General features: G+C 32.5%; 6 protein-coding genes across 17 annotated transcripts in view; 3 read left to right on the forward strand and 3 right to left on the reverse strand.

Moving 5' to 3' along the window:
* Positions 1 to 1206: 1206 nt before the first annotated feature.
* On the forward strand, positions 1207 to 31218 carry LOC132747697 (putative HERC2-like protein 3). Of its 2 annotated transcripts, none has more exons than XM_060737186.1 (3): positions 1207 to 2814; positions 30829 to 30899; positions 31083 to 31218. In XM_060737186.1, the coding sequence occupies exons 1-3, from the start codon at positions 2577 to 2579 to the stop codon at positions 31209 to 31211; spliced, it is 438 nt and encodes a 145-aa protein (XP_060593169.1). In that variant the 5' UTR covers positions 1207 to 2576; the 3' UTR covers positions 31212 to 31218. The 2 variants fall into 2 exon arrangements, with proteins under 2 accessions (XP_060593169.1, XP_060593170.1); XM_060737187.1 differs by lacking the exon at positions 1207 to 2814 and adding an exon at positions 28532 to 28666.
* Positions 6804 to 36946, reverse strand: LOC132747695 (uncharacterized). 4 transcript variants are annotated; one of them, XM_060737182.1, is made up of 6 exons: positions 36809 to 36943; positions 35907 to 36122; positions 35285 to 35411; positions 34760 to 34955; positions 34045 to 34223; positions 31274 to 32076 (listed from the first exon to the last, which is right to left on the reverse strand). In XM_060737182.1, exons 2-6 carry the CDS (start codon positions 36079 to 36081, stop codon positions 32064 to 32066), a joined length of 690 nt encoding a protein of 229 aa, XP_060593165.1. In that variant the 5' UTR covers positions 36082 to 36122; positions 36809 to 36943; the 3' UTR covers positions 31274 to 32063. The 4 variants fall into 4 exon arrangements, with proteins under 4 accessions (XP_060593168.1, XP_060593165.1, XP_060593166.1 ...); XM_060737183.1 differs by lacking the exon at positions 31274 to 32076 and adding an exon at positions 32589 to 32677 and having other exon boundaries at positions 36809 to 36942; XM_060737185.1 differs by lacking the exons at positions 31274 to 32076; positions 34045 to 34223 and adding an exon at positions 6804 to 6959 and having other exon boundaries at positions 36809 to 36946.
* On the reverse strand, positions 9778 to 15496 carry LOC132747693 (monocarboxylate transporter 12-like). Its single transcript, XM_060737179.1, has 4 exons — positions 15347 to 15496; positions 14633 to 14776; positions 13495 to 13630; positions 9778 to 12032 (listed from the first exon to the last, which is right to left on the reverse strand). The coding sequence occupies exons 1-4, from the start codon at positions 15432 to 15434 to the stop codon at positions 11297 to 11299; spliced, it is 1104 nt and encodes a 367-aa protein (XP_060593162.1). The 5' UTR covers positions 15435 to 15496; the 3' UTR covers positions 9778 to 11296.
* LOC132747700 (uncharacterized) lies at positions 19377 to 28272 on the forward strand. Its single transcript, XM_060737196.1, has 3 exons — positions 19377 to 20218; positions 23998 to 24072; positions 27965 to 28272. Exons 1-3 carry the CDS (start codon positions 19480 to 19482, stop codon positions 28270 to 28272), a joined length of 1122 nt encoding a protein of 373 aa, XP_060593179.1. The 5' UTR covers positions 19377 to 19479.
* A 1006-nt stretch (positions 36947 to 37952) lies between the features above and the next one.
* On the forward strand, positions 37953 to 46995 carry LOC132747694 (monocarboxylate transporter 12-like). Of its 2 annotated transcripts, XM_060737181.1 has the most exons (7): positions 37953 to 38101; positions 38583 to 38679; positions 42206 to 42349; positions 42659 to 42802; positions 43314 to 43449; positions 45301 to 45998; positions 46262 to 46995. In XM_060737181.1, the coding sequence occupies exons 2-7, from the start codon at positions 38592 to 38594 to the stop codon at positions 46633 to 46635; spliced, it is 1584 nt and encodes a 527-aa protein (XP_060593164.1). In that variant the 5' UTR covers positions 37953 to 38101; positions 38583 to 38591; the 3' UTR covers positions 46636 to 46995. The 2 variants fall into 2 exon arrangements, with proteins under 2 accessions (XP_060593164.1, XP_060593163.1); XM_060737180.1 differs by lacking the exon at positions 37953 to 38101 and having other exon boundaries at positions 38459 to 38679.
* A 5381-nt stretch (positions 46996 to 52376) lies between these two features.
* LOC132747698 (monocarboxylate transporter 12-like) overlaps positions 52377 to 72089 on the reverse strand; it is a 28345-nt gene continuing 8632 nt past the window's right edge. For 4 of the 7 annotated variants that reach the window (XM_060737194.1, XM_060737195.1, XM_060737189.1 and 1 more), the window contains exons 2-7: positions 58863 to 58996; positions 55520 to 55663; positions 55185 to 55328; positions 54250 to 54385; positions 53228 to 53943; positions 52377 to 52838 (exon numbers count right to left, since the gene is read on the reverse strand). In XM_060737194.1, the coding sequence (XP_060593177.1) occupies positions 52492 to 52838; positions 53228 to 53943; positions 54250 to 54385; positions 55185 to 55328; positions 55520 to 55663; positions 58863 to 58947 (1572 nt within the window). In that variant the 5' untranslated portion in view covers positions 58948 to 58996 and the 3' untranslated portion in view covers positions 52377 to 52491. Of the gene's footprint in view, positions 52839 to 53227; positions 53944 to 54249; positions 54386 to 55184; positions 55329 to 55519; positions 55664 to 58862; positions 58997 to 68221; positions 68379 to 71254; positions 71436 to 71498; positions 71632 to 72089 lie in introns of those variants that run through there. The other 3 variants (XM_060737192.1, XM_060737190.1, XM_060737191.1) reach the window with 3 other exon arrangements.

Raw genomic sequence — 72089 nt, forward strand, 5'->3', positions numbered from 1 at the left:
TATGAGATGTTCCTAATATTAGTATAGACATTTTACTAACATAGAATTGAAGAGTTAATCATCCACCGGTGTTTTTATACACATTATGCAGTAATCCAATCGCAAAACGTACTGTAGACACAGATTCCTTTGTCTACAAAAATGTGAAAACAAAGACAGTCAAATTTAATTACCAAACTGTGGCAAACATTCCTACATTGTTAGCTATTGCCGGATAAGTTGTAACCTTCCTGGACTAATGAGCGATCAAACAAAGTATAATTACCGTGTATAAAAGCAATTTATTGAAAATTGTTATGAATTATTTCTTCTTCTAAAATGGCGGACTTAAACAGCATCAATTATCACATTGTACTTACTCATAACGATAACCTTAGTGTACTTACTAGTACGGCTTTTTCGAACCCAATATATTTCGACCTATGACTAAAGACCTAATGAAACCCACCATCAAGCTTGTAAGTGACCATAAAAACATTTATTTTGCAATAAATTAAGTTATATGTCATATATGCTTGTTCATTACAGTTTTGTATGTTCAATATTACAATTTGTTTATCTCCAAACAATTTTTTATCCACCACCTCATCGACAAACCCTTTCCATAATCTAACAACCTCCTTCTTTGTCCACAAATGAAAACATTCATTATGTAGGCAAAATATATTTTACGAATCAGTTATTTTATGGCACTTATGACTAGAGTTTTTATGAAACTACTACACATTCCTAGTTATTCCATGTAATAAATTATTTGCGAACTACTTTATTGACAAATGTTCATACCAAAATTTGGATTTAAATCCTCAATCATTTCTGATAAAGTTTTGAGTCAATGCAAAGTAAGCAGATACTTAACATATAGTCATTGTGAAATGTTCATTTTACTGTAATATACATATATGTACGGCATGTACGGGACTCTTTACCTTTTATGATAATGTAATAAAACAATAGGATGCAAAAAATGAAGAATTTTATAAATGAAGCAAAATATGTTGTTGTTCATGCACAAATTGTTCAATATTAAAAACAAAATACACATTTATTTGGAATTTTTGTGGAAATAAATAGAATCCTTTCATCCTTAAAGTTGCATGCCTCCAGATGAGCCAAAATAATTCAAAAAAATAAATAAAAGAAAACTCAACAATTCAAATTTCAAGTAATAATTTTCATGCATGATTAACGACTGATTGTGCAGTATTTATCATCCTAGTTTTACTGCGTGACTAACGCAGTAAGGGCAATATCTTACGATCTACCGATGGGACATTTCAACTTCATAACTTCCCGATTTCATCTTCGTGAATTCACAATTTCAACTTATTGAATTCCCGTTTTCAAAATACGAATTCACGAATTCCCGATTTTAGCTTCATAAATTCGTTAAGTTGAAATTAAGAAGTCATAAAGCTGAAATCGCGATGTCACGATGTTGAATTCGTGAAGTTGGAATTTTGAATTCGTGAAGATAAGATCGTCAATTTATAAAGATGTAATCGGGAATTCATGAAGTTCGAAATGTCCCTTCTGTATTTTTAGCATATTTAAACCTCATTTAATTATCATAATTAACGTGGATAGTAATTGTCATTTTTTCAATGTGTAAATTACGTTCTTTACTCACCTCATAATATTTTACTTTTGAATACATTTTCGTTAGAAATTATCATGAATCTGAAGGCATTCTGCTTTAATATGGTAAAAGAAATCAATAGACCCATTTTCAAAATATCCATCAAAATTAAACTGCGAGATAAAGGATATTGACCCAAATAAAAAGTGGGGTGTTTTGTATTCAGATAAGGTTATTATTGCAATTGTTAAAGTTGGAGTTATCTACAAAGTATGGACTTTAATCACATGGTTTTGTTGAAGATGTACTGTTGAAAACGTCATAATAACTGTTAAATGAGTCTCAGATGAGGGAAAAAACAACCAAAATGGAAGTTACAGGAAGGAAAGAAAAGACATCTATTTTGTATTGTGAACCTTGCGAAGTTGAATGTTCGATAACATCTGCAAATGGGGCATGCCGGGAATGCAAGGAATATATGTGTATCACATGCTTCCGTCATCATTTAAAAAGCAAACATACAAGAAACCACGTGTTGCTTTCTCTTGAAGAGTTTTCAAACCTTTCATTAGGAGGTGTATCTGAAGATGTCACCAGATGTGAAAAACACAAGAATGAAATCATCAAATTTTATTGCCGTCGGATGTGGTGATTGTATAGTATTAGATCATACGACCTGCAAACCTGAATATATCAACGACTTGTCGAAAACATTTAAAGAGGGAAATATATATAAAACTATTGCAAAAAGAGTTGAAGACATTGGATAAAAGATAACAACTTATGAACACGAGCTTGGAAAGAGAAGAGACGAAGTTAAATAGATGAATGAAAAAGCTCTTAAAGAAATCCGTGAATTTAGAAAGGAGATAAATAAATGTTTAGATGAAGGTGAGGCTAAAATCCTATTAGAAATAAAGGAACTGAGAAAGAAAAACACAGATATTCGGAAAAACCTTAAAAATGTTTTTACTCGCTAACTTCAGAGCTTGTGGAGATGAAACAGATGCTCAACACCAAGTTACATCGCGGGGATGCATTAGTTATAAATGCAGTGAATTGTAAGTCTAGTCATGACGACATAGAAACGATGCTTGAAAACACATCAAAAGAAAACGTTCTGAAAGGGGTCAAGTTTGTCCGTAATGAACATATGGCATGGCTTCTGAAATTTACAGATCCATTAGAAAGACTGAAGATAAATGCAAGACGGATTCCCCATCAACTAGGCATAAGTATATATGTTTCCTAGTTTCTTTCCATGATATCGTACGTTTCTATTAATCAATGTTGCTCAATTAAAATATCTGATTACATTTATTTCAGACTAACCTGTCATACAATTAGTCAGTGAATGTTTAATGTTTAATTATAACGAAGATAAAACGTTTTGAATCACATATGTGAAACATATATTATTTTATTAAAAATGACTCTATTTCGAGGATTTCCTTTCAATGGATTTTTGGTTTTAGTGCGGTCTTTGTAACATAATTATATAAATGGTTATATGTCTAATTAAAGGGATGACGATAATTATATGAAGTTTCGTTTCCTTTGAATATTGTCAAGGCAGTATCAATCTAAAATTGATCAAGTAAAATGGAACGATCACTGTAAATCATAGCGCAAAACAATATCAAAACAATTTTGAGATAGTATTAGGGCTAAATCCACATCATCAATGTGTTATTTAAAGTTAATGTGTATGCTTATGTTAGATGACATGTTCGTTAATTCAATATGCATATCGTTTCATGGAATTAGAACTAGAAAGTATCAACATATTTTGAACCAACATACAGATATTGATGATAATTTATAAAAAAAATCAACCTCGTAAAATGCAGTAAATTTACATGAAAATGAAAATTATCGGAATTGAATTGAGGATGTGTACGTGTATTCAACATAAAAGCATGAACAAAATATAAGCGGAAAACAGACAAGTTTTAGAAAAATTGTAAATGGCTATTTTATGGACAAAATTCATATGTTTCTTTTAAATATTGATCTTATTCACACAATGATATAAATCAGCCAAATCTTCTAGAATTGTCAACAACATTATGAGCATTTTGTGTAGCGGAATTTGAAATACATTTTGTAAAATTGTTGCGTAAGATTATGTTTGGTTGGTTTTCATTTCCAGAACAGAAACAGAAACATTATGGTGTTGGTGTGCGAGTTCGTCGAAGCCCTGACTGTAAACGCTCGAACCAGGTAATTTTGGTAGTATGTACCTGTAAATGATTCAAATGAGTTGTATTATTTTTTAAATAAATTTGTGTGTTTTTTTTTCTGTAAAAGTAATAATTTGCTTAACTTGTTCAATCATCGTAAGTTATACATAATGTACTTAAAATATCGATTATCAATAAAAAAAATATCGATATATTTTCAGGACGGTGGGCGACCAGGCAAGGTCATAGGATTTAATCAGAGCGGCCTGGCAATCGTAAAATGGGATAATGGATATATGGATAGTTACTGCATTGGACAAGAAGACTCGCATGACCTGGAAATCATTTAGAAACTCTGTTGACAACAATAAGACTAAATACATTAATACAAAATTGTTGCTTAAGTCAATATCCGCATGAAAACAGAAAATAAAAAAAAGCCGTATGAAAATGTTTGTGAAGTGTTCATCCATTTAAACTTGTCATAATTTATGGGTTAAATGTTCAATTAATCTGCACTTGTTATGATATAGATATATACAGTTTTATGTTCGATTAATCTACACTGGTCATAATGTATACGGTTTTGTGATCAATAAATCTACACTTGTCATAATATAAACGGTTTTATGTTCGATTAATCTACACTTGTCATTATGTATACGGTTTTATGTTCGATTAATCTACACTTGTCATAATGTGTTCGATTTTTATTATCAATAAATCTACACTTGTCATAATATAAACGGTATTATTATTGTTAACAATTTAACACTGACGATCTGTGTACGAACAACGAACACTTTATATTTTAGATGCACAAAGAACCTTGATCTTAGGAAACAATCATTAAAAGTATGGTTGCTAAGAATTCACTGTATTCTCACTAAAAATTGTAATGTTTAATAAGTCATGGCATAGTCATATAATTTGCATTTTTTTTAAAGATCGTATTTAAATGATACATTAATTAGTACAAATTTAAACTTTTTCAAACATTTTTGAATACGATGTATACAAGCAAAGTGTTTATTGAATTAACAACATATCCTCATTGACAAGTATCAAAGAAGACCCATGAGCCTAAAGCATAAAATTCAAAATTCGTTACAAAGACCAACTAGGACATTTCAAACGGACAAATCTGAAAAGAATTATGTAGAAATATACTCGGAATAAAAACGAAACATCATTGTTTTTGTGCGGTAACTTGTCCGATTGGAGTAAAAAGAGATAAGAGCATTTTCGTAATTGGTCCAGACCGTCATCAAATTATACACAAAAATATAAACAATATACTAGTAAGCAGTCATGTCAAGAATTACTCCTTTAAATATACTTCAAAAATAGTCCAAGCAATTGTTGTAAATTGTTTGCATATGCAGTCCCAAAATGTATATCAAAGAGATAAGCAAATGAAATGTATAAAGTAGTTCATATATACATGTATTGGCAATAAAAAGTACAAAGATAATAATATAGAATTAACAGAGTTAAGCAAAAAGTACAAATGGTAAAGAATGAGGGTAAATAAACACACCGATTGGTGAAACTAAGTTAATATATTAAAACTAACAGCATGAAAATGAAAACATAGCTCTATTTAGAAGTGAAAAGGATGTTATTATCAAAATGAAGCTTTCTTAGGTCCTGACAATGTTGTCATTTGTTCACCGCATTTCATATCTTACAAGTTGATGCATTCTTCTTTCAAAGTAACATTGACGACACCATATTTTAATGTCTAGGTCTGAAAAAAGAGACATGACTTAAAAATCAAGGACGAACTAATAAAGCTATTGTCATCAAGTAAGAATTGCACTTAGAGGACCCTGAGCTTATGGTATGATGTGCCTAAAGACAGTATGAGAAGTCTAAATACTCTCTGATTAGCCTTAATACTGACTGACGTGCCTAAAGACAGTATGAGAAGCCTAAAGACTCTCTGAGGAGCCTAAAGACAGTCTGAGGTACCTAAAGAATGAGGAGCCTATAGACAAAAAGAGGCATGACTTTAAAATCAAAGACATACTAATAAAGCTATTGTCATCAAGTAACAATTGTACTTAGAGGACCCCGAGCTTAAAGTATGAGGAGCCTAAAGACTCTCTGGGGAGCCTTAAGATAGCCTGAGGCGCCTACAGACAGTCTAATTAGCCTAAAGACAGTCCGATTAGCCTAAAGACAGTCTGAGGTGCCTAAAGACAGTATGAGAAGCAAAAAGACTCTCTGAAGAGCCTTAAGATAGCCTGAGGCGCCTACAGACAGTCTGATCAGCCTAAAGACAGTCCGATTAGCCTAAAGACAGTCTGAGGTGCCTAAAGACAGTATGAGAAGCATAAAGACTCTCTGAAGAGCCTTAAGATAGCCTGAGGCGCCTACAGACAGTCTGATTAGCCTACAGACAGTCTGTTTAGCCTTAAGACAGTCCGATTAGCCTAAAGACAGTCTGAGGTGTAAAATGTAACGTGAACATGCATAAACACCTTACATCAAATTATTTTTTAAACTCGATCATTTTGGACGAAAGTAACTTGCACAATAATAATTCAGACACCTGGAAATCCTTAAGAACAACTCGAAAATTACACAACATCTTATACACGAGTGTGTCAATAAGCTGTAATGTGTTTATTGTTAACATAAAGTCCAATTAAATATCTCAAATATCTTTTTTCAATTAATCATGATTTACGTACGTTGTATGTAAAGTTCATTTATTCTACAGTGAAAGGTTCAGACTATGACAGCATATAATAGTGTATAACGATTCGCTACAGTTAAAGTGTTTTTAGTTTTAGCGTTTTCAATCATTGTTCCTTGTTTAGATGCAATATAGTTTGGAGACTCTTTGCTTTCATTCTTAAAGATAAAATAAGAAATGTGTGACATTTGTCTCTTGCAAACCTCGTGAAATTCGAGTGTTATTTAACCATACTTCTGTCAGGATAATGTGTTGAGTTGCGAAACATGTGAATAATATTTGATTTTATTATTATGAATACATATAAACTTTACACAGAGTTGAATAAATCCACTTCTCCCTTCATGCTTTCTTAGTAAGCTTGCAGCGCTTTCTCTTTGCTGATCTTGCCATGGTCAAAAGCATCATCGATAATCTTTTTATAGGCTGTGTAGCCAATATAAGACGGATCTAAGTTGACCTGCACCCAGTTGTTGTATACACCAAACTTTCCCTTATATGGACAATTACATATGATAAAAAATAGTTGTATATGTTATCATAATTAATGTGTAAAGTGTAAGTGAATGGAAAAAAGGTTGACATTTTAGCTTGTCAATATGATGTGAATCATGTGATATACATTTGTATATTGCAAGAATAACATTGACCATGACCAATGTCAAATTTATATTTTAGTACATATGATATATTCACCATCTTAAACGTCCGTATCTGTTCCATGTTATTGCAGACATTTGTAGCTTTTAAATCGCTCATTAACTGATTGTTAGACAGGTTTTCTGAGCATGACAACAGTTGGTGACAAAAATAAAAAAAATCATTATTCATATAACTATACACATGTATAAGCTAAGTGTTGGGATTGTATTACTTCATAATAATTCATATATATTGATGAATTCCTGAAAATCTGTTTTTATTTTTAGGAAAATAAAATCAATAAAGATTTCAGTAATCGAACACAGGCATCTATAAAATCTATAAAACAGGAAAGTTCACTTTTACTATTTCTACGACAAATGATGGGTATTCTGTTTAAATTTGGAATCTTTTGTTTGACAAATACCATAACTCTAGTAACTTTTGCTTTTTTATTTTATAATTTCTACATTAGTGCAATATGAACAAATCATCTTTACAAATCGCATTTTATCAAAATTTGGGTTGTGCATATTTATAATATCTTTACATGTAAATAACTGATAACTTACATTTTACTATTTTATATTTATTCATTCAATTTTACAAGAAGTTTGTTTGCAAATATGTAACCCTAATAAGTCTTATAGCCTTTTAAGCACTATATTGTACTTACCGTGATTATTTTGTCTTTGATTGATTTTTTAAAACATGTTTGTAGTCTAATAGTGGTTATTTTAGTATTAAAATACTTATTAATAAATTGACTTAAATTTATGCGGTCATACGATTGGAATTGTTTTATTCCGAGGAGACTGGCTGACCGTTGATCATTTTCGCTTCGTGTTTGTCACTAAAACATACATAATTATGCTATAAAACACACTGAAACCTGAAATTTAGTCAAACTATCATGATCGCTGTGGCGTCGTTGACATTGTCGTTGTGCAAACAATTTAATGTAGTTCATTATTCAAACATTTTAAAAGTTATCAAGTATAACCATAAAAACTTGGAATATTTTCCTAATATTATGACAAGGTAAGTGGCATAATTCTGAAAGTAATATATTTGGTGTTATGCCCTATTTTAACTTTTTAAAAGACAAAAATGTATTAAAATGTGATGTAGTGATGAAAAAATAAAAAGCAGAATACAGAGTGATTAGATTTAAATTTGCCAGAGATACGATAATTTGTTTATTCATCTATTGATTAGGGCGGCTGATTTGTTACATTTCTGAGCGTTGAGTTGTCGCTTGTGAAAACACAACAAATATCGTTATTGCCTTATCGTCTTGGCGCCGCTAGAGTGCCAAACTGCGGATTATCGTTCTTTTATTTGAGTCAATCGACACTGTGTCATTTCGAAAACACACCGCAAGGCAACGCACCTTTTGTCGTGTTTCTTCGCTAGCGACAGGACGACAAAGCGACGTGCAAAAGTATTACAAATCAGTCTCCATAGTTTATATAATGTAGACATGAAATAAATTATATTCTTCGAGATAATATGTACAAATCATTGATATTAAACAAACCTTTGAATAAGGAAACATTACACCTTTACCCTGACCTTCACAAAAATATAATGCTTGCCTGCCTTATGTCTTTATGGATTTGATACTTAAAATACAAATTGCATTGATGTTTACAGCTTTGGGTGATTGTGTGGATAAAATATCTTAATTATTGAATTCATCGTCATAAGCTTATACTTTCAATTCAACTGTTAAAGGTCTAGATGTTCTCTTTGATAGAAGGTGTTCAAGTGTTTCTGCAATATTTTAACTGAACGCATTTTTAAAAGATACAAACTTTACCAGGTATTATACATTGTGTAGATCGAATTTCTAGAATGCCATTGGCAGTTCTAGAATGGTTCAATATCTCAAAATGTTAATATCTTGTGATTCTGCCTGTTTGTAACATCGATTTTCATTTGATAACCATGACATTTATGTAATCTATATACCTGACTTATCTTTAGCTCGATTATCTTACTGTCAAGCACTTAGAATAGTCAAGTACACTGTCTTACGGGACTGCATTTGTTTATCAAAGAAATTCAAATACAAGTATTCAATATTTGTATCAAAAACATTATACAGATTATATGGTCGTATATATGTATCCTTTGCATGTTTTACCATAACCTCGAGCCACCAGACGAGGATTATATTAAGCAAATGCAAGGATTATATAAGCCATAGGCAAGGATTATTTAAATGAAAGGCAAGGATTATATAAACCAAAGGCAAGGATTATTAAAATGAAAGGCAAAGATTATATAAACCAAAGGCAAGGATTATATAAACGAAAGGCAATGATTATTTGAACAAAAGGCAAGGATTATATAAACCAAAGGCAATGATTATATTAACCAATGGCGAGGAGTATATAAACCAAAGGCAAATAGTATATAAGCAAGGAATACATTCATTATGATCCATATAACATTACTTTAAATATACCATACTAAAGATGTTCATATACTGGTCTAATTTAAACGATTATATTCTGATTAGATCCTTTTTTCATGCCCATTTTTCTTTAAATGAAGCACATAATCATTTTTGTCGATTAAATCTTTTGGCTGCATTTTATCATATGTTTTGCAAACACGTGAAAAATGTTACTAATAAAGATATTATAATAAATAATAACAAATAAAGTTATCACATTTTATTTGAATAGCAAATTTGCGTCATTAATTGCACAAATGATATTTGTTAAAAACGAGTCATAATAAAATGAAAAACTTGATCAAAACAAAGCATACTTTGTTTTGATTATTGTCCCCCTGTTACTGGCCCAAACATTTTAAAACACACATGTTTATTTTATAAATCAAATATAGTGTTGAAGTTTAAAAGAATGATTTTGAGATAGGATGATGATAAACTCCCTGAGATTCCAGGACAATAGGTTCCAAACTATGGACAATACAGTTCGAAAAGAACAGATGTCAGAATAAAGCATTATTAGAGCTGTTAAGTTTCATAATATAATTAGAATATTGTTATTAATCTCAAATTTCAATGAACCATTTTGTTTTTACAAACTTGATTGATATATGATAATTTGATTTTTAAGTTAAAATCCGTACACTTCATCAATCCCATTTGTTCTCTTTTGCTACAAAAACACTGATGCCAATTCATAACTACTTGGAGCTGTGTTTTAGTATTCTGTACACAAAACTCAGCTGTTCAGCATATCAACTGCTTCTACGCCTGCCTTCACAAATAAGAGGTAGCGTCTATATTTTGAGATAACTCTCCAAGTATACACAGTTAAACCTGTGAACAAAGGCCAGCAAATGGAAAGACGGAAATTGGCCTTTACAGACAAGTGGGCTTTATTTTGACTGTAATGACACATTAAACATCGTTGGCATCGACAACTGGAACTTGCAAATCCTGTTTATTTGATTGATATTGTTCTGTGTCATAAGGTGTATAAGTCCTACCTATTCTTGATGATGTGACGATGTCACCATTTTCATCCAGTAAAGAATTCGTGTCGTCTGCTGGTTTTATTGTTTGGTTATTTTTAAGAGGAAATTCGGTAACTATGGTTATATCAACTGTTGGTACTGGTTGTTTCTTGAAAAATCGTATAATATAATGTTCAATTGAAATCAGAAGGCCAGCTAATAAAAAATAGTCAACCAGTTGATATCAAGGATGCATGCTAGTTACCCGTGTAATCTTTCAGCCACCCTGTAATTAAGAATGATTAAAGTTTTTTGTAGGATATAAGTAATTTCAGACAAAGATTTCTATTACAGACCCTAAATAAGTGTCAAAACCATGGCGTTCTTCAGAATATTATGTTTTGTTAACTCAATGAAACAAAGAATATCTGGTTCTAATTTGTAGGACATCTTTTATGAAACATTCACCATTTCGAAACCTTTAAAATGCACTTCTACAATATGCATTGCTTTGTTGCATATAACAAGAAATATGTGCATGTGAAAAAATAATTTAGATCTTACTGTGAGAAAGAATTCATTTAGTACTAGATGTTATTAATAATATTTATGTTGATCAATTATTGTTGAAAATATGATATACCACCTTCCTTTGCTTAAATCTAAAATGGTAAGCGTAACTATATTTGATGGTTACGTTACTTTAAATGAAATTACTGTAAAGTATTATTCTGTATAACGTAAATAGGTTTATGAACGTAAAGACATGTTGTAGGAATATGTACCAACAGCTGGCTGACTTATAACAACACCAAACGCTAAACAAAGCATGACAAGGCCAAATGCTGGCGCAAAATCTTCCATTCCGACAACATCAATTATTAAAACGGAAACTAAACTCCAAAATGATCCTGGAAACGTCCCGATTACACCAGCATATACCCCAAGGAAAACAAAAATGTCGAAGAAAGGTGCAATGAAACTAAACACAGGCGCAATGAGCATGCTTAAGAAGAAAAAAATATGTTTTCTTTTCATGATGTTTCGATCAGCTATTAAGCCAAATGCAATTCTTGCAACAACCTCGCACCCTCCCATTTTTGTTACCCCGTACACCGCATGCGTAGTGTCATATCCAACATCTTTGATATAGGCAGGTATCATTATGAGGTTACTAGTATTTCCATACCCGTTCATACAAAGTACAACACTAACGCAATACATTGAAAATCTTGGATTTCTGAATAGGGAAAAGCGAAAATCCAGTCCATAACAATTGGTCAGCGTGTCCTTAGATTTCTGGTCATCATTAACTTTCTTCAATAACAGTTCTAGATCTTTCCTTGCACCTGTTGATTCTTGAGATTCTTTTTCTTTCAATAAAAGCTTAGGTTGTTTGAAGACACATGCAGCTACGCAGACATTCAACAAAATGCCGCCAATTACCCAGAATGCCCCATGTAAGCCGTATTTCTTAATAAAGAAACTGAAATAAATAGGGATATGTAAATTTCCGGACAAACTCAATTTATTTCTATAGCATTTGAGTTGAGAAATAGAAAATACCATGGTTGTTCAAATATGAATGCAACTAGGCCAATATCTAGCTTGTAACCACGAACTCTGTACATATATCGCATAGATGGTTGTGAAAGCTCTCAATTGATACAATACATGTGTAAATCAGTTCAGTATAGCTTTGACAATAGCTCGATTAACTCTATCTACTCGTGTATACTAGCTAAAATGGTTGGGTTAAGGTCTCCTTTCACTGACCAAATACAGTCCTACATCTAGAACCGCTGTATTCAAAAGACATGTGTTTATGGGAATAATGGACTTTATAATGTGTCAAACGGTGGTGTATGAAATTTGAAAGTGGTGTGGATTCAGTAAAAGATGCACCTCATGGACGCCCTCCGAAAACTGCAACTTCGCCAAAAATGGTTGAAAAAGTAAAGGATTTGATTGCTACTAATGCAAGATTTACAACTAAGCATAAAGCTAAATGCGTTGGTTTGTCTGTAGGAGCCGCTCATACAATTCTCAGACGTGACTTTAAATGAGAAGGATAAGAGCCAGATGGATACCCCATCTCCTTACAAAAGTGCAAACACTTGCTCGGATAAGAATCTCCAAAGAATTGTTAAACAGTTCTCTAAATACAACAATCGATCTTTCACAAATATCATCACTGGTGTTCACTTTAATTTATGAGCCCAAGCGAAAGATACATAACAAAATATGGGCAACCAATGGAAGTCAAATACCTTGCATAGCAGTCAAATACCTTGCATAGCAAAACGTACAAGTAGCTATATGTTTCTTTACCAATCAAGGGTCTGCTATTCAAAATTGCCGCACCTTAGGGTAAATATGTAAATGCCAAGTTTTACAAAGGCAAGGCTCTTCGTAAATAAAGAAATATTCCAAATATTTACTGGTCTCAGTGGTGACAGGTTGTTATGACAATGCTTCGTCAAACAAAGCTGCCATTCCACGAGAATATCTAAAACAGGAAAAGGTTGTCGAGCTTCCTCACCTCCTTGTTCGCCATATCTTCCCCCTTTTGACATTTTCCTATTTTTGAGGCTCAGAAAACACCTTGCTGGAAGAAAATAGCAAACGCAATAAAATCTCGGTTCGGCTATTTTCCAGTGTTTGAACAGTATACTTCGAAAATATTTTGAGATTGGATTAAAAGACTAAAACTTGGTATATCACAAGGTGGTGAGTATTTTGAAGGACTGAGATAATTATTTTAACACCGTTTGTTAAGCGCTTCCGAAAATTGACCAACTTGCATTCATATTTGAACACCCCTCGTATAAAGTGAAATTAAATTTCAGGAACCTATTTCAAATTTTTATGATAATACACGGTATACCAAATAATTAATTAAGTAATATGATTAGGACAGTACATGTAAAATTTCAAAAGACAACAACCTATAAATAGCAGGATATGTCAACGCCCCTATTCCACTCCCAGAAACGACAATTCCGTTAGCAAGTGCTGTATGTTTCTTGAAGTAACAAGTGATGATAGTTGAACATGGTGAAAACGACAAACCATATCCAAGCCCTATACGAAAAATATAAAAACAATGTTCAAGTTATTATATCTTTTGCGGTCTTGTATTCTGATCAGCAAACAGAAGTTGATCATTATCATAGTAGAAAGTCATTTTATCACAAATATCATTTATAACCTGCGCACCCTCCCATGGCCAGGTACATGATTTCCATCTTTGGCACAAATCCCGACAGAAAATATCCGAGACACAACAGTAAACCCCCAAATGCCACACGTCGGAATAAAATTTTTCGACTGAACGAGTTAGCTACTGGAGCTGTGGAAGGAGATAAAATTAAAAACTTATAGGTCACCGAGTACAATAAATAATTTATTTAGTTGTCATGAAAAAGATTGATAAAAAGGAGGATTTTGATTTGTTTTACAATACCTTAAACAATCTATTTAAGTTACATAGTGAAAATTAATTATACATTGCAGCAGGGTCTTTCGAATAGATTGAAAGACCCTGATTGCCGGATAGAAGAATTTCAAAACATTTACTCAATGTGGACTGACATTTATCTTTATGACAGGAGTGTTGATTTGATAGATACCGAAAACTTCATATTTACTCGTAATTAAGTTATTGTTAAACAATAAAGAATCCCTCCAAAAGCAATGCACATTTATGTCAAGATTATATAATTATTTATGGCAACACGGTCTTTCAAACAGATTGAAAGACCCTGATTACAAGATAGAATCAATTCAAAACATTTAGTCATTGGATGTACTCAATGTGGACTGACATTTATCTTTGTGACTCGAGTGTTGAGTAGATAGATAGACAGAGAACTACTTAAAACTGCAGTCAGAGCAGAAATATTATATAATACAGATATATGTGCGAGTTTCGGTTCTTCACGGTATAATCGGCATCGTATACAAAGTGTTTAAGCCATTCAGATTTGGAGAATTTTATATGTGGATCTTTTATTATATATTTTTGTATATCTTTATCAATACTGAGAGATTTCACTTGGTAGTTAGACAGTTACACATACTCACATAGTCCTAATACTAGTAGAAGAACCATACTCCCTATCCAAGCTGTATTACCAGATCCTGTGCCATAATAAGACACCATTTCTGTATACAATATACCATAAGCCTTGATAGTTCCAATAACAAGGCAATACATCATGAAACATCCTGTAATGAAAAATTTCTTTGTTTAATACATCTTAAGAGTACTCCACTGATGTTGCTTTGGGTATGGCGGCACTGGTAAAAATCTTCCGAGATAAATGTTTCATTTGATGTAGGTCTAGTTTAAAACATGTGTACAAAATTTAAGATAATTCATTCACTCCGTCTTTTTTTGTTCTTTTTTCTTTTCGGAATAATTATTCTTATTGAGAAAAATGTCCAAAATTTTAAAGCACAAACATCCAATTTGCAATCTATACTATATAAGTATATATCTTTTACATATATTTCTGTTTTAAGCGACCCGGTTAATTTATGTAATATGTAATTCGAATTTTATATTTTAAGGCTTTTAGACCTCATGTCAGTGAAGTTCCTTTTAGCAATATATTTTGAATGGTTCCATATCTGTACCTTTAAAAAATTGATATCATAACAAAATTCACAAGAAAAAGAACAACAACAAAATAGTCCATTTGATAAAAACAAAAAGAAAATATACTTTTTGAATAAGAAAAGTCAAAATAATTTTGGAACGGGTCAACATTGCCGACATTACTGACATAGAAATACCTGCTAAAATAACCCAGGCATATCCGTGATCCACATCTGGGTCGACTGTATCGACGTCGGTACGTTTCTCGTCTTTTTGTACTGCCATGTCTCTTCTTATCGTTTTAGTTATCGCTATTTGTAACCTCTAAGTTCAGCATATTTTAATAATTCAACCTTAAATAAGAACAAATAATATCACTATGCAGTATGTTAACCGCACGGTATATCTGTTGATTCGTAGCCTAAGTGAAACAAGAATATCGTTGTAAGCTATGGATGCTCCTCGAATCCGCATATCTGTCAATGTATTCAATGCACATAAGTCAATAAAGGCTGTAAGAGCAAAAGTGTAAAATACATGTATATGTTTTGCACCAGTGCGGTGCCTCCACCCCACACCCCAAAGTTAGAGGTCAACCAAATGTATAAATATTCAACGAGAAATATCACTCTATAAATAAAGACTATACCTGCTGAATAAAAACGACACCATTTAATACATAAAACTGTTTCTAGCACTGGTGTTCCTGACATTACTGTTGGATTGTTCCATTTTGCTAATACAGTAACTATAGACGAGTATTTTACGAAACAAAAAAAATCTTATCAAACGCATGATTTGCTAGTTTATATAAAGTCGTGTGCAAAAATAAAATTCTGTGTAAAAATATATTTATTTGACACAAGACAAGCTTACTTTCGCGCTTTGGTACACCACTATTTCTTTGCTCATTTTGGTCGTCTCTGTTTTTTTTTTTATTTCTGTTCCATTGACCTTCTTAATGGCATTGATTTCTTTTCCGTCATTTATTCCGTCTTGCTTCTATAATATAATTTTAACCTCTATATATTTATGTGCACGGTTACAGCTAGTGCATCAAAACAGAAATCTCTAATGAATTATTGTTTTTTTTTACTCTTAAAGGCCCATTATGCTCCAGCCATTTTTCTATTTATTACCACAAAAGCATTTTAATTTTACTGTCCTGCAATAGTTTAAAAAAAATAATTGCAAATTACCTGAACCATCGTTTGCCTCATTTGCTTTTGGCAATAAGTACAGTTTCAGTGATTTAGTATTTTGTATAGAAGTCAAATTCCTGCTTTGTTTACATTTTACTACTTTTATGAGAAATAATTTTTCATTTAGCGCTACTTTTTTCTTGTGATACGCATCTAATATGCTCATAAACTATTATTTACCCATTTTGAAACTCATGTTTGCTCATTCTAAAGAAGGCAAAAATTATTCATTTCCGAGGCATAATGGGCCTTTAAATTAAAGATTTCTATCATCTGTATGGATTGTAGTATTAAAACTTCTTACTAAGATGAAAAAAATGAAACTAAGTATAGTATGACTCATTAAGGAGATTGAAAGGAAATTGTAATGATAACATATTTAACAATAAAACGGAAGGAAATATTACATAAATTGTTTGTCCACCTAATTATCTTTTTTCTACAAATATGTTCTTTATCTTTGTTGTTAAAAAGGATCTAAAACATTTAGATTAAATAAGTCATAAATTGAATCACATATTTATATACATATTTAAAAGTATTCATTTGAAAAAGATCAATTCTCTCAAGGACAGAACTGCGTGTTATATATGTCTTACCTTTAACATGTATCCATTTCTTTCTTACACTAAACACAGTATTGATATACATGTATCTGCTCATATAGTTCTTTTACACAGCGGATTCGCACGCTCATTTATCCAAAGGGACCCGGCACAGTGTTGGGATAGTGTAAAAAAGTAATTCTAGAAAAAAAAAATTATACTTTATATATAATATATAGACAAGGGGTTGAACTCGCCAAATCGGCCGAATGCCCCTAGTCCAGTTATAGTCAAAATTGCAAAGTCATTCTTGCGTAAATTATATAAAGCTATATATCAAAATTGCAGCTTTAAATGACATCACTAGACGTTGACAATAACATTATTGTCCCACTTTAAACCGGGGTTTTTGAACAACAAACCGATATTTCGGATGAAACATCGTATTTTTGCTAGGTCGGACAAAACCGTGCAACCTGTCAACACTCGATTTTCTACGTGTAAAAAAAGGCAATTCCAGACCATGTCATTATCACCCCAACCCGCAATAAATCGATAAAACAAAACAAAATAAACAACTTACCGCTGAAAATTGTTCCAAAACCAATCAATTATGGCAAAACATTCATTTCTTTTTATTTCTCTTTTCCGACAAAATATTTTTTTTAAGCCATGATACATACTCGGCAACGGTTGTAAGACATCGTTTTGTTGGACGAAATTCCCTGGTGACCGCATCGCAACTGGGCTTTTGTATTTAACTCAACCAATGAAATATCGTTTCAAATTGGTCACGTGATAGGCCAATGGATGCTGATTACAACTTTCCCCATTTTCACATTCAGTAATTAATTGTTTACAGACGCTATAAAACATTTTAAAATCAATTTCCGGGCGGTAAGTTGTTTATTTTGTTTTGTATTATCGATTTATTGGGGGTTGGTAAATGGCATGGTTCTGGAATTGCGTTTTTACACGTAGAAAATCGCCAGTGTTGACAGGTTGCACGGGTTTTGTCCGACCTAGCAAAAAATACGATGTTTCATCCCGAAATATCGGTTTGTTGTTCAAAAAACGGTTTTAAGTGGGGACAATAATGTTATTGTCAACGTCTAGTGATGTATTTCAGCTGCAATTTGATATATAGCTTTATATAATTTACGCAAGAATGACTTTGCAATTTTGACTTATACTGGACTAGGGGCATTCGGCCGATTTGGCGAGTTCAACCCCTTGTCTATATATTATATATACAATATATTTTTTTTAAAATTACTTTCTTACACTATCCCAACACTGTGCTGGGTCCCTGTGCATTTATCAAACATAGCATGCATAATTTCATAGAAGGGTTATAACTAATTAACTCGTGATTATGTAGATTTATATAACGCTTCAACTTGCATGCTATATTTAGATTGCTCAAACAAAGAACAGTAAATTCGATTTTTCTCGAACGTTCTGATTCAGAATAAAAACGGAAGATACACTTGTTTAATGTTTACCATGCTTAACGAGTTAAAATGTGAACTGGTATTGATCAGCTTTTTTATTAATAATATATAGACGTTGAAAAAGGATTTTTGTGCTCAAAACAGCTTGCATAAATTAAATCTAAAAATTGATAACTGAATTTGATTTAAGATGTTTATTCACCAGTCATTTAATAATTCACGCAATCGGAAAACCTTTCTAAACACCTGTTTCTGATAATTTCTGTACATACAGCGCTAGGGAATTCACTTAAATGGCGTGTTAACATAGCGATAATTATGATTTTTTTTTTTTTTTTTTTTTGGATTTTTTTGAAAAAAACAAAAAACAATCTTTTGCTTTAAAAATGATTAAACATTATTGTAGCAGAATATATGTGTAAATATACAAGTTTACGCAGAAAATATGTTTATTCATTATTGCAGGTCCCACTACGACTTCTTTGACTTTATAAACAAATTCAGTTTTGTAAAATTTGAGATAGAAAGTAAAGGAAAAGTGATATTTTTCTAATACATCAAGTTTTCCCTCCTTAAATAGTAAAATAATAATAATCTTTAAAAAGAAATATCACGTAATTTTTCCCCTTTTGCACTTTTATAAGGCTAAAAACCGGGAACGTACCGGAAAACGGGTTTTTAGCTAGAAATTTGGGGAAACGGGGAAAACAAACTTTGGAAATGGGGATCTTTATTTCGGGTTTGAAAAGATAATTTTTTGGGGTATAAAAATAAACCGGGCACACTACTTTTTGAAAAATATTTTTAGAATTTTCAACGTTTTATAAGACGATTAAAAAAATGTGTTTTGGATTTCAAAAATTTTTAAATTTAAATAAAACTGTTTGGGGTTTTTAATTTTTTTATTCACATATATTTAAAAAAAGGGGTTATCGATATCAAATTTTATGTATAAATTTTTAAATTTATTTTATATAGCTTAACAAAATCTGGTTAAATAAGTTGATAAGGGTTCTAAAAAAAGGAAATCACAGGAAAGAAATTAGAATCTGAACTGTTTTGTGAATCATGCGAGGTAGAAAATTCGAAAACGTCAGCAAATGGAGTATGCCAGGAATGCAAGGAGTATATGTGTGCCACGTGCTTCCGACATCATTTAAAGAGCAAACGTACAAGACACCACATTTTGCTTTCCCTTGAAGAGTTTTCGCCACTTACGCTAGATTGTGGATCAGAAGATGTCATCAAATGTAAGAAACACGACGATGAAATCATCAAATTTTACTGTCGTTTACATGATGTCGTTGGATGTGGAGACTGTATAGTTTTAGAACATACATCATGTAAACCGGAATATATCAAGGACTTGGCGAAGACATTCAGAGATGGGGATGTATACAAATCAATTGTAAAACGAGCTGAAGATCTTAGAAAGAAAAAATCAGATTACGAACAAGAGATTGAAATAAGTAAAGAAGGAATAGAAAAGATGAATGAAAATGCACTTGTAGAAATCCGTAAATTTAGAAAGGAAATAAATGAATGTTTGGATGGAGCAGAGGCAAATCTCATGTCGGAAATGAAGGAAATGAGAAAGGAAAACACAGCGAAGCAGGAAAAGATTACAACGGGTTTGCAGTCGTTAACTTCTGAGCTACAGACGATGACACATATGCTCAACGCACAGCTGCACCACGGGAATGCATTATTTATCAACGCAGTTAATTGTAGGTCGAAACTTGCCGATATGGAAACGATGTACAAAAATACAACAAAAGAAAGGACGTTAAAGGGATTTGGGTTTGTCCGAAACGAGACTATGGCTGAGCTGTTGAAAGCTGCAGAACCTTTAGGGAGGCTCATTAAAAGTAAGGATAGATATAAAGTACTTAACAACTTTTTCGCAATTACTAAATAAGAGTCTTAGTACACATACAAGTTTTAAAAATGATGTTGATTTTAATATCTTTATTACATATCTTTTCATATACACCATATATGCTAAGTACTAAGGGGATATAGAGTTACAATTTATTTTGATTTTTCTGAAAACATTTAGATTGTCATTTGAATCAAAAGATACATAATTTCTGATTATCTTATAATATTTGCTTAGCAATGCGCACTTCATTTAAGGAAAAATAACAATAATCTAAGGAAAGTTCTATGCTCATGATTCATGTTTAATTTATGCGTACTCCCGACCAAGAGTCCGATATCTATGCTCCTTGAATAAAATATCTTTTCTGAAAACTATCGACAACATACCCCTTTCGTGACAATTTTGTTTATTTGTATATTATTTAACTGCATTCCTCCCGAGCGTTGATTTTCTTTTTGTAAAGTAGATGTTGAATTGTCAAGTAAGTGAATCGGGTGCTGTGACAAAAATCTCGCATGGAACTAATCGAAATTAGCCAATGAAATGCTCTCCTCGGGTCAAAAATGACTACTTTGCCACACTCTAGGATCACTAAGTTTACATATACTTATTTTTGAAAAACTCGATCACTCTTCCAAATTTATAAACTCAGAACAACAGGTCTCAACTGCGCATGGCAGCTGTAAAAGTTTCCTTGTATTGATGTAAATGTTGATGGTCCTTCTAGATCATATCATTGAATCCAATACCTCATTTTGGTGAAAATTGAAAACTTCCTGAGCCGAAGCTAAGGGATGTGAGATAGGTTACACCTTACGTCATCTGTAATATGACCCTGTAATTTTCAGCTTTTGAAATTTGTTTTCATTGATCCCCACAAAGATTCACAAAGATTTAAAGATCAGGATCACGATCAGGATCAAATATAAAAACTCAAATATTCTCCATTATTTATACTTATAGATTAAATATGCAATATTAAATTGATAAAACTGGGCTTAAAACAGCATGTTTATGAAATTTTAGAATAAATTTATTGTTTTTTTTTTGAAGAAATGGTCATTTAAAGTTGATCCAAATTTTGATCTTGATCCTAAAATTGATCCTCATTTTGATTCGATTATTTTTGTATTTGTTTTGTTATTATATAGTTTATGTTAGTCCAAAATAAGTTGGTTTATTTACAAATAAGCAATTTCTAACACTTCGAATTTGTACCATTTAATTCTAGCATAATACAATCAATTTTAGTTTTATAAAACAATGAAAATAAAGTCAGGATCACCTGATCCTGATCCAGATCTTTTCCTTGTGAACACGGGGCCAAGGATCTCCTCTTTGATCGATTTCCTTATTGGAATTCTTTTTTACTCTATTTGTTAAAACTGCATTATAATTTGAGATATGTTATGTGCATTATTTTCTCATAAAATTCTGTAACCTCTGTAACGGGACTGAAAATAATTTTTTGAGATTATTACTCCATTTGATGTCTAAACTAATCTAAACTTATAACTTATGTGCAAAATTTCAGATCATTAGCTCGGTCTGTTTATGAAGAATAATTATAATAGTAGTGAAAAATTGACCCAAAATTGAAAAGCGTTTAAACGCATTTCACCCAATCTGACTGAGAATAGCACAAACATATGGATTCCAATGTATTTCTTGTGTATTTCCCAATCATAATGTGAGAAATAAAATTTTATGTTTTTAGGCTTATAAACCTCAGTGGAGTTCCTTTAACCAAGCCCTTTGGATTAAAACCCCCATCCGTGCTTCACTTAGTAAACAAAGACATGATGAAAAAAATAACTGTTAAACTCAACTCGATTCAAATCTGCATTTTTTTGAGATTTCATATTTGCAAGTAACATTGTCTAGTTGACCTCTACATAATTTACATAAATTATGCCTGTCTAAATTGCCATTTCCGATGATCATATATATTGTATATACTTTTTTCATAAGAGCTGATATTTTGATATTCTACATTGCTTAGAAGATATAAAAACCATGAAGGTCATGAAGTCCACTGAGAACAGATTTTAATTCTTACATAAATCGGCTAGGGCACTTAAAACAGAAAGATTTGCAAAAGATTGTTAAGAAATATACTTAGAAATGAATTGTAAATATACTAAACCCGTTTTGTTTTCAATTTTGGAACAATATTTTACAATAAGAATACTAGTAATTATTCTGGAATAAAGGAATGGTCGAATAATCTGTAATTTTGCAAATAAAATATTGTTCTAGACCTACCTTAAAATAAACATAATAAAAAAATTATTTCCAATCCCGTAATACCAAAATAACTCAGGTTGTACTATAATGAGTACTATTATCTTAAAATTTCGCGCTGAATGGCCTAGAGTTGAGCCATTTAGTATGTACCGGTTCGTAAAAAAACCCAGTAAAATGAGCCGCCACACATTTAAAAATGCTCAGGTCCCAGGATCACTCGGCAAATTACATCAATTTTCACATTTGGACTGTTCCACGGGAAGAGCTAATCTGTTTTCGTATACACTTTTCGTTTAGTTTTTTCTAGCTGGGGGCACTATAGTGACACGTTAAGGATGAAAAAATAACAATATATAAATGAATGTAAAAACTATCTCACAAAATCATCTGTTAATAAATATCATATAATATAATTATTAAACCACCATATTACAATGTTATCCTAACGAATATTTATATAATCGCATTTCAAAATTATATTATAAATGTAATGTGAAAATTTTGAAACTGTATCATATCACATGTTTTCTTTTTTAGTTACTTTTTACTGATCTTCTTTATGTATTTGTATGATTATGCATAATTGTATGATTGTATGTATGTTTCTCCAATATAAGGGGTTCATATGTGGACCCGAAGCTGAAGCACTTGATCTCAAATTATTGTTGTCGGTATAAGATAATTTGCATTTTTTTTGCACAGCTTATAATCGAAATGTCATTGAAATAATATGTATACCTGAAAGAAAAAAAGCTATATCATATTGATTTCAAGATGTGAATAATTGTTGCCTTATTTCAAGATGGAAATGATACAATACATTATTTGTAAAGTACATTTCCGAAGCAGTCGTAGAAGTCATAGATTCAATTCAAGTGTTTGTTTCTTTTTGATGTATCATATTTTAATAATATATGGTTTGTATAAACCTATTTCATTGATTTGAATGTATATTTTAAGGTTTTACAAAAAGTGAGTTCAACAAAAGTGATACTTCCATGGTTAAATATCACATTCTTTTTATTTTTATCTTTTTTTTTTATAATTTACCAATAAACTAACGTGCCAATGAGCTAGCCAGTCTATATTTTAAAGCAGGAAATTACCGAGCGGAATATCCTCGGCTATTATCAGTATCAACAGAAAAGGCCGAAAGTTGCGGTTAAGGAAATTAGGGTATAATCAGCGTAATTCCTTCAATTACCGTAATGCATTTTCAATCTTTATTTAGTGGTCATTGTATCGACGATATGTCATTGTAATAATATGTATACCTGAAAGAAAAAAAGCTATATAATATTATAAACTTCTAAATTTTGCATTCCTATTGGTTTCAAGATGTGAATAATAGTTGCCTTATTTAAAATGATACTATACATTATTTGTAAAGAACATTTCCGAAGCAGTCATAGAAGTCATAGATTCAATTCAAGTGTTTGTTTCTTTTTTGATATATCATATTTTAATAATATATGGTTTTTATAAACCTATTTCATTGATTTGAATGTATATTTTAAGGTTTTACAAAAAGAGAGTTTGTGGTTGGTTCTCGTGTACGCCGTGGTCCGCACTGGGCCCTATTATGGAAATCAGGTAAATACTTTTGTTATGATATTTATTTAAATGCATCCAAAAGAACACCGAATTCTATTAGGCTATTCTGAGGAGAGGAGAGAAAACAACAACAACAACAAAACACTATAAAAGTACTTCTTATAACATTATAACTATTAAATTTGCTATCTAACAAATGTTTTGCAAGCCTTTTCACTCTTTAGTAACTTCAAAAGAAAACGTTTGCTTCTCCAGGACAGCAAGGTACATCTAGGAATTGTAACTGTAAAATCAATTGGCGTTACCCTGTGTAAAATATGATTTAAGTTATTTTATGATACTCTATCCGGTAGTTTGTCCGAAGATGAGTATTCTCCAACTTAAATAAGTATATATTTCAGTACAGTGTTTAAAATTTTCCATACATATCGCTGTCTAGATGCAGATTAACATTGAATTGCCTGTAATGGTACTGTCTGAACACGAGTTGATGTAAGTTTGATTCCATAATTAGTCACTTATTACTGAATTATCGTAAGATATTATGCTTTGCTTATTGTAATATATAAGAATAAATATATATAGAATGCCTATTCTTATTGGTTAAATTATATTTCAGGACGGTGGGGGACCAGGCACAATAATAGGATTTAGATCGAGCGGTTGGGCAAACGTGAAGTGGGATAATGGAAAAATTTATTTTTACCGTATTGGACAAGGCAACTTGTACGATCTCGAAATCATTGAATAACACTAACCAAAAAATGAAAAAAACCGACAAATTTAAACAGTAAACATAACTATTTTAAAAAGCACTAATACATTATTTTCTTTCTTATAATAATAGTATTATTATAATTCTGGTATCATCTTATAATATTATATCTTAATAATATTGTATAATATACAAACATAATAACAAACAACTACTATAAAGCTTTCACCTTCCTGGACCGCGATGTTCAAGTATTCTCAAGGCTAATGAAAACGATAAACAGTCTTGCTTGATTACTTATTTTTAAAGCGAATAGTTTTGAAAATGCTACATATTGGCGTTTTATTGCTGTATTTTATTTAATAAGTATATTCTAGATCAATGTTTTCCATTTTGCACCACAATAAAAATGAGTATAATTTTTCCAATTTGTAATGATTTAAAGATAGCATATTTACACACTAAATACGTATATATTAATTCATATAAATGATGTAATGTACACACAGACATATAACTGTTTATTAAGTAAGGGTTTGTACATTCAAGAACACAGATAAAATTAAACCTTGTAAAATTGTGTTTGAATCATTGAATGTTACAAAAAACCATGCCTAAGAAATATGTATGATTAATTTTTATAAAACTTTTCTAAATAGAATATATTATTCTACAAAACAGCTGACTGACACTGAATTTGTATATGGACATAATGGTCTCACTACAGAACGAATCATTTCAGCCTCATTTTGTGGATATCAAGATTTTATTTTGTCTTTAAATGAAGCAAAATGTCATAATTAATCTTTGTGTCTTAGTACTGACATGTGATGGAATAAAATGTTCCGAATGTAAAAAGTTTTAGTCTTTATTTTACAAACCTTAGCACGAAACGAACAACGCCAGTATAATAATTTAAAAGGGTCATTGATAGAAATTTATCATCATACCTTTTTATCTCTTTGGATGCTATAGCTATGCTTTACGTTAACGCTGTTCTTTTCCGTTTTCATCAATGTTCAAATATACTTCACGTGTGTATAATCCATCAAAGTTTTATGTCAGAGGTCGCTTATTTCATGACTTTCGACATTATTTGTATTTGTCTGGGGAAACAAAATGAAGAGAAGTGTGTTTTAATAGAAATAAAATGCTCTCTGTCATACTAGTATATAAATAACTCATGGGTTTGTGGGTAACAGTAAAAATATCATCCCGAGGAAAATACTGTTACCCGAGGCGTAGCTGAGGGTAACAGTATTTTTACGAGGGATGATATTTATACTGTTACTCACAAACCCATGTGTTATTTATTTTATTACCCCGAACAAAAATACTGTGATGATCGGAAATTGTAAACTAAATCTAACTGTAACAAAAATAAACCAAGAGTAACAATAACTAAACTGTCCTTACCTTTTAAGTTTTAAGTGTACTTGAGGCCTACTTGAGAAGTTTTCTTTTTCTTTTATTCTTTAAGCAAGTGATGATATCTACAAATCATAAACATACAATAAGCTAGGTTTTTTTAGAAACCAAAACACTAACCCATTTACACGGTTATGATCTGTGAAATCTGATCCTTCTGTTTCCAGAATATTCTTGGCATGGTTTTTGACAAAATAACGATGATATCCTATGTATGTCCACCATATCTGTAACGTTTAACTGATTAAAATCGTTAAACAATCCTTTGTTGCATGCTTAAATCGTCTGCATGCTCCAGTTTGACACATGATTATTTACATTGCAAATACTTCCGTTGAAAACGGATGTTCACTTTTTGACTATTCAACAAAAAGATATTTTATACGCGAAAAGCACACCAGGATGCGAACAACTAAATTTTATGAGTGTCATAGTTACTCCAGAGAAGAAATTGATGTCCTATCGGGGTTTAACGTCGAAAATAAGAATGAATCGAGAAAAAAATGGCGGCCATTTTATTTCATTTTATTTAGAAAATAGACCACGTGACCAGATTTTATACTGTTAAAAAATACTGTTACCTATGTAACAGTACTTGTAAAATTCTTAGTCACGTGGTACACTTGCATTAACAGTAAAAATAACTCCCAGAGGCCTATGGGAAATTAGCATTACGAAAAAAATGATATATGTCATATACGCTTGTTCATTACAGTTTTCCATGTTCAATATCACAATAATTCGTTTGTCATCCAAACATTATTTTATCCACCACCCCAACTACAAACCATTACCATAATCTAACAACCCCCCTTCTTTGTCCACAAATGAAAACATTCATTATGTAGGAAAAATATATTTTACGTATCAGTTATTTTTTTGCACATATGACTAGAGTTTTCATGAAACTACTTCAAATTCCCAGTTATTCCATGTAATAAATTATTTGTGAACTACAAAATTTGGATTTAAATCCTCAATCATTTCTGATAAAGTTTTGAATCAATGCAAAGGAAGCAGATACTTAATAGATAGTCACTGTGAAATGTTCATTTTACTGTAATATACATGTATGTACGGCATGTACAGGACTCTTTACCTTTTATGATAATGTAATAAAACAGTAGGATGCGAAAAACGAAGAATTTTATAAACGAAGCAAAATATGTTGTTCATGCACAAGTTGTTCAATATTAAAAACAAAATACACACTTATTTGGAATTTTTGTGGAGTAAAATAGAGTCCTTTCATCCTTAAAGTTTCATGCCAAATTTCATGTAATAATTTACATGCATGATAAACGACTGATTATGCAGTATTTATCATCCTAGTTTTACTGCGTGACTAACGCAGTAAGGGCAATATTTTACGATCGACCAAAGGGACATTTCAACTTATTGAATTCCCGATTTCAAAATACGGAATTCACGACTTCAAAAGGATATTGTTTTCAGATAAGGTTATCATTGATATATGATAAAGTTGAAGTTATCTACAAAGAATGGACTTTAATCACATGGTTTTGTTAAACATTTATCTGTTGAAAACGTCATTTTAACTGTTAAATGAGCCTCAGTTTTTTGAGGAAAAAAAACAACAAAAAATAGAAGTTACAGGAAGGAAAGAAAAGAAATCTATTTTGTATTGTTAACCTTGCGAAGTTGAATGCTCGATAACATCCGCCAATGGGACATGCCGGGAATGCAAGGAATATATGTGTACCACACGCTTCCGTCATCAATCAAAAAGAAAACATACAAGAAACCACGTGTTGCTTTCTCCTGAAGAGTTTTCAAACCTTTCACTAGGAAGTGTATCTGGAGATGTCACCAGATATGAAAAACACAAGAATGAAATCATCAAATTTTATTGCCGTTCACATGTTGCCGTCGGATGTGGAGATGGTATAATATTAGAGCATACAACCTGCAAACCTGAATATATCAACGACTTGTCGAAAACATTTAAAGAGGGAAATATATATAAAACAGCTGCGAAACGAGTTGAAGACATTGAAAAAAAGATAACAACTTATGAACACCGACTTGGAAAGAGTGGAGACGAAGTTGAAAAGATGTATGAAAAAAACTATTAAAGAAATCCGTGAATTAAGAAAGGAGATAAATAAATGTTTAGATGAAGGAGAGACTAAAATCCTATGAAAAATAAAGAAACTGAGAGAGGAAAACACAGATACTCGGAAAAACCTTGAAAAGTGTTTTTACTCGCTAACTTTAGAGCTTGTTAAGATGAAACAGATGCTCAACACCATGCAGTTACATCGCGGGATGCATTATTTATAGATGCAGTAAATTGTAAGTCTAGTCTTGACGACATAGAAACGATGTTTGAAAACACAACAAAAGAAAACGCTCTGAAAGGATTCAAGTTTGTCCGTAATGAACATATGACATGGCTTCTGAAATTTACAGATCCATTAGGAAGACTGAAGATAAATGCAAGAAGGATTCCCCATCAACGAGACATAAGTATATCTGTTTTCTAGTTTCTTTCTATGATATCGTACGATTCTATTAATCAATGTTGCTCAATTAAAATATCTGATTACATTTATTTCAGACTACACTAATCTGTCATACAATTAGTCAGTGAAAGAGTTCAACGATTCAAATTAGTGTAATTATGTTTAATCATAACGACGATAAAACGTTTTGAAACACATTTGTGAAACATATGAGCCAAGCCATGACAAAACCAACATAATGGGATTGCGACCAGCATGGATCCAGACCAGCCTGCGCATCCGCGCAGTCTGATCAAGATCCATGCTGTTCGCTTACAAACCCTATAACGATTAGAGAAACTAATAATGAACAGCATGGATCCTGATCAGACTGCGCGGATGCGCAAGCTGGTCTGGACCCATGTTGGTCGCAATCCCATTATGTTGGTTTTGTCATGGCTTGGCTCATATACTATTTTATTAAAAATGACTCTATTTCGATGATTTCCTTTCAATGGATTTTTGGTTTTAGTGCGGTCTTTGTAACATAATTATATAATAGTGTAGGAAATGAACTAGTAAATCATGCATATTTTGTGGGGGTCAACCAGTCTATGTCTAGGACCATAAGTTTTATATACCAAAATGTTCACAAGGGTTCGCAGAATACGAAACGGTATTACATTTTAACCCAAATGGTCGGACAATCAAGAAATCCAAGATGGCGTCCAAGATGGCCGCCAAAATTCCGCAAAAACAGTAATTATCATTATTTTCCCAATGTTTTCAAGAATTTCTTAGACATCCTTTGTCTTCACACATAAATATAATATAAAATACATGTTTACTGTACATAAATTGTTCTTTTTTATCATTTTTATGGGAGAAATGTAAAATATTTGAAAGAATATCATGGAAAATGTATAAAAAAAATGACCTAAAAATTATATTTGATATAAATTTTCATTTCCATGACAACATATTTCAATTTTTATTTCCATATTGTACTTGTGTGCAAAAATACGACTTCAACTCTTATCATTTATGACAATTTTTATGTTTATTGACACTTCTCCTATGGACGCATTATGATTTTAAACGGGTGGGATATAATTAAATTCAGCTAAAATTTACATCTCTAAAATTGAAATCTATTTATTATGATTGATTTACCAATTTATTGTTTTTTTCCACGTTGTAGACTATCTTGTTTTCTCTGAAATAAATACAAACATGTGATGTTTGAAAATACATTGAAGTTTCCATCAGTTTTCATGGTTGCAATGGTAACATGTTATAGAAAATAGGCTAAACTTTCCTTTCAAGGTATTTTTGCAGCTTTACAAAATATATATACATCATAATCACAATACTTTTCAAATGACATTCTTAATTGACCGTGGTTATAACAATAAGTATAGTAATCAAATGATTCAAGTCAATTCCCTTGATGACACTTTGCAATTTAAAATAATACTGTGTCGGTGTGACGTAAAACCCAATCAAACAAAGAAAATAAATGTTTATATGTCTAATTTAATATCAACCTTTGGGGATGACGGTAATTATATGAAGTTTCGTTTCCTTTGAATATCGTCAATGCAGTATCAATCTAAAATTGATCAAGTAAAATGGAACGATCACTGTAAATCATAAAGCAAAACAATACCAAAACAATTCTGAGATATTGAAGGGCTAAAATCCACCTCATCAATGTGTTATTTAAAGTTAATGTGTATGCTAATTTTAGTTGACATGTTCTTTAATTCAATATTAATATCGTTTCATGGAATTAAAACTAGAAAGTATCAACATATTTTTGAACCAACAGACTGATATTGAGGATAACTTATAAACAATGAACCATGCAAAATGCAGTAAATTGACATGAAAATGAAAACGGTCGGAATTTAATTGAGGGTTTGTACGTGTTTTCAACATTAAAGCATGAACAAAATATAAGCGGAAATACAGACAAGATTTAGAAAAATTGTAAATGGCTATTTTATGGACAAAATTCATATGTTTGTTTTAAATATTGATCTTATACACACAGACTTTTGCATTGATATAAATCAGCCAAATCTTCTACAATTGTCATCAACATTATGAGCGGAATTTGAAATACTTTTGTTAAATTGTTGCATAAGATTATAATTGGTTGGTTTTCATTTCCAGAACATTCAGAACAGAAACAGAAACATTTTGGTGTTGGTGTGCGAGTTCGTCGAGGCCCTGACTGTAAAAGCTCGAACCAGGTAATATATATTGGTAATATGTACATGTAAATGATTGAAATGAGCTGTATTATCTATTAAATAAATGTTGTTGTTTTTTTTGTAAAGGTAATAATTTGCTTAACTTGTTCAATCATCGTAAGTTATACATAATGTACATAAAAATATCGATTGTCAATAAAGTTAATATCGATATATTTTCAGGACGGTGGGCGACCAGGCAAGGTCATAGGATTCAATCAGAGTGGGTGGGCAATCGTGAAATGGGATAATGGATATATGGATAGTTACCGAATTGGACAAGAAGACTCGCAAGACCTTGAAATTATTTAGAAAATATGTTGAGAACAATAAGGCTAAATGCATGGATATAAATTTTTTGCTTAAGTCATATATTTTGTTTGTTTTTTAAGAATTTTAATGATACATTAATTAGTACAGATTCAAACTTTATATAATATAATGCTTAAAAAACAGAAACTTTTTGAATACGATATATACAAGCAAAGTTTTCATTGAATTAACAACATATCTTCATTGACAAGTATTATAGGAAATCCACTGAGGTCCGTGAGCCTCAAGCATAACATTCAAAATTCGTTACACAGATTAACACGGAAACGAATAACTTTCAAACGGAAAAATCTGCTAAGAATGATATAGAAATATACTCGAAATGAAAAATCATTGTTTTTGTGCAGTAACAAGTCCGATTGGAGCATTTCCGTAGACATTAAATTATACACAAAAATTTAACAATATAAGCAGTCATGTCAAAAAATCACTTCCAAAATATTCCAAACAATTGTTGTAAATTCTTTGCATATGCAGTCCCAAACTGTATATCATAGAGATAAGTATATAAAATGTATAAAGTAGTTCATATATACATGCATTGGCAATAAAAAGTACAAAGATAATAATATAGAATATACAGAATTAAGCAAAAAGTACAAATGGTAAAGAATGACAGTAAATAAACTCACCAATTGGTGAAACTAAGTTAACATGTTAAAACTAACAGCATAAAATTGAAAACATAACTCTATATAAAAGTGTAAAAGGATGTTATTATCAAAATGACGCTAACATAGGTCCTGGCAATGTTGTCATTTGTTCACCGCATTTCATAATTTACAAGTTGATGCTTTCTTCTTTCAAAGTAACATTGACGACACCATACTTTTAATGTCTAGATCTGAAAAAAGAGACATGACATAAAAATCAAAGACATACTAATAAAGCTATTGTTATCAAGTAACAATTGCACTAAGAGGACCCAGAGCTTAAAGTATGAGGAGCCTAAAGACTCTCTGAGGAGCCTTAAGACAGCCTGAGGAGCCAAGAGACAGTCTGATTAGCCTAAAGACAGCCAGAGGAGCCTAGAGACAGTCTGATTAGCCTAAAGACAGTCTGAGGTGCCTACAGACAGTCTGATAAGCCAAAAGACAGCTTGGTGCCTACAGACAGTGTAATTAGCCTAAAGACAGTCTGAGGTGCCTACAGACAGTCTGAGGAGCCTACAGACAAAAATAGACATGACTTAAAACTCAAGGACATACTCATTAAACTATTTTCATCAAGTAACAATTGCATTTAGAGGGCCCTGAGCTTAAAGTCTGATAAGCTTTAGACAGTATGAAGAGCCTAAGGCCTTAAGACAGCCTGAGAGCCTAAAGACAGTCTGAGGTACCTAAAGACAGTCTGAGGTTTCTACAGACACCGCATTCATAATTTACAAGTTGATGCTTTCTTCTTTCAAAGTAACATTGACGACACCATACTTTTAATGTCTAGATCTGAAAAAAGAGACATGACTTAAAAATCAAGGACATACTAATACAACTATTGTCTTCAAGTAACAATTGCATTTTGAGGACCTTTAGCTTAAAGACTGATAAGCCTAAGACAGTATGAGGAGCCCTAAGCCTTAAGACAGCCTGAGAGCCTAAAAACAGTCTGATAAGCCTTAAGACAGTCTAAGGTGCCTACAGACAGTCTGATTAGCCTAAAGACAGTCTGAGGTGCCTACATACAGTCTAATAAGCCTAAAGACAGTCAGAGGTGCCTACAGACAGTCTTATTAGCCGAAAGACAAATGGAGACATGATTTAAAAATCAAGGACATACTAATAAAACTATTGTCATCAAGTAACAATTGCATTTAGAGGTCCCTGGGGTTAAAGTCTGATGAGCCTTAGACAGTATGAGGAGCCTCAAGCCTTAAGACAGCATGAGGAGCCTAGAGACAGTCTGAGGTGCCTACAGACAAAAAGAGACATGACTAAAACATCAAGGACATATTAATAAAACTATTGTCATCAAGTAACAATTACATTTAGAGGACCATGAGCTTAAAGTCTGATGAGCCTAAGACAGTCTGAGGAGCCAGCCCAAACCTCCAAGCACAAATATCTGTCTTGTGTACTTTTCAAACGTTTAAGCCTAAGACAGTCTGAGGAGCAAGCACAAACCTCCAAGCACAAATATCTGTCTTGTGTACTTTTCAAACGTTTAAGCCTAAGACAGTCTGAGGAGCAAGCACAAACCTCCAAGCACAAATATCTGCCTTGTGTACTTTTCAAACGTTTAATCTATCATCTTGTAAAATGTAACGTGAACATGCATAAACACCTTACATCAAATTATTTTTTTTAAAACTCGATCATTTTGGACGTAAGTAACTTGAACGATCATAATTCAGACATCTGAAAATCCTAAAGAACAACTCGAGACTTACACAGCATCTTATGCACGAGTGTGTCAATGAGCTGTTATGTGTTTATTGTTAACAATTAAAACCTGTATAGTTGAGTCAAATATCTTTTTCAAGTTATCATGGTTTACGTACGTTGTATGTAAAGTTCATTTCATCTAAAGTAATAGGTTCAGACTATGACAGCATATGATAGTGTATAACGATTCGCTACAGTTAAGGTGTTTTTAGTTTTAGCGTTTTCAATCATTGTTGCTTGTTTAGATGCAATACAGTTTGGAGGCTCTTTGCTTTCATTCTTATAGATAATAAAAATGTGTGTCATTTGTCTTTTGAGAACCTCGTGAAACTTGAGTGTTATTTAACCTTACTTTTGTCAGGTTAATGTGTTTAGTTGCTAAACATGTGAATAATATTTGATTTTATTATTATGAAACATATAAACGTTACACAGAGTTGAAGAAGTCCACTTCTCCCTTCATGCTTTCTTCGTAAGCTTGCAGCGCTTTCTCTTTGTTGATCTTGCCTTGGGCAAAAGCATCATCGATAATCTTTTCATAGGTTGTGTAGCCGACATAAGACTGGTTTAAGTTGACCTGCACCCAGTTGTTGTAAACACCAAACTTTCCCTTAAATGTACATTCAAATTTGATAATAAATAGTAGTATATGTTTTCATAATTAATGTGTATGGTGCAAGTTAATGAATAAAAATACACAAACATTATACAAAGGTGATATACATTTGTACATGTATATTGCAAAAATGTTATTGACTGTAACCAATTTCAAATGTATGTTTTAGTACATATGACATATTCACCAGCTAAAACTCCCGTATCTGTTCCCTGTTATTGCAAACATTTGTAGCTTTTATATAACTCATTGACTGATTCTGAGATACGTTTTTGAGCAATTCTGCCATGAAAAAATGCCAACAGTTGGTGACAAAATCAGATACCATATACCTGTATATATGTATTTATAAGCTTAATTCCTTATGCAAGAATAATTCAAGTACATTGATGAATTACTAAAAGAACTGTTTTTATTTTTAGGAAAATAAATATAGATTTCAGTAACCTCAGAAATGCATTTCAAAACTATATATAGATTATATAAAACAAGTACAAATGTAGATTATAATTTAGCTGATTAAAACTTACGGAATCTGAGTTGATTTGTATGCCAAGCCAAGGCCAAAGCCTTGAACACGGAATAAGGGCAGCCACGAGGTAAAATCCATCCATGGTCTTCGATACGTTGATCAGATGATTGACATAGTTCTGACAGGCACTCCCAAGGACAATTCCACGTGGTGGGTCACTGATATGCCATGTCTTAAATGCTTCTTTGTATTCCCTTAATAACAAACAGGATTTGTTGTATTTCGGCTAACCTATTCCTTGTTGAACTATTAACAATTTGATTAGTGTTGTTTTTATAGATAACAGAGGCATTGTATTTAAAAGAAGCAAACATTAGATATTCGTGTATCTTCCCTCTGCAAACCCATATTGATAAGCAAATAATTTTATGAGCAAAACCTGAAAATACTGCAATGCAACAACGTGATTTATGATATTAATAATATATTTCAGATTGTCTTGTAAATGTATATGCCTTAAAGATATATACTTGTTACCACAAGAGAATACAAATAATACAGATTATCGTTGAAATTAACTTACTGTTCATGACTTTTAGATTTCTTTTGCAAGAACTCTTTCAGGGTGGTATCATTTGTTCTGCTAGCACTGATATCCATGCTAACTTTGTACCAATAAATATATACAGCATCTTGTAAATTGTAAGCTCCTGTGGTGTTTGAAATAAGAACATTGTTTAATAAGTTGATGGCATATGTAATTATTTCACAATCATCTTTTAAATACTTGGTTTGAAAGAGAATAAAAAATTCCGTTAAAAAACATCAAAACGGCAAAACAGAAATAATAATAAATAAAAATTGTTGTAGACTCGGTTTGATTGAGCCTGTTAATGGCCGGTACTTGGAAGTGTAAGCAATTGTACACCCCCCCCCCCCCCCCCCCCCCCAGAACCGGTTTAAACAGACTTAAACATTTTTATATGCAAAACCATACACTTTTGAAATTTGCAATGCCGATAAGGCTATCTTAACACATTGACGACCAGGGCATTCAAACACTTAATATAGTAAAACTTGTACTTTCGTATTTCTCTGAGCATTTTTATTCAAAAGAAGGCTTTCCAGTTACCATTTATAGATTTAAATGTATAAGCAGTATTGGGTGAAGAAAGGAACTTAAAATACGCGTGTTTACTGCATACCAAAGTCTGTTGGGTCCAAGGAGACATCACGGATTCCATGTATGTAGTTTGAATCCAGCGCAGCCGTCTGATATTTTTGTGTCTTTTTCCATAAGAAACTTGACAACGATTCTCCGGACACCAAATTGTTTTGCAATAGGTACACAACGAAAACTAATGTCGAATATTTCAGCATCTTTTACTACAATATCTTCAACTTTGCCTGAACAATGGCTTCTGAGAATGAAAAATGTGGTTGAATTCATTTTTTGATTTAAATATAGTATTGCATAATTAAGAATTAGAGAGTATTGCAGCATAAAGTGCAAATTTGTGTGAATGGCCAGTGAGCAATGTAATTAAGGCAAACTTTTAAAAGATTAATTAACTTAATTGTAATCCGGTCGTAGATGTCGCAAAAATGTACGAATATTTGAATTCCCTTTCTTACCGTGAAATATGAGCCCGTAAATATGTGGAAGTTTACACAAGTAACTCGATTCATTCTTCATTTCAAACAGAAAAAAACGGAAATGTATTTTTATTACTACACGCAAAAGATTTCTGGTTATATCTAATAACTATTTTGAATAAAAAAAAGAATCTAATTAATGCACTTCAACTTGTACGTTTTTGAACAAAAATGAAAACTGCACAAATATCTCATCATTATCCATACTACTTGTTTAATACATGCTTGGCTGAACACAGTCACTAATGAAATAATTATAATTATCCCACATAGCAAAATGTAAACAGCAAAACGCTTCAAACGCTTCAAATAACATGCTTTTAAACTTAAAGCTTAATTACTGCATGTTTGTAGAGACACTTGTGAATATTTTCATATATACATGCACAATCATATTTTCATTGAGCAACGAGCGTTTTAATTATATCAATCAGTCAAAACTTTCACATACCTCCTCCGGTGAGTTATACTGCCTTTAAAGATAAATAAAACTTTAGGATGTTTTATTTCACATGACTACTCGTATTATCCCAAATGATTCATTTATTGATGCAATCATAAACTCACATCCGGGTTTATGTGACCAAAACGAAAGTAGTTACAAGCTCTGTTATTTTTAGCATTTTCGGAAACCACTTTATTACACTATTTGCAAAATAATACAAATTATCATAAAAGAGTGATTGAACAGGGGGACTTGATGCCGATAAAGAATTTTATACCATACATATAAACATATACATGCTATTGCATTGTTTGTTTGTTTGGGTTTTTTTATTGTTTTTTCTTTTTTTGGTTGTTGTTTTTTTTTTTTTGTTGGTTTTACGTCGCACTAGCCCAATAAATTGTGTGCTTTGGGCTAACGTCGCACCAACACAATTTAGGTCATATGGGGACGAAAACCGGACAAATGATTTCAACTAACTTCGGGTGTTACAAACTTAAAGCAACAACAGGGGTCAAAACCACTACACCTGCTGGAGCTAAGAGATGCATGCACTCCATTTAGGCGCCTCTTCCGATCACGCAGCTGCAATTCAAATGTCAGGCAACCCCTCGGTCTCAAGGTGGGGCTATTATTTTGACAAAAAAGAAACTATCACTTACTGCAGTAAATCTAGATCATCATTCTTTTGATGCATAAAATATGTTAAATGTTTTGTGATCTTCAAAATTGGTAAGGCAGAGTAGGTAAAATTAAAGTTTGTACTTATATATTACTTATGTAACTGTTGGAAGATACATTGACAATTTATTTTGTCGTAACATCGGACAAAAAGAATGCCGTAGAAAAAACAACTAAACCTTCATATAAAATTATTTTGTTTTTTTCTTAAAATACATTTTTATTTTGAAATGTTTACGAAAAAAGAAGACTTGCATTTACTTTCGGCGCAGCTCATCAAAGTGCTTGTGCGTTTCTTTCAATTATATTTTGTTTTGCTTTGCTTTTATATGATATGAAAACTCAGTCAGTGTTTTATTATAAATGCAAGAAACTGCATCACCACAAAGTCCGTGTTATATGTTTTACGTCTCGTCACAGTTGATAGACTTGACAGTACACCTTTTTAACAAATACAGGAAGGTTTCCGATTTCATGTTAAATATAAACATAAAATACTATATACATAGTTTTCAGTATTTTACCTCTCAAAACAGTTTGTTAACTTCATTATTATGCAAAATGGAGTATACACAGTTAGGTTTGCTTGAAATCCAATTATTGAGAAAATGAGAAAAAGTAAGATATTTATATGTTTTTTGTTGTTTTTTTTCAGTCGTGATTTACCATCTGATTTAGTATAGCTTTCATTATTGTTAATTAGTAAACTGAAAACAGATTGCATTTATGTCACGTTTTTGTGAAACAATAGTCGTGCAATATTTTTATCAGTTTAAAGTTACAATTAAGTAATTCAATAATGACTTCACAAATTTGTTTTCATAAATGTAAAATCGCATTTTATAAATTCGTACATGTATATAAATTGTTACTTGTTAAGCATATTGATATTCTTCCTATTGTACTATACATGTATATGCAAGAATAAATAACTTCATACAAGGAACATATTTATTGCAAAATAACAGATATTTGCCGTTTAGAAAATACATTACGTGTTAAGCCAATCAATAGCTGTACATCAAATGAATTTAATTATATAGTTTAAGGTAACTTTAACCTTGAACTTGATTTAACAAAATATATGGTTATTTTAAAGTGGTTTAAGATGAAGGACAAAAAGTTCAAGGTCGTTGAAGACGATAAATTGACTGGACCCGATGTTGATCAGGGACATGCCTGGGTAATACTTGCAGGTAAATCATTATATACTTAAACACACAATAAATAATACAACTGATGAATAAAACGATTTCGTACTAAGTATAGGTAAAACAGATGTTAGAACAAAAGTAGCCTGAATATATTTCATCGTAATATTAAGTCATTTTATTATAGTGAAGTACAGCTTTGAAATGTTAGGTCGTAATGAACCTTAGTTGGAAGCAGCAACAGGGCGCTCGTATACATTTCTTTTACAGTTACATTATGCCCATCCTAGAGTATAATTATATTGAATAAAAAGGTGAAAGTCTAAATAAGCTTTCATTTTGTCATAATTCCATTCAATTTATTAATTTATTTGGCATGAATGATAAATAACTTACATGGCTCAATGAAATTTCTGTAAATGTGTATGGGAATTTTCCTTTAACATTCAAATTATAAAAGAATGGGGCAGTCTTTTTATATCTTAGGCAGATTTATATTTTATCCCAAACATTTACCAGTATCCACAGTTGGTCAATATTGACACAATTATAACAATCAACAAGAAAAGCATTGATGCAAAGCATCAAAGGGCGTCCAAGCAAGAAATGCAGCAAGTGAAAATGAACTACTAAATGAAAGACATCTGATGACCAGACTTTTCAATGGTTAATTGGTTTTTACCAGAATTGTATATCATTTATGAATGGGCAGACAAAAAACATTGTTCATCATGAACTTTGGTAGGCATGCTAAATATTGAATGTTTTCTCCACAGGAACTTCAAATTCTATCAATATTAATGATAATATCCAAAATATATATACAGGTCTATAATATCCAAAATATACCCTCCTATATGGTATAAGTTTATTTATATTATAAAGAGGGTATTTTTGGATATTATCATTTATATTGGTTATTTGTTAGAATTTCAAGTTCATGTGGTATTTTCTTTGGAACATAAAAAATAGTAGTCAAAATGAACAAAGTCTGTTAATTGATTTATTGGGAGGTCAATCTACTATTTTAATGAATTACTTCAAAAACCTCGTCTGACCCACCTGAGTGTTTACATTCCTATCAATAAACCCATAACAACTCGTGTTAAAATTGCAGACGAAAGTTTCTGTTGTTAAAATGTCACAATATTCGGCAAATGAATATTCCACTCATACTACCCTTCACAAGACTTGAACAGCGGATAGGTTTTATAGTATACTACTGCTAGACCTGTTAACCAAAATAAAAGCGACATTTAAAGTTATGAACTAGGTCTATTTAAATATTCACGGTGCAATCAGGGCCGTAAAAAAGAAAACCTGAGAGACCTACGGAAAAGACAATTTCTATGATACTACAATTCGTAAAAATGGCCAACTTAATTTTTTACTATAGATTTATAAAGAGTGCAATTAATTGTTTGAATATGTTTTTGAAAAAATTCTCCAGTCATAGCGCAACACGAATGACCCTTTCATTAAACTACAACTACTTCTATACTTTCACAATGTTAAGGTCATCATTCTATTTATAGGTACAGCAGTAACATACATAATAACCCACATGATTAATAATAAAAAACAGAAAAGCGCGATTAATTGACGGATAAGATAATTTCATTTAAATATGTTTGCATTGCGAAATTCTCCAGTTCGCTATTCATTATACATATCTTCCTCATACCTATCGGAATGATCGGCTGTTATGCCAGACGAAAACGCCCGAGAAGTTGCAATTGCCCTTTGTCATTCCATAAGGGGCGTCGCGCTTCGGCGCGGACGCCAATAAGCAGTTCAGTTTAACTTGAAAGTGAAAAAAGAGCATACTGTCACTTTCAAGTGAATGCATTTGTATAAAATTAAAATCAATGCAATCACAATTTTACATTTTATGTGGCGAAATGATGTTACTTGTATAGTTACGATTGAACCCAAAGACATGTAATTAAAGTATGTACATTATGTAAATGTAAACTATGTAAAAGCCTTTAAATGTTTTGAACAATGGAGTTACAACTATTTTTAACTGAGGTTTCTCTCTATTTACACATAATGTAGGTCTAAATATGTATGAATATGTATGAATAATTTTATATCAAAATATCTGAATGGTGTCTAAAATTAATTAATTAAAGTGGATTTGTCTGCAATGTGAACATTTTCCGTAAGTAGTTCTAATATTGAAAACAAAAATAGAAATGTATTATTTATATCTTTCTTTAAAATATTTCTTGAACAAAAATGATTAAAGTTCTAAATGATTTAGTATGAACATTTATATGATGAACAATAATAACTTGATTTTGAACAATTTCAGTGACATAGGGTTCGTCCTAGGTTGTATAGTGGGTGAACATGTAAAAGTGAAACAAGTTTACATTTTACCTCATGTCCTTTCAATCTTTAAATTTACTTCGCATGAACGATATATGAGCCGCGTCACGACAAAACCAACATAGTGCGTTTGCGACCAGCATGGATCCAGACCAGCCTGCGCATCCGCGCAGTCTGATCAGGATCCATGCTGTTCGCTATCAGTTTCTCTACTTGTTATAGTGTTTGTAAGCGAACAGCATGGATCCTGATCAGACTGCGCGGATGCGCAGGCTGGTCTGGATCCATGCTGGTCGCAAACGCACTATGTTGGTTTTGTCATGACACGGCTCAAATAACTCATGTGGCCATGTGCGATACAATAAGCTATTTACAATGTAACCGATCTTCCATTAAAGTGACTTGGCTCATGTTTCGTTTCCAAGTTGAGTGACTGTTTTGATGAAGACTGAATAAAAAGAAATGTTTAGGATATAATATAAAGACTGCCTAAGATATTAAAAGACTGTCCTACTCTTTTTATCACGTGAGCGTTGCCGATAAATTCTGAAGGCTATTTATAGAAATTCCCGTGTGTCACGTGAGTTTTTAGATACTCATTAAAAGTAGAATATGAAATTCGAAACAAATATGGCAAAATGTAAATTTTATCTTGACTTTTACCTGCACTCTCATCATGTATGATATATACATTTTGATGGACATAATGTCACTTTAAGGATCGATTCACTTTAATCACAAGTTTAATATAAAGAGAGAAAAAACTTTACGATTTAAAAAAAAGTATATTCATATAAATATTATCAATCAGTTATTAAAGGGACTCCACTGAGGTGTTTTAACATGACGGGACTAGAAATAATTCTTTGAGATTAATGTACCATCTGATATAGTTCTAGTTCACAATTCCAAGTCTTTTGCTCATTCAATTTTTCCAGAATAATGATTCTTATTTTGAAAAATGAAAAATCATTCAAAATTTAAAAGCGTTGTAACGCCTTTCACTCAATTTGGGACGAGAATAGCTCAAAATACGATTTTCAATGTATTTTTGTGTATTTTAGTTATAATCCTGCGGAAATCTTTCTGTTTTAAGTGCCGCAGCTAATCTAAGGGAGAAATTAGAATTCTATGTTTTAGACTTTTGGAACTCAGTGGAGTTCCTTTAATTGTTCCATTGTTATAGGAAATTACATTAAGTTATACCTTATTACAAATTTCAATTTAAACTTTCCAGGATGTTTTATTATTTACTGGCTAATCATCGGGACAATAAAGTCTTACGGGATTTTATACACGGAAATGGTGTCGTACTATGACACGGGTTCTGGCAGTACTGCATGGATAGGAAGCCTTATTTTATTTATTATGCTCGGAATGGGTAAGAATACATTTTCATTTCATTTCAAATTAAAATAAATTTCTTTGTTTGAAATCCACAATCTGACAAAAGTTCAGAGATCTTCTTATTTTTTACATTTAGCGTTATTTCAAGCTGATTTTAATCAGATTGCGCAACAGCCTTGGTGTCAAAATTAAACCAATGGTTTTGACTTATCAAAGTCGGGCTTGAACCCACGGTTTTGTTTATGTGAGAGAAAGGAAACCATATGACAACAAATCCACTTAACACACTTGCAATACTTCATACAAAAATTGATTGTTTTATTCTGTTGTTTGTTTTTTCCAGCACCAGTTTCAAATCTATTGAGTAAGATCTATTCGTTTCGGAAAATTTGCTTTATTGGAGGTGTGTTGTTGGGTATAGGGTATTTCATGTCTGGATTTGTGCCCCAGATGGAGTTGTTGTACCTTACACTTGGGATTGTTGGAGGTAATGTTAAGATTTTTATTTGTTGGGTTAAATGTTGAACCAACACTGTAAAGGTCAAATGACAACTTTCAAGCTTTATTCCTGGAGGAATACCTCAGGTTTCCCACGCCTTATTTCAGGCACTAACAGGCAATTGAGTAGAACCATCGGACTTCCGTAAGGTAACTGGATAGCTTCCTCACATGTAAAAGTTCAAAGTCTCCGGCAGGATTCTCTGGAGAGAGTGGCAACATAGGCTTATAAATGTTATTATCGGCAAGTGAATCGATCTTTTACAAAACTTAGTAAAAAATGACCAAGTTCAATCAAACTGAAATGAAAGGAAACGTAAAAACTGAAGTTTGCCTGAACAAGACTTGTTTAAAAATAAACTATTGCTTTCTTAACTTTCTTTAATAACGACGAATAATTGTAGTTACTTTGATGTTGAAGACATGTTGGATTTAATTTGCATAGTGTACATATCAGGTTTTCCGCATATCAAACAAAACAAGGATATTGAAACTTTCAGGTGTCGGATATGGTTTAGTTTTTGCCCCTACTTCCACTATAATAAGTTATTACTTCGATAATCACAGGGCTCTTGCTAATGGTATAATGGTGTCTGGTAGTGGTGTAGGTGCTTTAACGCATCCATTTATATACAGGTAGGTTACAAATAAATTCTAACCCATCATATGCTTAATCAACACGTGATACACGTGTGTTTACAGTCAAACTTGTGCTAATGTCCTTCTTTGAATAAATGCCACATAAACGCAACCTGTCTAAACCTGTCACTATATTCCATGCAAAGTATATTCCATGCAAAGGTATTTATTAATCAGTAAGACTGCGCCAAAAATACTTGCTTTGAGAGACCAAATGGATTTATGATACTGCACGGTTTAAACGACTTTTATTGACCAATCGTGACCAATCGTGACCAATCGTGATGTTTATATTATCTATATGCACGGCTGGAGGGGAGGGGGCAGTATTTTTACAGAAAGTGAAACCATTTGTTTGCCCAAACAGACAATCAAGCAGTTTCAATATTGTAACAAAAATCTGGATCGTCTTTTGTAGTGGTTTTCTGTCCAAATTACAAAAAGTCATATGGAACAGACACCGTCATGTAAATAATGTATAAATTTTTAATTTAATTAAATTAAAGAAAGATAATGAGCAGTGTCATAAATTTTGCAGGTTATATGGGCATGTGCAAACGTGTTTTTGCCATATAACAGTTTATACTATGCATATAATGAGTAGTTTATAGATTTGCAGGTCATATGGGCATATACAAACGTGTTTTTGCCATATTACAGTTTAAACTATGCATATAATGAGTAGTTTATAGATTTGCAGGTTATATGGACATGTACAAACGTGTTCTTGCCATATAACAGTTTATAGAATGCCTATAACATGTCTAACATCTTTTAAATAATAAAGTTCTTTAGCGTACTTCAGCAAGGTCACTCAATGTACAGCAATAAAGACTGGTAACTGTATATATAACGTTTGTACATGTCTAAAAACTCGCAGCTAGTGTACTTCCTTTTACTGTTAACATATGTTTAATATATGGATTTCAACACATTTATGAAAACGGAAGAAAGAAATTATTTGTATTAGAAAAGAATTTTACAACTTAAATATAAACAGGAATAGAAATTATTATAATGTTAAATCAAATTCTCATTTTACATATGAACTTTATCATTTAACTGTGTTACAAAATGTAAAAATAAACTTAAATGCGTCGAAACTTGCAAACAACTTTATTTAACCCTTCGGGTATTTCTCGATGTGAAATCTAAAAGGAAATTTATTATCAACAACTTTGATGATTTTTTTCACGTAAGAAGTTTAGTCATTTAGAAAAGATACAATTTTGCTGTGTGCGGGATAGCTGGTTAAAGCTGCACGCCTCCAGACGAGCCAAAATATTTCAAGAAGATAAAACTTGGATAAAATGTACTAAGATTTAAAGAAAAGTCAACAGATTCAAGATTCAATTAATAATTAGCATATACTGTAAATAATGACTGATTTTGCAATATTTATCATCATATTTCTACTGCGTGACTAACGCAGTAAGAAGCTATTTTGAATATGTTGTCCTCTTTTTTGGTAATTTAAACGGAATGTGTATGCCGTTGGCAATTATTTTTGTTCACTTTACAATATTTTTCTTTAAAATACATTTTCAAATTTTTCATTAAAATGAGCATAAATCTATAGGCTTTCTGCTAACCATTATAAATCTGGAGCAATGCTTCTTTAAAATAAATGCATTGTTAATATAAGTGCTATACGTCCACACGAATATTATGCTGTGTTTCGGCCATTTCGTCCAAAACTATGCAAACTATGGGTTTGTAAAAGTATGGAGCGATTTCCTCGACATTTAAAAATGGAAGTTAAAGCTCTACTCACATAGTGATATAAATATGTATACATGTATTCTATATGTGCACAAAATTATAATATATTGTTCCCTTTTTATTTAGATTTTTGGTTGACATGTTTGGTTTACCCGGTACAATGTGGATACTGGGAGCGTTCTTGGCAAACGTCTGTGCGGCAGCCTGTCTCTTCCGACAACCACCCATTCTTCACCTTGAAACGGAACATCCAGCTACTAACCACAAGATAAGCAGTGATGAAGAATCATTTCTCAATAATGATACTGAAATATACCAGGATCAGCATAAACCGCCAGGCAAATGTGGGCAATTAAATTTTCAGTTTTCTTTGTTCCGAAATCCAAGATTTACAATGTACTGTATAGGATTTATTCTGTGCATGAATGGATACGGTAATAACCTTATTCTAATACCAGCGCAAATTAAAGCACTGGGGTATGACAACGCGCATGCGGGGTACGGTGTTAATATCATGGGCGTCTGTGAAGTGTTTGCTAGATTATTCTTCGGATGGATTGCTGACCAAAAATGTATACAAAGGAGACACATATTTCTAATGAGTATGCTTACAGCTAGTTTATTTTCATTTATTGCTCCGTTGTTCAATAGTTTTATATTCATGGCAATTTATGCTGGAATAATAGGAACGTTTCCGGGTTCATTCTGGAGTTTATTATCAGTTCTTATCATAGATGTGGTAGGGATAGACAATTTTACATCTGCATATGGTCTGCTAATGCTATGTTTGGCCGTCGGAGTCGTTGTCAGCCAGCCTTGTGTAGGTAAGTTAGTGGGGTTTTGTTGTTCTTTTTAAGTTTAAACATTTGGTAGTCAAGACTTTGAAAATAGGTGTATTACAGTTTATGAACGAGCTACAATTTATAATGGATAATTATTTAGAAAAAATCATTTCCTAATAAGTTAACCTATTCAATAGGTTATATACCATGTAAACATAAAGATTCTTTAGAGAAAGAGAGAAAGAAAGAACAATGTTAATAATTGAGGCCTATAATGTTTTGCAAGATTACATTATTTATTTCAGGCTGGCTTGAGGATTACTATGGCAACTGGAATGCATCTTTTATAATGACCGCCTGCTTATTTCTGATTGGAGGTTTAGTCGTGTCACTGGAACCAGTTATCATACGATATTGTACGACAGCACCACTTCCGGTAAATGAGGACGATAACAATATACATGTAGACCATGGCCACCGGTTGTCAAACAAACCTAACAATGAAACTGGTATTGTTGATACTAGTGAAACTGGATCGTTGTTGGTTGTAAACGCTGATGAAGATGAGTTCACCTCGTCCAGAATAAGTAGAACTTACACACCGTATGATAGGGAAACAGATTTTAAAAGTGAAGATGTGACGTCACCGGCACCTTTAGCTAATAAAAATGAGATTTAAAATTATTTATAAGCCAGTTTTTCAAGTTTCTCTACTTGTAATAGAGTTGGTAAGCGAACAGCATGGATCCTGATCAGATCAGACTGCGCGGATGCGCAGGCTGGTCTGGATCCATGCTGGTTGCAAACCCATTATGTTGGTTTTGTCATGGCACGGCTCATTTCAATATTGAACTTCCGCACTTAACAATATTTGATTCGCAGCCCTGACAACTGAAGAATAGATTGGTTCGTTGCACAGACAGATTTAACAGAAAATGTGTTCAAATGAATATTGACAAAAACAATTGCCTATTTCAATAATAGAGGATAAAGCATTATATGACAGTTACTCATTAACCTGCTGTATTTCTTAAATGGAATCGTCATCTGTGGAGCCGACAATTATCAATTTTAGGGATATCAAGGTGAAACTTTAGCCATGAGTAGGTATACATAGTCTGTTAAGACTGCATGGACGCGCGGACTAGTATGAAACTATACTAGTGGCAAATATTTTTTGGTTCAAGGGTCACATTCAAAATCTGTTACAGATATTATCATACCGTATTATTGACCTTATGGGCTTGTGCTTGTACAGATATGTATTTATAAATGATCTCGGGATAGTATGTTTCAAGCATTATATATTGAAAATGGTTGTGCATGAGATATATGTTATATTAATATTCTTATTATATATTGCAAACAACTGTTATGTTTTTTATAAATATATGTATATTAATGATTTTTATTTCATATAAAATTGTTAACAGAATGTGACAATTTTTTTTTGTTTTGTTTGGTTGTTGTTGTTTCCCAGCGGGGATAGTGACAAAGATTTAAATAGCTCAAAATCTTAGCCATTGGTTCTGATGGTCAATGTCACACCTAGCCGTTTCTCTTCTCTTTCTGTCAAACGTTGGATAAATGCCCCAAACACAATGCTATTTGAAATAATATGCTAATTCATGCAAAACTTTTGCTTAATTTGCTCCGAGCTTATTTTATAAAATTACCTATTGTTTACATGTTTAAATTTTGTAGAGTATATGAAGAGTAGCATTGTGTTCGGGGTATTTATCCAACAGTTAAATGTCATAGACATACTATTATTAGGGTTCGAATTGGATTGATGGACTTTAATTTTAAATTAAGTTACTATGTGACATTATAAAGCTTTTTTCGATGAACCTCTTGCCTTGGTAACTCTTCCAGTTTGAAAAAATAGTACAAATGAAAGTTTAAAGGCTTGTACTTCAGTAACAATAATATACATCGTATATATAGAATAAATTCAGTGCGATTTTACATTATATACTATTCAAAGTTTGCTAAGCACCAAGTTTTCCAGCATCGTGTGTTCTACATCATTTAATGTTATGATATTTACATTGAAAATCTTGTGGGGTTGGTGAGGTGTTTGGTGTGGCCCATACGTTTATCACTCGAGCCTAGGCGAGGTTCTAACAGCATGGTACACCTGTTAGACGACATGGTGGTGGCAGAACAAGGGTGACAACTGAGGCTGAGGATCGTTTGTGGTCATCCAGGCACAAAAGAACCGTTTTGCAACTGCAACCCAACTTCTTACTGATCTTCAAAATGCTTCAGGGGTGCGGATGTCAACACAAACCATACGCACACGTTTGTATGAAAGTGGTCTGCAATCGAGAGGACCATGTATACGGATCCCGCTGTCTAGATATTACTGTCGGCTCCGATATGATTGGGTCATGGACCATGCTGGTTGGAGCTGGATGAACTGGCAGCCTGGCCTCTTCATCGACGAGTCAAGGTACTGCCTGGACTACACAGATAGGCGTGCTAGAGTATGGCAAAGGTCAGGGGAACGGTTCCATACACGCTATGGCGGCGGATCAATAATGGTCTAGTGTAGAATCAGCTGGGATGGACTTACCGACCTCATTGTCCTCGACAGATGCACATTGACTGCCCAGCGGTATCGATAAATGAGATCCATAACACCCAGGTAGGGTTGTGTGCTGGTGCAAATGGTAATGTTTTCATTTTGATGGATGATAATGCCCGCCCCCATACAGTCAATTTTGTCCAAGAGTACTTCGAAAGACAGGGTATTACTCGTTTTGACTGGCCGGCCCGATCCCTGGATCTTAACGCCATTGAGCATGTATGGAATGGGCTACAGGTCCGTATTTCAGTCCGTCGGGTCCAGCCAAGAAGCACACAGGAGCTTGGTGCCGCCCTTGTCGACGAGTGGAATTCCATCCCACAAGCCGTCATAAGAAACCTGATGGGGAGTATGCTCTGTCATTGATTAAAGCAAAATCAGTTATTTGCAAAGATTTTTGTGGCCAAAAATGAGGACAAAAATTCACAAATTCCACTATATCCGTCTAAAACACAATTTCATTACAATCAAAACATATCAAATGAAAACACATAACAATTGATAACAAATTCCTTAATGCTGTTTATAAATATATGTGTCGTTAAGATCAGAAATAAATCTACTATTTGACATACAACATAAGATAGGTACAAAAATACTCTTGGTGCTGAGCAAACTTTGAGTAGTATAATAATGTAAAGAACAACCCTTTGTCTTTGAATTAAACAATGAGTGACACATCCGATCAGATGACTTGCATTGGCTCTAGTATTTCTAGCAGCCCATCACATAATCTAAGCCAGTTAAGAAATTAAATGTGTAATTTGGCAAAAAAGCCCCCAGGTTAATATTTGCGAACAAAGTGTGAAATATATCCCCTGCATTTAATACGAGTACATATGAAACGTTTTTCAAACGTTTGCGTTTTGCAGAATTCTATAAAATCTGTTACATTCGAAAAATGAAAAGTAGAAAAAATCGTAGACTCGAAATTTTCCAAGAAATTAAATATGAGCTTTTTGAAATTTTATAGCGAACTTAAAAAGAACGAAAACCGATCCCCAATTGGTTTGCGTAACTGTAGTTATATATATACCCATTCAAGTCATATTTTTGAAGTTAGCCTCCATATAACATTAAGGAAATGGCGCGTTTTTATAGTCTGCCCTTTAGTAAAGGGCGGACAGTTTTTGTCCCTTTCTCGTATGAGAAGGGGAATCCTGTGATGCGTGTATGAGGTCGCACGGTCACTTTCCTTTTGGCATGTCCTCGATGCGTGTATGTGGTCGCACGGTCGAACATTTCTAATGACAACATTTATAACACAGTATTGTTGTGTTTTTTCCCTCTTTTTGTATGGAAGAAGCTTGGTGTCAAATGTTTATATCCTATAAAAAAAACTAGTTCGTAAAGAGGAGTTTTAAAAACCTAGTACTTTGTTACTTTTATTTAGGAGTAAATAAAAGCCTAATAATTACTTTGTCACTTTTAATCAGGAGTTTTTAAGAAAACCCCAATTAGAACTATGGTACTCTTAGTTACAACTAATTAGGATTTTTAAATTAGGAGAAATAAGTTAATTAACTTTGTAACTCTTAATAAGAAGAAATTTTAAAAGCCAAATTAGGAGAAATAATATCTAACTCCTAATTATGTTTTTCTCTTACAGAATTTAAATATTTTTTTCTCTCTATAAATATTTTTTTCAACTTCTAATTAAGACATGACAAGTCCTAATTAGGGGTTAACCTCCTTATTATGAGGATATATTGTCCTAATTAGCTCACCATGTCTCCTTATACAACTTTTTAAACTCTTCATTAACAGTACAAAAAAAATGATTAGGTTTTTTATTTCTCCTTATTAGGAGTAAAAAAGTCCTTATTTGACAATTTTAATTTTTAATAAGCAGTACATTTATTCAGAGAACAAAAATCTATTATGTAATAAAGAATGTTACTCATAATTAGGAGTTTGTGAATTCCTTAATACGACCGGGACACTCATAATCTTTGAGTTATACTAGGTTTTCTAACTCTAAAGTTTTAAGTAAAAGTTGGGAAGCACTTTCTTCTATTAATGGCATTAACTTTTTTTTATTATAACTTTGTTTAGAAGGGCCAAGTTAGGGGATTTAATTCATAATGAGGTTTTATAATTCAGGAAGAACTTCAATAAATCGCAAGTAAGGACAAACTTACTTATTACGTTTCATTTTTTCAGATCAGTGTTTGACCGTTTATTATTCAGATACTCTCATTGGATGAAAAAGAGTTTGAAAAATCACACTGAAATGATCATATTTAATCATTGATATAAACATTTTCAAGCGTCTGTGCGTGTTTGCCTTCATATGTCGTAACAGTCATTTAAATGGAAGCAATATTTTTAATTCTTTTTTATATATGTACAGTCCGTTTTTACACACAGTTTTGATGAAAATGATGAAATATTTTTATAAATTCTACAAATTGTGAAAAATAAGAGCTAACAGTGATAAATATCCCGTTAATAATTGCATGTGACATTACTTTGCAGTTATTTTGTCAACATTTTTGCGCACTAGTTCACAACAGGGTATTAGTAAGCGCCCAAACAGTGTGGTACAATTTATTTTGTTTGGTTTCACGGTTCACTAACATAATTTATGTCATACGGCGCCGAAACAGGAAGGATGATTTTGGTTAAAACTCGAGTGTTACAAACTTTAAGCAATACCAGGGGTCAAATCCCCTCATGGTTTAAGAAAGTATTCACCAAAACCACCAACCTTGTATTGCATGCGGCGGCAAATCTTAGAAAAAATATAATTAAGCCGCGTCACGACAAAACCAACATAATGGGTTTGCGACCAGCATGGATCCAGACCAGCCTGCGCATCCGCGCAGTCTGATCAGGATCCATGCTGTTCGCTTATAGACCATATGACAATTAAAGAAACTTAAAGCGAACAGCAAGGATCCTGATCAGACTGCGCGGATGCGCAGGCTGGTCTGGAACCATGCTGGTCGCAAACCCATTATGTTGGTTTTATTGTGACGCGGCTCATATTTTTATGAAATATATGATATTAAAAATCGGTATTTTACATGAACATGCGTGTCAGGACTGTCTTTATATCAATAAACATCAACAGCACAATTATAAGTTAGCATTGTCTGGTTAGATCAATAGGTAAAGCGTTGGACTGTGAATCAAGCGACCCTGGTCCGATTCCCCAACGGTGCAGGTCACCTCCGTTATGATTGATCATGAAATCCTGTCTAAGGTCATTCGCACAGTTCCTCTGCTCTGGCATGAACAGAAGTTATCAGTTCCTTGCATAAGTGAGGGCAACTAGTACTGGTAAACGACTTGAAAGATTACCCAGGAACGATGCGTTGCTCGTGGTCCGGAGGGTAAACTGCAAACACCACTAACATCATTTACATGAATATTGTAAGAAATAAAATCACACGAGGAGGAATACAAAATAATATTTCTGTACGTTCTGTCGAATAAAAAAACCTTAAGCTAAATCATTCTATCTCGTTTGTGCACGAAAAGTCATTTCCATAATGCTTAATTAGTGCGACAGTGTATATGAAAGATTGATTGATTGATTGATTGATTGATTGATTGAAAGAAATATAATTACAATTTTATTTTGCTGGAGACAATATAAAGCATGCCTGTTTTTCGTTTTTGTTCGTTTTTACTCCTTTTAAATGGTACAGCTCCAAAATGCTTATTAAATAATAGGCTCAGACCACTTCTCTAAAGGAACCAATAGTTGCTGTTAAGTGGTTTGCACTGTCTCACGACACGAACTTGCTGACGTATGAACTTACAGATAATGGACCATGTGAAGTATGAACGTATTAAGCAAATAAAAACGACTGTGATAAACATAGCTTCATAAATATGGATTTATTCCGAGATATTAATTTATTGCATCTGTAGCACAACATAAAATAACAACAGCAAAAGACAAGCGGCAGTCACACATTAAACAAAATAAATATATTACACTTCACTAGGATCAACTATGGGTGCAGATGTATTATGAGGGCTTTGCGGAGATTCAGGCTTGTAAGGGCGGTATATTTGGCTTATTCTATGAGATGTAAAAGTAATGTCAACGTCCTCCTCCAAAAGCGAATCATTATCATCAACTTCCGGCGGAAGTGTCTTCGGCGCATGTCTCAATGGAACGTTTCCTAACATGTCTAAATATAGTTGATCAGTTTCGGGTCTCATGCAACATCGTTTGATAAATGGTTGTAAACAAACAGTAAGTCCAGCAAGAGTAAATAAACAACCGGTCACTATGAAGGATGGATACCAATTACCGTAGATGTCTCGTAACCAACCTAGAACAGAAAAGGGAGACAACTACAAGGTGTGATAAAAAATAACCAAGGTATCTTCACGAAAAGTAGTTCTGAAAATACGACGCAAAACCAAATTTTTTATTCACAACTTAAAGGTGCTTATCTTAAAGTAGGTTCAAACATGACAAGTATTTACTTTTTTTCTGAAAATAGAAATTTAATGACTGAAAGATAATATTCTTGAGTAGATTCTATAATTTTCAAAAATGAAAAATACTTAAAAAATTGTTGTGACCAATGCTAAAATCGTTTGAAATTATAATTATCAAATAAGTTTTGGGTTTTAATCAGTAATACTTTCTACATTCTTTTTTTCTTTAATTTATATACATGTACGAATAATGAAGATATGGTAGATATCAACTCACCGATGATTGGCTGACTGACGGACGCTCCAAGAGCTAGGCATAGTGAGATGAGACCAAACGCCGATGTAAAGTTCTCCAGACCTACAACGTCTATAACCAGCACTGAGATTAAACTCCAGAAAGAGCCAGGGAAAATCCCAACAATGGCAGCGTAAATAGCCATAAAAATAAAACTGTCAAAATATGGAGCGATAAAAGCAAAAATTGCACTGACGAACATACTTATTAGAAATATGTTCTTTCTTTTGATGAGTTCCAAATCAGCGAACCATCCGAAGAATATTCTAGCTATGACCTCACATCCGCCCAGAATGGTTACACTTAGCGCTACATATGTTTTATTATATCCTAGTTCTTTCACATGAGATGGAATGAGAATAATGTTGTTTCCGTAGCCATTCATACAGAATGTAAACGCAAAAGCATACATTGTAAATAATGGATTTTTAAATAATGAAAAATTTAGATTTAATCCGCTACAATCACACGATTTCTTTTTCGTTTCTTCTTTAGCGTCTTCATCATACCCAAAAGCACTGTTACCATTTAACAGAGCCTTTTGGTCACTTTTTCTTTTATAAGCTGCCCTTTCTCGCCGCTTTTCTTGTACTAGCATGTGTGGCTGTCTAAATACACAAGCTGCAACGCAGACGTTTGCCACAATTGCTCCAACAACCCATAGTGCTCTTGTTAGCGTGAACTCTTCAATGAGATACCTTTGCAAATTAAAAAAAAAATCATTTCATAATTCATTAAAACAATCAATAAAAACAATCAGGCAAGAGAATTATGTAATATACCTGCCTTCTATTCTAATAATATTTCAAAGGCTGTAATTGTCAAATTTAATATTTCATCTGCATGTCTATATTTTGTTGTATCAAGCTTTTGGAAATAAATGTTTTAACTATAAAAATAATATACTTGACATTTAGAAAAGCTGAAGGTCGCTTTAATGTCAACCACTATTTATCGACTATAATAATAAATACTTCTAACATGTTCAATCATTGTATACTTACTTATAAAGAAATGGGAACGATAGAGCACCGATGCCACTTGCCGATACTGTAATGCCGTTAGCAAGAGCCCGATGTTTGTCGAAGTAGAAGCTGATGATGGTTGAACATGGTGAAAACGTTAGTCCGTACCCAATACCTGAAATTATTACATAGTTCTGAGAAACTTTGATCAAAATATGGAAACTTTTAGGCGGAAATTTTAAATGTTTCTGTGTAACAAGACGAGACACATCTTTTGTTGGGTAATCTGGTACAAGTTTAATATATATAAATAGGCATTCATTGTATATGAACAAAACTTGACTATGACTAAAGTGTCATAAACAAAGCAAACCATAAAGACAAGAACACAGTCGCGGCTCAGTAGACGCATATGGTTCTTGTTTCTTTGGTTTTTCAAAACAAAGTGTAAACAATTAGTCAATTCAATATCAATTCAATTATTTTATTATCATATAAACATATATCATGTTCATCGCCATATATTCAATTTCAACAAAGTGCAAACAATTAGTGAAGGAAGGTAAAGAATTTTCGCAATTTTAACAGTCATATTCAAATAAATGACCATAAGGTCTTTGAAATCTGTATGTCATTTAAAGTGCAATACATGTCAAGTGCACAAGATTTGGTTAAATAAGTGATAAATGAAATGCAAGAAAGCAATAAGAATAAATCTTTTCATCGTACTGAAAGTTATGGTGGCTAATTTATGCCATGTCGTGTTTTCGTTCCGCGGGGCGCCAGGCGAAAACACGAAAATACGACGAATTCAATATTTTCTCGTACTTTCGCTTCACGGGTAGAAGGCGAAAACACGATAGTACGACAAAGAAGCTGTCACTTTGTCATCTTTTCGTGTTGTCGCTCGTCGCCCAGCGAAACGAAACAACGACATGGCACAAATCAGCCACCATAGAAAATAAATCACTCACCTGCAACTACACCAAATGTGATGTACATGTACTCCATCCTAGGTACAAATCCAGATAAAAAGAACCCTAGACCAAGTAACACCCCGCCAATAAAAGAAACTTTCCGGAAAGAAAATTTTCTACTCAGTAAATTGGCTATTGGACCTGAAAAACAACAATTCAATCGTAAAGTACAATAATGAAAGGGGAATTAACTCTTATTGTGATTATGAAGTTATTTAATTTTGAGTTAATGTTAAGTTTCATTTTATGATACGCATATAGCTCATGAAAATTGTTTTAACTTTTTTATCTAACATTTTCTCGCGGTCATTACACAAGAGCGCGAGACTTACCGAGACCTAACATCAGGAGGGAACAGACGCTTCCAATCCATGCTGTATTTCCGGATCCGGTGCCAAAATACTCGACCATTTCTGTGTACAGTACTCCATATGCCTTAATGCTTCCAACCACAAACATGTACATGAAGAAACATCCTGAAAAATATTTTCAATATCAAATTATCAATGCGATTATAGTGACGGAACTAGCTGAAAGGAATGAGTCAATCTCTCTCTCTTTTTTTCTTTTGCAAAATAGAGTAAACTGCCTGAATTTTGTTATTGATTTCGGTATAGTTTTACCATTGTAAACAAGCAGGGCCTTTCGTGGCGGAGTGGTTAAGGTCGTTCACTTCAAACCACTTGCCCCTTTATCGCTGTGTGTTCGAATCCCGATAGGAACTTTGAATTTTTTTCAAATGAAGAAGCTATCCAGCTAGCTTACGGACGGCGGTGGTTCTATTGAAGTGCCGCTGGCTTACGGACGGCGGTGGTTCTACTCAGGTGCCCTTTCAGAAGGGCACCTGAGGTCTTGCTCCATCAGTAAAGCTGAAAAGTCGCCATATGATGATGTATTGCTAACATACTTACTAAAGCCAACCTACCTAAATAAAACATCATCTACACTAAAAGCCAAATTTAGTTTTTATAAAGATAAAATTCTTTAATACATATTGCATATACTAGTGTGATAAATGGCGAACTTCGTAATTTACTGATTTTTGATAGCTTTTTTATATTTCATAGTAAGAAAAGAAGCAATAAAACTTTTACATCTGTATCTTTTTTCTCTACTTTTATTCCTTATGAAACTGAATACATCTGTATACAACGCCTCTATACAAATTCATGACACGTTTAACTTCAATAAACTATACAAATATTTTGTAATTATATACATTCGAAGCGTAACGTTTCATTTTCTTCTTTTCACAACAAAATGTCAATTTGTTTTTTATTCGGTCTAGTATGTCAACAGAGATAGATTGGTCAGGTTTAACTTTTAGATGATAAGATAAACAAGAAGTATCTTTTAAAAAGATACTCGTCCGAAGTATAACTTGTATGTTATCTACAAAAAGAAATGTCAAGCCCCGGTCACATATTCACGGATAATGCCACGGAAGAGCTACGGTCAAATCGTTCACGGATTACTACGGAAATGTGAAATTCCGTAGTCAGCTACGGTTCCAGTACGGACACACAACGGTATGAGTACGGAGGCTGACGGATTTACCACCAAAAGCCCAAGGAGAGACACGGATTGTTACGGACCGACACGGTTTGATACGGAGCGACACGAATGAGGACGGACGCACTACGGATACACTACGGTCTGTTACGGTATAAGCACGGGTTAGTACGGATAAGTACGGTCTGATACGGAGAAGAACGAATTAATACGGAGAAGAACGATGTGCCACGGATCTATACGGACCTATTTTATCCGTCCACAACCGCTTGTATGCTCATTTTCAAAATGCCTCACAAGTAAAGAACACCATGAAAAGGAATCGCAGAGTCCAATGATTTTGGCGGAGAAGATTCGACCTCATCGCGTCCGGCCCCTGAGACATATCAGGTCCGATTAAAGATAATTTCTTAAAGGACGTCATATCCCCAACAAATTCGGCCATGAGAACCTCATACTAAAGATGAAGGGGTCTTCGTAAAAGCCCATCTCTAGTCCACCATCTCGAAAAGTCTTCTCTTACCAGATCAGATATGGACTAGTAATCGTTAATGAATAATGTTGATCAATTGATTTTAGAATTTGCTGTTCATTTTACAATTAAATTAATTATCGTGAATGTTTATGTATTAAAAATATGTAAAAAGCCTGTAAAAAGGGCCAGAGTCCGAGGCTTATGAGACACTTCGTTTTATGTACATATTTACTTCAATTTCACGATCAAACGTTTGTAAAATATGTAAGATTAAATGTTATTCTACTACTTATGAATTGCAGTACGATATTCATATATTTTTAACTCTATGCATGTCATCAAGCAGCTCGACCTCTGCCTCCGCATTCTGAGCCATTTCAATATAAAGTTGCAGCCAGTAAATGACAATTATCATTAATTGAATGTTCCCCTAAATATATGTCTGTTTTTAACTTATACCCTTGAAAAAGTACATGATACTTAATTTATCCGTACTAAACAGTGGTGGACCGTACCATTCCGTACCGTTTCGTGTTGCAACGCAATAAACCGTATAAGACCGTGCTTATCCCTGCCTCTCCGTAGTACAACGTATTACGATCGTGGCTTTCCGTGACAATGCCGTATTAATCCGTAGCTTATACGTAGGGTAACCGTACAAATACGTAGTTGTCCGTACCAAACCGTGGAAATCCTTGACAAGTTGGTGGACTACGAATCAGTACGGACTAGTACGGTTTTCGTACGGACCAGTACATATCAGTACGGTTTAATACGGACTAGCAGGGATACGCTACGGTTGATTTTTCCGTAGCAAATTTTTGTGCATGTTCAAAAATTGTCAAGGATCGCTACGGATATACAAGGACTACTACGATTGATTACGGTAACATTACGGAGAGCTACTGACCAGTACGGTTAGCTACGGACGATGCCGGAATTAATCCGTGGCTCTTCCGTGGGCGTATTCCGTGAATATGTGACCGGGGTATTAGCAAATAATGACATAATAATAATTTCTTGCAGCTGTTAAGAAAATACACATTTTGTTAACATTGAAATTAAATTACAGCATATTGATATTAATGCTTTTTAAAAATTTAAGGTGTCTTTTACTTGTTTTACGTTTGACTTTATAAAATTTGTAATAATTTACAAATTAACCTTAAAGTTAAAGAACTATAATTATTCCTGTACATTTAATTTCAGGTCTATCCTTTACATTTTTTTTTACATATCCCTTACTTTTTATCATAGATAAATAATTCGTACGCAGTATTCTGAAACAAAGCCGGCTGCTATGCTGTAAAACAATATATGAGCCGTGTCACGACAAAACCAACATAATGGATTTGCGACCAGCATGGATCCAGACCAGCCTGCGCATCCGCGCAGTCTGATCAGGATCCATTCTGTTCGCTATCAGTTTCTTTACTTGTTATAGGGTCTGTAAGCGAACAGCATGGATCCTGACCAGACTGAGCGGATGCGCAGGCTGGTCTGGATCCATGCTGGTCGCAAACCCACTATGTTGGTTTTATCATGACACGGCTCAGATATATTATCCGTTCGCCTTCGATTGCAACAATACGTACATATGAAAGTGGAACCATCCCCTTATAGTTAAATGAAATATGTATGTGTATAAGTCAAGCATTTTAATCTTTTTATAATAATAACTAACTGACCTGCCAGGACGACCCAAGCATATCCTCTGTCTACATCTGGAGGCTTGGGCTTATCGTCAATATCTTCCTTAATGACCTCACCCATCTTCACGTCAGAATCACGTGCAGTCGTTCCCAATCAACATTTAAACTATCTGTAAATATACAGGTAATCTATTAATATTTTGCACTGCAGAAAACATCAAAATATCAACATTAAAATGTTTGCTGTTAGAGATTTCTGTCAATCTATCATATTTCGCATCGCTAATTGTTATTATATATAATTTATCCGCGCTATAGTTTGTATATTTCACAGCGTGTAGATTTTATAGGGTAACCTTTCTTTTTACATGTTTTAATCAATTCATGATGTTTCCTCGGCAAGATAAGATCAGCCTTTCAAATTTATATGAATTGAACAGTGAATATATTAGAAAATGTTTAGAAAAGTTAGAATATGCTCACTTTAAATTTATATATATATATATATTACTTTGCATTAACAACCTCGAAATAAATTGCGTAATATATCGAAATGACAGTCAGTGTCTTTTAATTTTCAATAAAATGCCCCCCCCCCCAAAAATTTTAAAATTTTTCCCTGAGACGTGGCTATAAAACCCAAAACCCCCCTACCCCCCCATTTCCCCACCCCCCCAGGTTTAGGGGCCAAAGTTTTTGAAATTTAGCAACAAATTGAATACTCCAATAAAAGCCATTTCCCTTCCCAAAAATAAAACTATTTAAAACTCGTTGACAAATTTTTAAGGAAACTCATATAAGTTTTAAGAAAGTCCCAAAAACAAAATTTCTAATTTTTCTTCTTATGCTTTTAAACAAAAAGAAATTTTTGGAAAAATTAATTAAAACAAAAAAACAAATTTTTAAATTTAAAATTTTTAAAACAAAAAAATTTTTGGGGTCGGTTTTTTTTCGGGGGGAAAAACCAAAAAGAAAAAAATCCAAGGTTAATTTGGCGTTTTTTCCCCCAAGGTTTTGGGCCCCCTCCCTTTCAAAATAGTAATTTTCCCCAACACGAAAAAGGGTTTCCCCGGGGGGAAAAAACCCCCGAAATTTTTCCGTAAGTTCTTAAAAGGGTTCCTTTTTGGGTTCAATTAAAATTAAAATTTTAAAAAAAATAATATTTTTAAAAAAATTCAGACGCCCCCCCGGGAAAATTTAAAAAAACTTTTTATTTTTATAAAAAAATTTTCCCTTAAAAAAAAATGCAAAACATAAAAAGGCCCCACAAAAAAGGAGTTGGGCCCAAAGATTAAAGCCCAAATTTTTTCAATTTTAAAGGTTTTGCAGATAATTTCGCAAAAAAGGTTTTTTTCCCTCGGGTTTTTTTTATTTCAAAAAAAATTTGTAAAAAAAAAAAATGATCTCCCAAAAAAAAAAACCAAAAAAACTAAAAAAAGTTTGGGAAAAATTTTTAATCATTTTTTAAAGTAAAAAACCCGAAAAATTTTTAAAAAAAAAATTTTATTCTAAAAGTGCCTTTTTAAAGTTCCCTTGTTTTTTAAAGGTTTTTAAGTTTTTTAAAGGGGCAAATAAATTTTATTTTTCATTTTGTTACTGGGGGGTAAGTAAAAAAAAATCCCGGTTTTTTTAAAATGCCTTTTTTTAAAAAATTTTTTTGGACCTTTCCCAAACAAAAAGTGGAATTTAAAAATGAAAAAAGGCCATGTAAAACCCCGCAAAAAAACCCCGGGGGGTTTTTGGGGTTTAAACTCTTGGGGCCCCTTTTGTTTTAGTACTCCCCAAAACCCTTAAAATTAAAAAAAAGAAATCTAAAAATTTAAATTTTTCCCCCTTTATAAAAAAAGGTTTTCTTAAATTTTTAACCTTTAAAGGCAAAATTTTTTGGGAAATTTAAAAATAAAAACACCCCTTATAATTTAATTTTCCCCAGCCTTTAAATTTTTTTAATAAGGGGGTTTTCCTTTTTTTTAAAAATAACACAGCCTTAATTATATTAACTTTAGGCATTCTTGAATTAACATAAGACAACCTTATATTAACATTTAACAACCTTATATTAACATTTAACAGCCTTATATTAACGTAAGACAATCTTAGATTAACATTAGACAGTCTTATATTAACATTACAAAGTATGATATTAACATAAGACATTTTTAAATTAATATAAGACAGTCTTATATAAACTTAACACACACTTATATTAACATAAGACAATCTTAGATTAACATTGCACAGCCTTATATTAACATTGACAATCTTAGATTAACATTAGACAACATTATATTAACATTTAACAACCTTATATTGACATTTAACAACCTTATATTAACGTAAGACAATCTTAGATTAACATTAGACAGTCTTATATTAACATTACAAAGTATGATATTAACATAAGACATTTTTAAATTATCAATAGACAGTCTTATATAAACTTAACACACACTTATATTAACATAAGACAGTCTTAAATTCATATTAGACAGCCTTATATTCACATTTCACAGCCGTATATTAACATAAGACATTCTTAAATTAACATTAGACATTCTTATATAAACTTTACACACATTTATATTAGCATTAGACAGTCTTAAATTTACATAAGACAGCCTAATCTTCACATTACACAGTCCTATATTAACATAAGACATTGTTAAATTAACATAAACAGTCCTATATTTACTGTACACAACATTAGACGGTCTTAAATTAACATTAAACATTCTTAAATTAACATTAGATAGTCTTAAATTACAATTAGACAGTCTAATAATAACATTAGACAGATAGAGGAACAGGAGCAGTATCTTGTAAAAGATCTGGCATTGTAGTGAACATCGAGCAATGAAGGATGTGCTTTTATGTCAACATCTGCGGATGTTTCTAAATTCTAAATTTTAACATTTGATGTTTAAATGTTGAATTCTTCTTAAGCCGGTGCTAGGGGGCGTGGACGGTAGTTTGCACTTGACATTACCGTCCATGAACAGGCTCAATCAAACCGAGCATGCAACATTTTCAATTTTGCCGTTTTGGGCTTTCTTAAGGCGTTATATCTCCATTTAAACTTTCTAACAACTAAGTACTCCAGCCACAAAAAAACCCTTACCAACAATAGACTATTTTTCTGACCAAAATCCCAAATAAATAAACTTCATTGTCAGTAAAATTGTGTTACGTTGCTCCAGTCATATATTTTGTGGATGTGAATAGCTAAAGGCATATTATTTTGTCAATAAACCTATAAATTTGATACCTTGAAATTTTGCAAAGAAGTGAAAAGCAAAATGAAGCTATTTCCCACGCTCAGGTATTTAATCTAGTCTATTAAAGGTCATTCTCTGTCACATCAACATCAATGAAAGTCGCTTTTATTGTTTTTTGACGGAGATAGGTCAGTGTTTAATCGGAAGGTTTTTTTTAAACGAAAAATCCGTGCTAATTACGTACGCCTAATACCGGTATAATATTGGCTGAATTAACTTTAAATTGGTCTAAAATCCAAAATGCCATATAATACTACGTCGATAGTATTTGGTATCTTAAACAACAACAACAAACCATGAAAGATTGTGTTGTTGGTAAGTGTTAGGTACATTAATTATCTATATAGTTCCGAGAACTAGCCAACTATTTTTTTCCCTATTGATATTTTTTTCAAGGAAATACTTTATCAGATTATGAAAATGATAATTTTTTATTGTGTTTATCAATATTTGAAATACTTCCCATTGCAGAGCAATACAATTAAATATCTGAAGCAAATATATAAGAGCGTATTATCTAGCTAAGAAAAAAAACACATCAAGTAATACGATTCATTAAGTTTGGTGGTTTTGGGATTTGCATCAGTGGAAAAGTACATTTTTATATTAGTTTGAAATAAAATAAAGAGATAGTTAATTTATTTCGCTATCTGACTTCAATCCAGCCCCCAAATAACGCTCCGCTTTAGGGGCCTGAACTTGAGTCACCTTGTACATTTCATTTCTTTCTACAGAACAAGATTTAGAAAATATAGTTTGAACATAAATTTACACAACGCTATGACGATCACAATAAATGAAATCTTACTTTTTTTCTTCTTATTTCCGTGTTAAAATAACTGTTTGCTCATTTTGAATGAAGCTGTAAAAGTTAAGATGTTTATTGAAAAATAGTCCGAAGATTGTCATCAGCTATACTAAGTATATTGTTATCCTTGACAATTTTGGCCCTCAGGGGGTAAATTAAGTATTGACAAGAAAAAACAGTTTAATTACCTTTAAAAATACATCAAGCATATATAATGCATTTAAACATCATAGATAATGCTGAATAGTTTAACATTAAATATTTGAAATTATCTGATTTTCATAAAGATAACCCGACTTTTCGAAAACTACCTGTTTACAGAGTGAAAGTGATGTTCAAACTTTTATGGTGGCTGATTTGGTACGCTTTTGTGCGTCGAGTTGGCGCTAGCGACAACACGACAAAGCGCCAAATGGCGCGTTGTCGCGCTGTCGTCTTGTCTCTTGCCAAACGGCGCGTTGTCGTGCGGCGTGTTGTCGCGATGTCACATTGTCGCTCGGTTCAAATTGAAGGATTGGCTTATAAGCCAAGCGACATCGTGACAACGCGCCGCACGACAACGAAAGTTTGGCGCTTTGGCGTGTTGTCGCTAGCGACGGTACGACAAGACGAAAGTCCGACAAGGCGCCGTTTGGCGCTTTGTCGTGTTGTCGATAGCGCCAACTAGACGAAAAAAAGCGTATCAAATTAGCCACCATATTATATTATGGATCCAAAGAAAGTTTCTGCCAATTTAAAATACATGTACATAAGAACGACCTGATGTTTCATGCGTTCCATGTATGATAAATAGTTCCGCGTCTCAGGTGTGGTAATTCTGCACGTGCCAGGACTATCCTGATATCAGCGTCTGTTACTGAACTACTTTAATGATTTTACCACAGACCTTGATCTAAGATAACTTGATAATCCGCCCTATATCTGGTAGCTCGTGAATACAACAATATATTTTTCAAAATAAAAATTTAATTCAAATTCTCATTCAAAAAAGAGAGCATAATATTTTGTCGTATTTACTTTGCACTTCTTTAAGATAAATTTATTTCATGTTATAAGCTACCGCCCACGTAACATTGTACGCACACAGGTAACTCTCGCAATAGGCTACCCCCAATATAAAATATAAATGATAAAGAACTCCACCAAAATCACTTTACCTTATTTAACATAAATCATAAAACATCTTCAAATATAAAATCCAACAAAATCTTAAAACATTTTGAGAGTAAATTTGACGCCCATACACCCACAATAAAACAGTTACAGAGTTTAGCTAAACAGTAATCACTTTCGACTTTGATTTACACAGTGTTCGTAATTTGTCAATAACATACCCGAATTAAATGTTTTCATTTAACACAATCGTACAAAATCTTAAGATAAAATCATGGCACGTGACACGTGTTCAATAGTTTCCAAACAATGTTGTCCTTCATAATCCATTTATTATACATTTCAATTCATTTCACATGATAATCATCACATAACTTTTTTCTTTCCTTTTTTTTCTGTTTAAAGAAATAAACCCATAAGGTTCATGATTGTTCGTTATTACTTATTAAGGTGATACAGTTTGTAAAATATGTCCCAGCGATGAGTGGAAGACATTTGTCATAGTCATTAACAGTCATATAGGTGGTCAAATTTTAAATATCTCTGCTGCAATACAATAGAAACACTATTTAAGACCACCCCGAAACTAAGACCATTCCGTTAGCAAGACCAAAAGAACGGTATATGTATATATTTTCTTAAATTTGTTCATGCACAGTATTATTCTTAAAAAAACAAATGACTGCTTTTCCAATGAATTTTTATGTCAAGTATCCTGACATTTACAGGGTTCCTAAATGATTCTGGATACTTAAAAGTACATGTATTCCGGTCCATTTAACCTGAATGCAATTAATACATTGTTCCTTTACTGGTTCGATAATTGAGTGTTATATAATAATTATCATGAAATTAGAAGAGATTGAATGATTTTATCTTGCATAAGACTTCATTATTATATAGCAATCCAAACTTGCGGGGGAGGACGTGCAATGAGGCTGTGTAACACGTTACAAGGCTGGGTTGAGATTGGGTACCTAGCGTTTGACACTTTGCCACGGTATTAAATAGGATATACACACGACTGGAATGATTTGATATTTGACATAACAGTTTTTTATACCCCCTCTAACATATAATCGTAACAATTCGGTAGATTTCGACATTTTCCGTGTCTTATACGGACAGTGACTAAAACTCCCGAATTATACAGGCTCTAAATGGATCGGATATCTTAAAAAGGTACATGTATTCAAAGACTAGGTTCCATTTTTACACCTGCCAGGTGACAAATTAATTAATCACATTTTCTCCTGTCGGGTCACGGTATTTGGAGTGATTTATAAACTTTTATCACAACTTTTGTTAACTCAAATGATTAGTGTGTGTATACAGAAAAATCAAGCGTTTCTCACTTGAGTGCGATGTGTGATTTACAAGAAATCGAAGAAGTTATGGTTACTGTATGTAGAATTAAACCCGCTTTTCCCACTAAATATATATAATGGAGTAGTATACTTTCAATCTGGACAAAACCATTCACCATTTTAGGAAAATTTTAAGTTTAAGGAACAGTTAATTAAGTCTGATGCTTTTAAATGTTTCACGATCAAGCAGAAAAAATATGCAACCAACTGCAACACTGCAAATTACATGCAACCGACTGCATATGCAAAATTTTATTTCATGCAACAGACTGCAACACTGCAAATTTTACTTGCCACATTTAATGCATTAACTGCATTCTCGGAACCCACGGGTACTGATTTCGCTGAATACGAAAGCACAAGAGGGGACATTCCGATTTTTTTTCTTGTTTCTATTCGTGGCAGTCTTACATCAAAAATTCATTGATATGTCTTTAAAGTAAAATCAATGTGTTAAAGATGTTTACACTTCAGAAAACATACTGAAGGACAAACTTGAATGTCAGTTATTGTTTTAAATATTTGCAATCTGAAGTTGAACATTTTTTTACATTGTTGTCGAGGTTATGGTTTTACCATTTGCCAAAAATATAGTTTAACATTGGTGTTGAGATTATAGTTTTACGTGACTTCCAGGCTAAAGTTGCAAATTGTTGTCTAGGTAACAGTTTAACATAGCTTTACAGTTTTGCAACCTTGCCATCAAGGTTATAGTTTTACATTAATGCCGAGGTTATATTTCTACACTGATGTTGATGTTACATATCTACATTGTTGTTAAGGGTTTAAATGGTTTTACATTGTTTGTCACATGGTTGATAAGTTTTACCTCTTAGCGAAGTTATAGTTTCTACATGTGTGTCATGTATATAGTTTTACTGTGTGGTGTATAGTTTTACATTGCTGTGGATTTTACAGTTTTACCTTGATGTCGAGGTTATAGATTAACTTAATGTCGAGGTTGTAGATTTATCTGTTGTCAAGGTTATAGATAAAACCTTGGTATCGAGGTTATACTTTTACATTGTCGTCGTGGTTATAGCTTAACATAGCTGTGGAGGTTACTATACATTAAAGTTGTCGATGTTATAGGTTTACATTGTTGTCGCAGTTATAGTTTTACATTGCTGCGGAGGCACAATTACTACACTGTTGTCGAGGTTTGAGTTATAGTTTTACATTGTTGTCGCAGTTATAGTTTTACATAGCTGTGGAAGTTACTATACTTCACAGTTGTCGAGGTTATAGTTTAACATTGCGCTCGTGGTTATAGTTTTACATTGATGTGAAGGCTACAACACTACACTGCTGTCGAGGTTATAGTTTTACATTGCTATGGAGGTTATAGTTTTACACTGATGCCGAGTTTATAGTTTTAACCTGTTGTGGAGGCTACAGTTCTACATTGTTGTCGAGGTTATAGTTTTACATACTTGTAATATTCAGCAATATCAACATTATGAGGAAATCCCAATCTTTACTATCAGTCCGCTAATCTAAGTCATAGTTAGATCTAATCGCATTTACTTTATGTATATTTAATTTTGTAAACTGCTTAGGTCTGCATAAGTACACACGATTTAAAGATCTATTAAATTTAAATGGTATTTAGAATAATTACAAAGGTCACAAAAGTTTAATACAATTTACAATAAAATCACAACTGGGTGGGTAAATTTAAATAGAAACGTTTAAGAAACGCTGTCTTCACTTTACGTTAATGTTTGCTTAGAGCTACATGCCTAAGTGGTTCCATTGTTTAAAATACGTTTTATTATCTGTGTTTAATAAGAGCTCAGATTTATTGAAATATGATAGTAAATATACAATCTTAAAACATGTATATATTTCGGAGTCCTTCTAAAGGCCACTTTCATTAAGAGACCATTTACATTTAGACGCTCTCGTTGCATTTGTATTTAATTTTCACCTTATTTGGTAGCTCTTTAACTTTAAGAATTCTCCTGCTTCTATTCAAAAACCACCTGCTTTTGTATGGAAACCACCTGATTCCATTTAGAAACTATCTGTTCTCATTTAGAAAGCACATACTTCAATGTAGAAACTATCTGTTTCCAGAATGAAACAGGAAATCAGCTTTCATCTAGACTATTTTCTGGCAAGTAACCCCATACAAGATGCGGAAGGACGAAAATGGTCTTTATTTTCAAAGAATATTTTACTAATATTTCAAGAGCTATAAATCTCAATTTACTTAAGAAACTCAATATCATTTATTTTCCTCGCCATGACATTTTGCAAATTGCAAACTGTATTTCGTCTAGATTTGTAGATCTGTAGATCAATGAGGAAAGAATATTGTTAAGGAAAAGGAGAAACATTATTATAATGTTACACGACGTATCTATGACGTTGGGGCGTGGGCCGCATTGCGTTATCCGGTAGTCTTATAATTTGATCAATCAAATTAAATGATATCATGCTTGTTTTTGCATGTTTGCTCAGCAATGGCATATTTAAAACCAGTAAAAAAAATAGAAGCCCGTTGATTATTTGGTAAATACTGTTGTCCATGAACTATTCGTAGAGCCCTCGTATATATATCGAATCATTAAAATTGTACTTTGATCTGTGAATTCTAAATGAGTGAATTTTACACACAAAAAAAACTTTCTAAAATACAATATGTTCTAAACGTAAATTTAGCATATATAGTTTTAAAGACTGCATTGTAGAAATATTACAATCAGAAACAATTTTAACATATTTCAACATGAAGACCTTAAACTTAACAAAAATTTCAAATGATATAAAAAAAGGAAGAAAATTTGCAAATTTGGTTTAAAGAGAGAAAAGTAAGAATAAACTTACCATAAATGCAAACCATATCCGAATGTATTTGAATTACTCATGCGTTGCACTAGATCACATGTTTGTATTTTGTTATCCTAATAATCTATGCATTCAACCTAAGACGGTTTTTATTTCTTTACATATTGAGGAGAAATTAACCATTAATCACCTGTTATTTAACATGGTTGGAGGTATGGGATGATGTAACGCGCGTCTAGAGAGTTTTGTGTAGATTTGCAGTGAATGAATGAAGGTTGCATGTCGTAATTTAAGATATATGAAAGTTGAATGCAATTTTTTCTACTGCCGTAATTTAAGACCTACATGTGCATGTCTATTTTATATAGAAGTAAAACATGACGGCATGTTGATTAACAAATCGTGTAAAATGTGATACCTTTGTATACCTTAAAGGCCAACAACGACGGTCTATTTAAGTTTAAATATGCTCAGTGGTGGAACAATTCCTGCAACTTACATATATACATTTTCATTTCCGCTTCTTGTAATAAGTCAATCAAGTTTTTTTCATAAAGATCATACTTCTAACTCACAATAAATATAACGTTTATGCAAAGTAGCTCTATGATTAAAAAAGAAGAGCATTTCTAAAAACAGCTATCGTAAAGATGTTAACTTTATATAGAACCCTAACAAGGAGCAGCTTTTAAAAACGGTATTGAGTCTAGTCAGAAAGAAAGCATACCCGATTTCGTACTTACATATGACTGGCATTCTAAATTGTTATGCTTGCATAAAAAAATAGTGACCTTATTTCAGAACTTACCTAGTTTTCAAATTACACAAAAACATTTTTGTTTAAGGTATTGGTACACATTATTGGCATGTCGTTTTTTTGTATTTAATGCCTATCCATTTGTACAAAATATTAACTTTTTCGTAAAATACTAAATTTTAGAACTATATATACTCTCATGGGATAGTTACTACAGTACTTCAGTAGCAGTGTTAGAACCAAGCTCAAATTACATTTATACAAATAATACCATAACATAAATAACTTCACACAAAAGACAGTCTTATTATAGGTGGACCATTTTACATTTTTTACACCTTAAACTCTATTTTGAACCATAACAATTTACCTTTTTCACAAACTAAATAATAAGTTAATACAACAATACTTGCAGTACAAATACAAGGTCCGAATTGAATAAACATAATATTGAATTGTCCCTAAAACTACATTGTATCTGTTTGAGTACTCAACTAAATCCGCTTCAACGACCGTTCAAAAAAGTGTGTGTTAAATGTTGAAAATTTACAAAATTTCTTATTCAATAATGATTACAGACAAATACATGTATAAATGTAAATCAATCGATACACATATTGTTACGACAAATCAGTCAATGACCAATTGATAATAATAATAACCAATAGCCTCGATTAATATTGTTCACTTTTGCAACAAAAAATATATTAAAAACAAAACAAAAAACACAAACAAACAAAAAAACAAACAACACCAAAGAAAAACGAATAATTAGACCAGTATTTTAAAATGAGCAATTCAAAAGTTAAGCTTACTTGTTTAAAAAGTTCCATGTATTATTTCCAAAGAATAAACCAGTGTCCGCTTCAGACAAATCAAATACACGTGTATATTAGAACCTAAAACTTCTCGTATATACGAAAAGTATTTTTATTTTTAAAGTTTTACATAAACATCATATAAGATGGATACACTTCAATGAACTGTCAAATATTTTAATGACCACGCAAATGAATACAATGCAATCGAATACAAATGCAGTAAAAAGTAAAAATCAAGTCGTTTACAATATTAAATAGAGCAGTTTATGAACAGGCACTGAATAAAATAGATATGGATCTACACGTATTTAAATTTTTCTTCAAATGTTGAGAAAATTGGACCAGGACAATTGACTTTTTATATTCGAAAATCAGAAAATTGAATCAACAATTTATTGCAGTATTTCAAAACATACTATGCACGAAATCAAATATATATTTTTGAAAGAATAGATCATTTTATTAAAATTTGCTTTAATATCAAACTGCACCACCGATTGTTATACCTTCTTCAAAAAACATTTATTTGTATAATGCTATAAATAATATCAACAAAATGTGAACACTTAAGAGCGGCTTCGCAGGATGTTGCCACTGATCCGGGCAAACAGTGTTTTTTTCAAAATGACGATAATCGATGAGCATATATAATCAGAAAAATAAAGGGGACGGAATAGCCCATGTACCAAACTTTCAGTATGAAACAATCCAATTGTATTTATAACCTACGATATATAACCTTAAGTGTCAAAGCGTCATAAAATAAAAAAGAAAGAAAAAAATCTCGTGATTCAGTGTACGAAGGTTTACTTCTGATAATTTGTAATCGATAACGATTCCATGTCCGATTATTCTTTGATAAATAATGAATGTTTAATTACTCCTTAATTTTAGCTATCTTTATTACATATCATTTAAATGCTATTTATATTCTACGAAACTTTCCTAATACGTTTTAAAGGACATTTAGAACATGTACTCATAAACACACGCAATAACACACACGTACACACACACGCGCGCACCATCACACGCGTACACGCACACAAGCACGTATAAGAAGACATGCACGTGCACACGAAAAGAATCCGCAAATGTATTAACACAAAGACGTAACACATTTGTTAAATACGTATTTATTGTTCGTGATTTTCAAGCGGCCATTCAAATATATGTTAAAATATATAGTTAATTAAGACTTCTTAAGACTGGAAATTTGCCATTATTCCGACTGTATAGATTGCATTGACTTTGAAATGCTATAAGGTGACTTCAAAATGATACATTTAACCACACAAAGTAAATCAGGGTGACGAACGATTTGTAATATAAGCACGCAAAATAAGTGTTGTCCTACTGACAAAAACAAAACCTTGTTTGCAGTATTTACATAATCTAATGATATCATTATTGTAAGCTAGCGGGGTTTTAAAGAAACACAGCATTTAAAATAGACTACAATCAATATTATCAACTTTAAAATTAACTGCTTACCTCAATGAATGTCAATAATCCACGTAAAAGAAATTATCAAAATAAAGCCATTTTTTTCAATAAGCAGAAGTTTTTTACAAAATTTCGCTGATTTAAATAATTATATATGTCCGTTTAACTGCATATCGATTAACCACATATAAAGAAATTAGATATATCCAGATGTCCCGCACACTTTGCTATTCTTAGTACAGTATTTTATACTAATGTAACATTAAGTTTAGTATAATACAAATATACCTACCTATTAGGGCTAACGTTAAATCAATTATTCCGTACAAGGTTTTTAAAGTCGCACATAGATCTAATCTACTGTGAAAAACAGGTAAAGTCTATTTGGTAAATAACATAATCCCATAAAACAGTATAAACAAAGTGTTCTACACTAATTTTAAAGTGTCTATAAAATTTGCCTGGTATTTAAAATGGTTTTATGGGTCAGTAAAATGTAATAGATTTAAAATCTAATCAGAACGTTTGGGCAAGTTTATATTTAAGCATTTAAAACGACTTGTCTTCACTTAATTCTCGTGTGGCCCAATATTTTAATGCTTGAATTATTGTATTGTTTCTTTGCTTAACTTGTAGTTCCATTTGTATATAAAAATAACGATTAACAAACTAATGATTTTGCAAATATTGTGTTCTTTAGTCCTATATAGCGCACCGAATATGATGGTATTGTACTGTTTCCGGTAAAATTTCCTCGCAAAAATGGGACGCTGATATAACATTTTTGTCATGCATTCTTTTTTAAAAAAATGTGATTAATGTACTATTGAATGACATATATTTTAGTTGGTTGAATATATGTTTATTTCCTACGGCTGATTCA

This window comes from Ruditapes philippinarum, unplaced genomic scaffold (genome assembly GCF_026571515.1).
Source record: "Ruditapes philippinarum isolate M1 unplaced genomic scaffold, ASM2657151v2 ctg5712_1_1_1_1, whole genome shotgun sequence".
In the NCBI taxonomy this organism is placed as follows: Eukaryota; Metazoa; Mollusca; class Bivalvia; order Venerida; family Veneridae; genus Ruditapes; species Ruditapes philippinarum.

Excerpts from the sequence above, each read along its gene's own strand:
- LOC132747693 (XM_060737179.1), bottom strand. The coding sequence starts at position 15,434 with ATGGCAGTACAAAAAGACGAGAAACGTACCGACGTCGATACAGTCGAC. Across the intron at positions 14,777-15,346 it reads TGCCTGGGTTATTTTAGCAG|GATGTTTCATGATGTATTGC; the intron begins GTATTTCTATGT and ends TTTTCATTACAG. Across the intron at positions 12,033-13,494 it reads ACATATCCTGCTATTTATAG|TTTCTTTATTAAGAAATACG; the intron begins GTTGTTGTCTTT and ends TATTTATTTCAG.
- LOC132747694 (XM_060737180.1), top strand. The coding sequence starts at position 38,568 with ATGGTTATTTTAAAGTGGTTTAAGATGAAGGACAAAAAGTTCAAGGTC. Across the intron at positions 42,803-43,313 it reads TACACTTGGGATTGTTGGAG|GTGTCGGATATGGTTTAGTT; the intron begins GTAATGTTAAGA and ends TGAAACTTTCAG. Across the intron at positions 45,999-46,261 it reads TGTCAGCCAGCCTTGTGTAG|GCTGGCTTGAGGATTACTAT; the intron begins GTAAGTTAGTGG and ends TATTTATTTCAG.
- LOC132747697 (XM_060737186.1), top strand. The coding sequence starts at position 2,577 with ATGAAACAGATGCTCAACACCAAGTTACATCGCGGGGATGCATTAGTT. Across the intron at positions 2,815-30,828 it reads TCCCCATCAACTAGGCATAA|AACAGAAACAGAAACATTTT; the intron begins GTATATATGTTT and ends CAGAACATTCAG. Across the intron at positions 30,900-31,082 it reads ACTGTAAAAGCTCGAACCAG|GACGGTGGGCGACCAGGCAA; the intron begins GTAATATATATT and ends ATATATTTTCAG.
- LOC132747700 (XM_060737196.1), top strand. The coding sequence starts at position 19,480 with ATGTGTGCCACGTGCTTCCGACATCATTTAAAGAGCAAACGTACAAGA. Across the intron at positions 20,219-23,997 it reads TTTAGGGAGGCTCATTAAAA|GTTTTACAAAAAGAGAGTTT; the intron begins GTAAGGATAGAT and ends GTATATTTTAAG. Across the intron at positions 24,073-27,964 it reads GGCCCTATTATGGAAATCAG|AGTTTTCAAACCTTTCACTA; the intron begins GTAAATACTTTT and ends TTTCTCCTGAAG.
- LOC132747695 (XM_060737182.1), bottom strand. The coding sequence starts at position 36,081 with ATGCTGAAATATTCGACATTAGTTTTCGTTGTGTACCTATTGCAAAAC. Across the intron at positions 35,412-35,906 it reads CTTGGACCCAACAGACTTTG|GAGCTTACAATTTACAAGAT; the intron begins GTATGCAGTAAA and ends CAAACACCACAG. Across the intron at positions 34,956-35,284 it reads AAATCTAAAAGTCATGAACA|GGAATACAAAGAAGCATTTA; the intron begins GTAAGTTAATTT and ends TTTGTTATTAAG.